Consider the following 72089-nt stretch of genomic DNA (forward strand, 5'->3'; position numbering starts at 1 on the left):
GCGAAAAGACGGGGAATGCGGGAGATGGAAATTCAAGACAATGAGCAAAACGTGAACAAGATGAATACAGGAGCCAACGTTTCGACAAGTGGACTTGTCTTCTTCAAGGCGACGTACACTTTCCTCGCCACAGTATATATAGGTGGGGTTCTAAAGGGGACAGGGTGTGAGGCGGGAGGGTGCGGAAGGGTGTGGCACCCTCCCGCCTCACACCCTCTCCCCTTTAGAAAAACCCCACCTATATATACTGTGGCGAGGAAAGCGTACGTCGCCTTGAAGAAGACAAGTCCACTTGTCGAAACGTTGGCTCCTGCATTCATCTTGTTCACGTTTTGGTCATCGTCATTAATAGCGAAGTGCACTTACTCAAAGTGACACTAAATATTGCCATCCTCTCCTTACAACACCCTCCTTTGCAATCAAACATGATTTTAAAGATTTTAGCACTTAACGCCTGTGCACCCAAAGCACAGTGCACTTTTTGCATTCTAGCTGTAATGGAATGCAAATGGCAATCGAACCTGCAACTTTGTGATCAGCAGCAGAATGCCACAAGCCAGCCAGTCATAATAATGTGTTTTTAAATGCAAAACTATGTAGAGGAGTTATCACGCAGGCTCTTGTGCTTCATGTCGTCGTTTGTGCCTAAGAATGAGGAGGTACAAGCGTACCACAGTACTGAAAATGTTGTGTATGTTACGGACACTGCGAAGAAGAAGGACAACAATGCTCCATGTTGTTCATGTTCTCTATGTTGTCTCTTTAATAACCAACGTGTTAGATTCTGAAGATCACTAATTAGTCTGACACCACATTGTTTTAGACACAAGTGTTCCGATTGCTAGAGAGCAGCGCTAGCACAGAACAGAGGAGTTGTGGCTGCATAACAGAATGCAGTTCACAGTATATAAAGACTTAAACACCCAGGTGTAGTGAAAGGATTAAAAAGATGTGAAATTTAGCGAAAGAGTCACGCTGAATATAGTGAAGCAAAAAGTTCTTAAAGAGTGAATAGGACCTTGTACAGAGGAAAGGTGTACACACGGGTCGTCATGAAACGTTGGGAAAGAACTCGGGTATAGCAAAAGATATTGCGCTACACTTATACAGCTTTTCCGTCTTTAATGCACACGTTCAGACAAAAGGTACCTAATTGGAACATTTGAGCTGTGGCCGAACTGCATCCCAGCAACCTCCAGCACGGCCTTGGAATGAAGGAAGCAATAAACTGGATCAGGCAAGCACACAGATTGGCAATGACCGCGAGATCAACACCCTCTGTTGCTTTACCGATAGATCGGTTTCGCTTGCAGCATCTGCAAATGAACGTTCGATAGCGTGATGGCTCTGCACACCTGTCCTCGTATCTTGCATCGGCTGTAAACATGTCCTCATGACACAGGCAAGCGTAGCTGTGCTATTGGCGATATCACGCTAGTGAGTGTTCAGCTGCAAATGCTGCCAATGACACTCCGAGCTACGGGTGAAGGAATCGATCAAAAGGTGTGATCTCACTATTGGCACCGATTTGCGTGCATGCACAATCCAATTTCTTCATTTCGCACCGAGGTTACATGAGAGCACAAGGATGCAGTTTGGTCACAGCGTCCATGTCCCAATTAGCTTTGTCCGTAACCATACACTTTCTGCCACACTTAATCGAAACACACTTCAGGTGCCTTTTTTCTTCTGTGGAGGAGGGTGCCGGCAATGTCCGGTTGGGGTGCTTGACTGTGTTAGCTTAATGCGTCCTCCTTTGAAAGCGTCTAATTTTTTGCTGCTCACACCCTAGGTTTTGATAAAGTTAAGCTGCCAAAGAAGCATTTTCAATGAACGTCATCAATGCGATGGTAGCTGTACAAGTTGTTCAGAGATGCATAGACTTGCAAAGGTTGTTAATTCCTTTGTTTTTTATATCCCTTGCATCGTGTGCCACTTTGATGCCTTGTTTGTTTTCAGGTTTATTTTCTATTGCCCTTGCAGTACGCTGCAGAAACAGCATTCATTCTGGGGAGTGTGCAGATTATAAAAAAAAAAGAAAAAGAATAGGCACTGCAAGCTGCTTTTGTCAAGCTACAGTAACCTTGCTCTCATGTTATGCACAATCTTGTTTCTTTCACTTTTCACTCACAGTAAAACAGACAGGTGCATTACATCCCCGTAAAGGAATCCTTTTAAACTGAGTAGGTACCTTTCATTACTACATTTTCATTCTTTTCGCAGTAACAGTTTACTTAGAAGAAGAAAAAGAAGAAGGCCACACTTCCATCTTTAGAATTCTACCACCAATGCCTCAGCACCGGCACAACAAATTTCAAAGTAATTTTCTTTTTTTTTTCATATTTGGGCTACTGGGCTGTAGCAAAGGTTCTGGAAACTTGCCAAGTTATGCTTTTGGCTACTCTAGAGTACCATGTAGTCCACATTTGCAGATTAAAATCAACCTAGGGCCCAAGCACGTGCTGCCAAAATTCATATCACAGCTAGCTGGTTCAGAAAATATAGAGTCCTTTGGCCACTGACCTTAAATTTTTTTTCCCACTTTTCTAGCTTGCCGAGCCTCGGCTCACGGTAAAGGCTATTTTTCCATTTCAGAAGAATATTTTAGTACTGCAGTAAGTTAATACTGTTCGTTTTGAGTCCCTTTGCGCTACTGGCAGGTGCTTGCTGTGCCATAATCTGTGGCTGTAGAAAATTGTGAAGGCCTCCCAAATTTTATTTGTTACATCAGAACTGTGACTACGAGGATCCTTTTCGTGGGTTCACTTTATTGTTTACTACAATGCCAGCCACTGAAGATGGCATGAAAGAAAGAACCAACTTATGACCAGTGCTCCGTGCAGATGTAGTTGCTGAATGTATAGATTAAGGGTGCTTGAAAATCATTTTTTCTAGTCGAGAGAAATATTTCAAAAATACTAGGCTTCGAATATAAATTCCAGATCATATTTTGCACTTCTCGAAAAGTTGAAATGGACAAAAGTGTGGCAGTTTGGGCGAGTTGGTATGTCATGACATTTTTAGGCTTGTAACGCAGCTCAGAAAGAGCAAAAAGGAAGGTGGAAGAGGGGTAATGAAAGGGAACCGTTCCCTTTCGTTGCCCCTTCCACCTTCCTTTTAGCTCTTTCTGAGCTGCGCTACACGCCTAAAAAAGTAGAAATGGAATCAAGCATGGAGAAGATACGCCACAAAATTGAAAAATAAAAAATAAAATACAATAAACTAAAGGAAACATTTAGTCCTGTATTCATGAAACAATCTCACTTGTGAGTGCTGCCTGCAAGTGCTTATTGCCATGGTAATTGCCTGTTATCACACTAGTCACTATCGCAAGTGGCGAGCACGCAAACACCAGCCAATGAGGCAACGCTCTTGTGCGAGAGAAGCGTTGCGGATACGAGTCCCTAATAACCTTTGACATGCGCAATGCTTTATGGAAGTCTATTCAATCAGTCAGGATGCAAGTGGGCAAAATGTTGGTCTTCACAGTTTCCGGTTTGCTTATGGTGTGTGGACACATTAAGCAAAGTACAAAGTTGGGCAACTTGGTGCATGGCTGTCGATGGTAGTGGTGCAAAAGATTGGGAAAGAAAGAAAAGAAACGGACAGTTGGCACTCTTTCTGTGAGTTCCTATTTTTCCTTTCCTATATTTTTGCACCCCTAACATCGGCACTTTGAGCAGCCTGTTGAGAGCGTGCAGAGACCATTTTTAATGGTATCCAGACTCAATAATCAGAGTAATACTGCACATATGATCGTAATCTAATATATTCACAGGCACAAAATTTTCAAATTGTCTACTTTGATTCAGAATGCAATATACATATTTAATTATTATATATAACTTCAAGTACTAGCAAGCTTTTACTGCACATACCACTCGCTACGCTTAGTAAGACAACCAATAAACACAGAATAAATGCTGGCGAATGATTGCAGGCGATTCACGACGTAAAAAAAAAAAAAGTGTGCACTCTTGCTGAGTGGGAGGGTCACCTTTGTGCGCTGTCTACGATTTACGGTAAATTTGTACTATGAGCTCGATGCAGAAGGCACACATTGAGTGGAGGCAATAGCACGCGAACACACGAGCACACGAATACCTCAGTTTCCACACACAAAATCACTCCAGTAGCAATTTACCAGGAATGCATCAGAAGCACGATGCATGGCATCGTCACATGACACGATCACATGGCAAGGAGGAGGAGACTGAGGCACAAGGTTTACGGCAGACTGCAAAGACTGCAAACAATACTGATGCATTGCACTCACTGTCACAAGTGGATGATGCAAATTTGTTAAACATCTGTCTCGCAGCTACATTGAATGCTCACTGAACTTCGTGAGGTGTCCAAGTTGGTGAAGTGTAATAGCACCATCAAACGGTGGCACCTCAACTCCCGATGCACAACACGCGCTACTTGTAACACAAACCAACTCGGATAACATGAGGGAACAGTTACGACAACATGTAACATCTAAAATGTGCTTGCCTGATGGATAAGCTTTTTCCGAGTTTAACATCCTCAATAACACATGGGGCAAAAAGAAACCTGCATCAAACAGCTCCCGATTAATTTTCACCGACTAAGGATTTTTGAACGATGAAGTATGAGCATTCTTGCATTCTGTCCCCAATGGAGCGCAAATGCTGCGGCAAGGGATCCAAGCCGTGATCTTGTGCTTAGTAGTAGCATGCCATAACCAGCGAGTCATTACGGTGAGCACAAGAGGGTTTTCATAAGTTCAGTGACTAAACAATTTAATGTGGCATGAGCATAAATAGCCTACCTTGGCATGGTTTACGCTGGCATTGCATCCACATTGCAGTACAAATAGCTTGAGGTACAGCGATGTGTGCATCTGGGCTTTCTGAAATTGTGAATGGTTGTCAACTGACAATCAAATCAAATTTGCACTGTGTTACTGCAACATGTTAATATGGCCTGCTTTATAAGGTCAAAATATCAATCCATAATATATTGCTTCCATGACTTCCTATCCATAGCAGAGAAACAAGTGCGCGAGTGATATGTAGAAAAAGAAAATCGAACATGTAAAATAAATGACATCATGACATTGGCAGACGGACCTGGTGTGGCTAGGTAAATGGGAAGAGGGCACAGAGGTCGTTCTTAAAACAGTGCTTATGATGTTATCTGCGGGAGACAGCATTAGCCTTTACCTTCGTGTGTGTCCCTTTCTCCAAATTACCTAGGCCTTGCACAATATCCTGATAACAGGCATGTTCTGAAGCAAATGAAATTGGGCATATCTCTGCTTAAGATCAGACAGTGTTATACTACCATGGACAGAAAAAAAAAGAAAAAGAAAACAGATGAGAAAATTAAAGATGGAATGGTCAGACTGGCAGACGGTGCTTTAGGTTTTTATACGGCCCTATCACAGGCGTGCAATAAATCATCTCTAGTCCGAGATTAGAAAACTGCGTCTTTGCATGAAAGACACTAACACAATTCCTACATCCCTTGTGTTTTACGTTTCCTGTCTGCACTTCTTTTGCCTATGGTGGTATGCACGAGAAATACATATCACCCTTCCACTCTTGCACAGTGAGCGTGGTCATAATCCAGTTATCACAAAACATGTCACGAGTGCTTTCAAGTGCTGCTTGGTCCAACATTAGTTATCGCAGCGATTAACCAGGACGTCTTGTCCTGTTCTCCACTGCCTCACACGGCAGCTTACACTGCTTTGATATGGCTATTTCATGTGCTTTCCATGCTTCAAAGCAACACTGCTGGTAGCGAGCCACACTACAAATGTGCACAACCGCTTCAAAGGCTCGCATGTGCCATGCAGCATGAATGGCAGTTGCAATGACGAGAGTGGACAATTTTCGAACCAACATTTTCTGCAAGACAGCACCTCAAAGCATTCTTCTCTGACCAGTGAGGAACCCCTACGCTGTGCCGCAATAAAAAATAAATAAAAATAAGATAGCGTGGATGCAAATCCTCGCTGGCGAAGCCCTCATCGGCAGATATGAAAATGGTTCGGTACAACTCCACCGTGTGCTTCCATCGTTTCAAACTCCACATGGATGAGCCAGGCCATTTCAGAGCTCCTTTTCTTGGGTAGCAGTTCAGCTCACAAAGCCTGGAACACGAACAGTGCTGAACGGTGTCCAAAGTAGTTTGCACCGAAGCATCAGCCTTGACTAGTGTAAGACTTCGTTCACACAGCCATTGTCTTTCTCATCCTGCCACCACAGAAGCCGTGCCCAAAAGCAAAAGCCAATGCAACCGTGTTCAACAGAGCGAGAGAGAGAGAGACTGGTTGACAGAGAAAAGGAAAGTCTGCTGACTGCGCCGTAAGTGTCTAGCGAGCAGCTGACACCCGAACATCGGTCAGCAGTGCAGGGAAGGAGGAGAAGGCACAGAAAGATGACACAGAAAGGAAGGAAAATCCTTAATCAGTCTGCGCTAACAGGCAGTGTAATTTGGTGCATATAGTGACATTGTCAAAATGTACATACATCAATACCGAGCCCCTACTTTGGTTGAGACAAAAGTAATTTGGCCTAGTTGTTAAGGACGCATTGTACACAGTAATTACCATGACAGCATTGGTCAATTAAAATTTGGGCAGTTGAAGGAGTTTAGTGCACCAAAGCAACACAGGAGCTATGAGAAACCCTGTTACGGAGGGCTCCAGAATAATTTTGGCTACCTGGGACTTTTTAATGTGCACACAAAGTTTGCCACACAAGCGTTTCTGCATTCCATTCCTTTTGGAAAACAGCTGTCACAGCCAGAAAACAAACACAAGACCTCATATGTCATCAGAATGCCATAGCCAGTGAAGCAGGTTCACTTATACTTCAAAATGAATAACTGTGCTAAGCACCACAGCAAATACTATGTTCACACCCCTCAAGTCAAAAAGTGCAGACTGATTTCAGTCACGTTGACTGAAAATCAACGGCTCGACGGTATGAGGAAAATGTGGAGGCTTTTCGCAGGAGTTGCGAGAGTTCAAGAGTATTCTGGTCAAGTGCTTTCTGACAGGGGCAGACTCCGTCACCAGAGTAAGAATAGCAGCGTGCAGCAGCACCCTACATTGCAGGATGGCACTGATCAAAAAGCAAATGTCCTGAGAACGCTACTTTTGTACAAACATGTGCATCGACAGTAATTGGACAGAGTGGAACGCAGCTGTGTAAATGAAGCCTCGCACGTTAGTCCAGGCAGCGTTTAGATCACATGCTGTTCCCATTGGCTGTCTCAAGAAGTACTACCTCCCACGAAGGCTAACATACATGACCATCAACCTACTCCTATGACCAATGTGTCATGGCCGCAAAAAGTGTTCATTCAGGCATCATCACAAGGCCTGAATCCACCCTTGCATACATGCAACCTCCCTATACTGAGTCCTCTTTCCTATCACTCGTTTTACATCATCAGGTGATGGACACAACTGTTAAATGCACATTTTCTCCAGTTGCTCTTCAGCACATCACCTTTCACATCAGCTAAGCTTGCTGCAGTCTACGATATACTAAAAACACCAACTTATTCACCATTATTTAGCAATCCCTGAAATCACAGGTCAAGTTATTCACTGCAAACACAGTCGCCACAAGCTTTTTTCTTTTTGTTCACACTGCCACAAGGCACTCATAAATGAACTCCGCATGGTAGTAACCAAATGCGGAATCAAACTGACAAAGCACAAAGTCGAGTCCTTTAAGTTGACATCACAGTGATGCGGAAAAACAACCATAACCCACAAAACAACAGCCGAGCAGTACATTCATTTGCCGCGGGGTCACAGGCAGCAAAACAGATCTAGGCATCAGGTCATCGCCACCCAAAAGGTTGTGCTTGGCAGCTGCTACCGGTCAGGTAAGTCCTCCTGCACTGCAATCACTGTCACAGGTGCTGCGGGAGGCTGTGATGACGTTGGCGGGGGCGTTACCTCTGGTACCGTTCTGCAAGGAAAGCAGTGAATAACGAGATGAATACAGTGCGGCAATGATGACTGATCGACTGACTAAGTAATGGAGTTTAGAGGCCAACTGCAGCAACATTTCGGGCCTTCGGTTACCCATGGCACACTGAAAATACTCAGAGGCAGCATCTGAGACGTATGTCACAGAGACAACCACCACGCACCCGTGTCATCTGCTTAGGTGCTGTTGAAATGCTGACAACAAAAAAAACCGACCCTGCGGCTTTGTCAAGATTACTTTAGTAGTACTATACACTGCTCATCTATAACAAATTTAGCCGAAGTGAAATTTCGTTGCAGTTGGCCTTTAATATTACAAAGCAACAGAGGCTATGCAAAATGCTGAAGTAGAAGCACTCAGGATTAATGCAGGCAAACCGAAAGTCTTCAACATGCACCTATCGGTAAATAAGTGCTTTTCCATTCTCGCCTCATCCAAATGTGGCCACTGTAGCCAGGGTACAAATCCACTAATTTGCACTCAGCCACAGAACGACAAAGCCATTGAATCACCGTGACAGGTGAAAGGCAGAACGATGCTGGTGACTTCTTCCGTGGAGATATCGAATGTGTCCATGACCTTCGATGTAGTCAGGGGTATGGGCTCACGCTGTACGGCTGTTTCATCTTCGTCCGATGAAACACAAGTCTTCCCAGATGCTCTTCAGGAATTCTTGGTCTGTCAGTTCTTCAAGCATCACCATGTACGAGTCAGCTTGGATGTACTCGTTGGGATGTACATCGGCAGGCACATCTCCACTTTCCTGCAGGGCTGCCCACACGGCTACAATTTCATCAGATGGCGACCTGTCTCCATCGCTACCTTCGTTCTCAGAGTCCGAAGTCTCGGCAGCCTGCGCAGTGAACCCAGCATGGCGGTAGCAGTTGCAGATTATAGCGCTTCTCGTTGCGCACCATGAAGTGGCAATCATTTGGAGTGCCATAAAGGGGTCCACTTTTGCTTCGCGGCCCAACTGCATGTTCAGAAGCAGCCTTTGAATAAGGCGCTCACGGTAGGCCCACCTGATGCTCAGGATGACCCCTTGGTTGAGGAACTGAATTATAGAGGTGCTGTTCGGTAGGAAAAATTTAACTGCACGTTTTCCAGCTCGGCATCCTCTACGATGTGGGCGGAACAATTGTCTAAAAGTAGACAAACCATCTGGCCTTGCCTTCTCATGTGCCGGTCGAAGGCTCCGACCCACTCTCCGAAAATAGCCCGGATCATTTACGCCCCCGAGTGTTAGCCACGTACTTCATGGGAAGGCTCTGATTTCCTTTGAAGCAGCATGGTTTGGCACTTTTTCTGATGACCAAAAGCAGCCGCTTGTCCGAGCCGTTCATATTAGCACGCAGCAGCACAGTTATTCTCTTCTTACTGTGCTTGCCTCTGTGGCAGCACAGCCCCTTAAAATCCAGGGTCCTGGCAGGCAGCATCTCGTCAGCATTATATCGTCATCTCGTCATCTCATCAGCATTATAAATATCTGATGGTGCATAGTCTTTCAGGATGCCTGCGAGGCTGGCTGACATCCATGCAGTGGCGCCGTCACTATCCGCTGAAGTGGCTTCACCGGACAAAACTTCGCCGATGATGCTGTGGCGTCACTTGAATCTGTTCAGCCAACCTACGCTGGCCTTAAATATATTTATTTTTAGCATGCAAGCATAATCCAGCACTTTTTGCAGCACAATATCATCCTTAAGGACAATTTTCTTGACCCGCGTACACATGAACCAGGTGTAAACTGCCTTGTTCAAGGCATCATGCACCGACCGAGTCACCTTCTTGAGCTTCTCTGACGTGCCTGAAGCTAGCACTTTGGCTATAGCATCCTTGCTCTTCAATATTGTCGAAAGAGAGCTCACCAGAATTCCAAATTCTTATGCAATGACCGATTTTTTTCTGCAGCTTTGAGCAACAAAACGGGCTGTCGGTTCAACAGATCCCTCAGTCTTGTCGCTTGATCGCTCGTTTCTGGAAATCTAGAATTTGTTGCTCGTCATCTGGAAGTGCTATAAGCGACTAGCCAATAGTGCGAAGCCGGAACTGGATGTACATCACTCAAGTACTACTGATTGTCGCATGAAACGAGCAACCGATTGAATTTTTGATATGTGCAAGGATAAGAACCTACTGTATGACGTTCGGAAATATTTCATGCTGCTTCTTACAGTAAAACACATAAACTTAAATTGCGTCACAGAAGTTACGATGTGTATTTGCTGCCCTCTTACCAGCAACACCGGGCAGATGTCGCTTAATGTCGTTGCTCCTATGGGGTACAACTTGTAGGTGACGAGCAAACGCGACAGCCATCTCAATCACGTCGCTTGTTGCTGTCACGTGCAAGATCGCTTGCATGGGGTTTATACTTCCAACAGCTTCCAGAGACAATGACCAAATCGCGTGCAATCGTTAGTTGTCTAGAGCGCGTTGCACGAACGCCTCGTTGCACCCTACTGGAATTGGACCTCGCAACCAGTACTTCATATAGTGATTGGTGTTATACACCAGAGCCATTTTCACGAAACTTTGTACAAAAATGCATAATTAGAAATATAAAAATATCACGTATGTTACTTGTATGAGCACCATTTTTCTAACAAAATATGACCTAAAATGTTTCCTCGGAGCTCAGGTGCTCCTTCATAAGAGCATGTTGCAATGCCATCACCAACGCAGCATGGCACCTTTCTGTTTTGTTTACGTTGCGTCGTGGCCCGAGCAGCTCCAGTTTGTGTCTTTTTTATGCTATTAAGGTCGATGGTTTTTCAAGGCATGAAAAAACAGTTTTAGGCATTTCGATTTAAAAAATAGTTTAAAAAACTTTGCCCACATCTGCTCTCTAAAAACTTCATGAAAGTGAAAATGTGTCCACGAAGCAGTTCATTTTGGAGGGAATTTCGATGCATTATGTTCTATGGGACATTGACAGGGAATGAAAAAATCTATGCTGTGGCGAAAATTTGGTCGAAGTGGACTTTGCTGTGCTGGCATTCGACTGTAGTGCATCCTTGAAGAGTCTCCTACCCCACTCAAAATGCAGCAATTCGTTGCCCTGAGATCTTCAAACTTGGCTGGTCAATACTTTCCAAACTTGATCAGAGCCGATGAGCAGGCTGACACCGTTTTACGTGGTGACCGACAAGTGTACCAGTTCACTGGCTACCTCTCTCACCCCAGTTTCCCGAGACAGGCGACAAAAACGCTTCCATTTCGGTTTCCTCAATGTCCTGGCAAATGTGCGGAATCTTAATGGCGCTCAGCAAAACCTCCACAGCAGAAAGCTCACTCCGTAGGTGCAGCTCCCCTATTCGTCCTTTCCCGTCCGCCTGATCCGTAGTGCTGCCGAATGTGTTAAGTGCTATTTGTGTTGACTCAGCACATTTCAGGCCCAGGTGTCCTTACAGACAACTTGATATGATGAGCACAACGCATGTCTTCAGTGTTGTGGAATGTCCATATGCTTTCGAGAAAAACAGTGCAAAAAAAAGCAGGGCTGTGCTGCCACTTGTTTTCTCTCACCATGCTACCTTTTAGCTCTTTTTGTTATCAACATAATGTATAGGAGCACATCCAGCCTGCGTTGTCACAGACTGTATCACCATGCATTATGAGGCATGCCTTTTCAAGTGCTCAATGCTTAACCTGTAGGCTGTGCAGCACGCAGATCTGGCAGAAGGCTTTACAGGAAAGTTGTTATATAGGGGGATTCCACAACAGTGTTTGTACAGCAGCACCAATGTAAGGCACCGTGATTGGTACTGAATCTCAGCCAGAAAGCAACCGGCAATGCAGACTGCACCAAAGCCCCGAGTGTTGTGTCGTCAGTTTTGGTTTTTGGTCTGACATGTGCAGGTGGCACTGTTCGTCCTCTATATACACGCTACGACATTTGAAATAAACGACATTCAAGATACAACAGTGGTGGTGAAGACAGGACAGCAGGATAGCTCTACACTGTGCACCGTGGATTCAAGATATTGACACGTGTGCTTATCTTTATCGGCCGACCACGTTTCGCCGCTTAACAACTGTAATCGCACAGCGAGGGACGCGCCTGCATGTATCCGACGTTTCTGGAAAGTTATCGATGCTTCTACCCGGCTGTCTGTTGTCGCCGAACCTTGTGTTATCTGATTTCATCGCGTGACTCGAATGTTGTAGAACTTTGTGGAAGGCATGCGGGTCCCAACGATTAGTCTGGAACATTCGATGACTGCTCTATAAAAGCCGATGCGCTTGACCCGCTGATCAGATTTTCGACGATCGCCGACAGTGTTCGCCGCTATCGTTGTGCTATAAGTGTAGCCTGTTTTTGTGGGCACAGGTTCGCCCAATAAAAGTTAGGTTTGTTCTTCACAGTATTGCTACTGTGTTCTTGAACGTCACCACCACGTGACATCTGGTGGAGGTGCTTTTCGTTCATGTACCGGATGCCCCCGACAAGCCGTGATCCAAGCCCGGACCGCAAAGAGAACACCACCGTAGTTCCGGAGCATCGAGCAAGCCGCCGTCTTCAACAGCTGCCCCCAGAGCACGGACTTCTACCTGAGAAGACCAAGAAGATTGTGGACAAGGCAACCCCAATGGCAGCCCCAGCGTCCCCCATCGTGCTGCAGCAGCCCAGGGAACCTCCGACGTTCCACGGATCAACATTCGAGGACCCGGAAACCTGGCTCGAAACGTATGAGAGGGTCGCTAAGTTTAACAGTTGGGACAGCGACGACAAGCTGCGGCATGTCTATTTCGCATTGGAAGACGCCGCCAGGACGTGGTTCGAGAATTGGGAAGCCACCTTAACGACGTGGGACCTTTTCCGAAGCGGCTTCTTGCACACGTTTACAAGCGTCGTGCGAAAAGAGCGAGCCCAAGCACTACTAGAAACCAGAATGCAGCTGCCAAACGAGACGATCGCGATCTTCACGGAAGAGATGGCCCGTCTTTTCCGGCACGCCGACCCGGAAATGTCCGAAGAGAAAAAAGTCCGCTTCCTGATGCGGGGCGTCAAGCAAGAACTTTTCGCAGGACTTATTCGTAACCCGCCGAAGACCGTAGCTGAGTTTTCGGCAGAGGCATCGACGATCGAGAGAACTCTGGAGATGCGCACTCGGCAATATAACCGCCAGGGGCTCACGCCGCAGTACGCCATCCAAGGACTGGATTCCGGCGACCTTCAGGAGACCATCAGGGCCATTGTGCGCGAAGAACTGCGCAAGGTCCTGCCTTCGTCGCAGCCCCAAGTGGCTTCGATCGCCGACATCGTCAAAGAAGAGGTGCACCGATCGCTTGGAGTTCCCGAGCTGCAACCACAATTACCGCAGCCCCAGCCAGAAGCGATGACATACGCCGCCGTCGCACGCCGTCAAGGTTCCCCTCCGCGACCACGCCAGGGCCCTGCAACGACGCAATTCCGTCGTCCGCCGCCGCCAGCACGCGCACCCGTCGCCCAGCGTACCTACGCGAGGAAGACGGACATTTGGCGCGCCCCCGACCACCGCCCGCTCTGCTATCACTGCGGAGAAGCCGGCCATGTGTATCGCCGATGCCCATACCGGGAGATGGGACTGCGAGGCTTCGCCGTCAACGCACAGCGCCCGAGGGAAGGTGAACGCCCTCGTGACATCGCTGACTACCTCGCCGCTACTAAGTGGAGCCCTCGACGACCGTCCCGTTCGCCGTCACCAGGCCGCTACCTGTCGCCGCAGCGCCGACCATACACTGGCCCGGCCCGGGGCCGGTCAGCGAGCCCGTATCCGGAAAACTAAAGGCAGCAACCGATGGAGGTGCGGTTGCTGTTCGTCGAACTGACGAAGATCCTCCGCCGCCGACGAAGACGACGAAGAAACCATCTCGACGACCTAATGACGACACGCCGCCGTCCCGACGAAGTCAGGAAGCCAAGACTACACCAACGAAAGACGACTTGACGACGCGACGTTCCAGCTTCAGTTCAACACGACGCAGCCGTGATCCGACGCCGAGACCTAACTGTAACGCAAGACAAAGAACCACCGACCTCGACGTGCTTCTCGACGGCCACGCAGTCACCGCCTTAGTAGACACAGGAGCCGATTACTCCGTCATGAGTGGACCCATCGCCGCCCAGTTGCGGAAAGTTAAGACTGCATGGGAAGGCCCTCAAATACGCACCGCTGGAGGACACCTGATTACGCCGACTGGGATCTGCACGGCAAGAATTACCGTTCATGACCGGACTTACCCTGCCACCTTCGTTGTCCTCCAACAGTGTTCACGAGACGTCATTCTCGGCATGGACTTCCTGAATCAACATGGCGCAGTCATCGACCTGAAGTCGAAATCGATAACGCTGTCACAAGATCAAGCGATACCGCCGGAGAGCTGTCGTAGTCACCACGCCTTGAGTGTGCTCGAAGATCAAGTGAGCATCCCGCCGCGCGCCAGCATTATTATTTCCGTCGGTACTGAAACACCCGCTGACGTAGAAGGCGTCATCGAGGGCGACCAACATCTACTGCTCGACCGTGAAATTTGCGTCGCAAGAGGAATCGCTCGACTTCACGGAGGACAAGTGGAAGTTATGCTAACCAACTTCAGCCAAGAGTTCAAGCACATCAACAAGGGCACGACAATCGCATACATCGAGGAAATTGTGGAAACCAGCAATGCCTTTGTCCTCTCGGATTCAGCCGCATCTACACCGATGAGCATTGTCCCCGAACCAGACTTCGACGTGAATCCAAGTCTTCCTGTGAGTAAGCAGCAACAGATCAGAAGTCTTCTCCGACGATACAAAGACTGCTTTTCGACGTCATCGAGGATTCGACAAACACCAGTTGCAAAGCATCGCATAATAACCGAAGACAGCGCTCGACCACTCCGCCAGAGCCCTTACCGAGTTTCGACGCGAGAACGTGAAGCTATTAGGCAACAAGTCGACGAAATGCTGCGCGACATCATCCAGCCGTCGAAAAGCCCGTGGGCCTCTCCTGTAGTCCTGGTAAAGGAAAAGGACGGAACCCTACGCTTCTGCGTCGACTATCGTCGACTGAACAAGATCACGAAGAAGGATGTGTACCCCCTTCCACGGATAGACGACGCATTGGATCGGCTCTGCAACGCTAAATACTTCTCGTCGATGGACCTCAAGTCTGGCTACTGGCAAATAGAAGTCGACGAGAGAGATCGCGAAAAGACTGCCTTCATCACGCCGGACGGCCTCTACCAGTTCAAGGTCATGCCATTCGGACTGTGCTCGGCGCCTGCAACGTTTCAGCGCGTCATGGACACGGTGTTAGCCGGACTGAAGTGGCAGACGTGCCTTGTTTACCTGGATGACGTCGTTGTCTTCGCCGGAAATTTCGACGATCACCTTAGGCGGCTTGCGACAGTGTTAGAAGCCATCAAGTCATCAGGGCTCACTCTGAAGCCGGAAAAGTGCCGCTTCGCTTACGATGAGCTCTTGTTCCTAGGCCACGTGATCAGCAAATCAGGAGTACGCCCCGACCCACAGAAGACAGCTGCCATCGCCAAGTTCCCGCAGCCAACCGACAAGAAGGCAGTGCGCAGATTCCTTGGCATGTGTGCCTACTATAGGCGCTTTGTCAAGGACTTCTCACGCATCGCGGAGCCGCTAGCACATCTAACCAAATGTGATGTCGCGTTCAAGTGGGAAACGCCGCAGGCCAAGGCATTTCAAGAACTCAAACAACGCATGCAGTCGCCGCCGGTACTTGCACACTTCGACGAGGACGCCGATACCGAAATCCACACTGACGCCAGTAGCCTAGGCCTCGGTGCCGTCCTAGTCCAGAGGAAAGAAGGACTTGAAAGGGTGATATCGTATGCTAGCCGGTCGCTGTCAAAAGCGGAAAGCAACTATTCTACGACTGAAAAGGAATGCCTCGCCATCATTTGGGCTATAGCTAAATTCCGCCCTTACCTCTATGGCAGGCCATTCAAAGTCGTCAGTGACCATCATGCATTGTGTTGGCTAGCTAACTTAAAGGACCCTTCAGGACGGCTGGCGCGGTGGAGCCTCAGACTACAAGAATATGACGTCACGGTAATATACAAGTCCGGAAGAAAACACTCCGACGCCGACTGCTTATCGCGCGCCCCCATCGATCCCCCGCCGCAAGACGACGAGGACGACGACGCCTTCCTTGGGATAATAAGCGCGGAAGACTTCACTAAACAGCAACGAGCTGACCCGGAGCTAAAAGGCCTCGTCGAGTATTTGGAAGGAAACACCGACGTTGCCCCTAGGGCATTTAAGCGCGGGTTGTCGTCGTTCACGCTACAAAACAACCTGCTCGTGAAGAAGAACTTCTCACCAGTCCGCGCCAGCTACCTTCTTGTTGTACCGTCAGCGCTGCGTCCAGAAATACTGCATGCCCTACACGACGATCCAACCGCTGGGCACCTCGGATTCTCCCGGACGCTGTCGAGAATACAGGAAAGGTATTACTGGCCGCGTCTGACCGCCGACGTCGCCCGTTACGTCAAGACATGCCGAGACTGCCAACGACGCAAGACACCACCGACAAGGCCAGCAGGATTACTACAGCCGATCGAACCTCCTCGCCGACCATTCCAGCAGATTGCGATGGATTCGTTGGGGCCGTTTCCGATATCAACATCCAGGAATAAGTGGATCGTCGTGGCGACGGACTATCTCACCCGCTTTGCTGAAACTAAAGCTCTACCAAAAGGCAGCGCAGCCGAAGTGGCGAAATTTTTCGTCGAGAACATCCTGCTGCGACATGGTGCCCCAGAAGTCCTCATCACCGACAGAGGAACGGCTTTTACAGCAGAGCTCACCCAAGCCATTCTGCAGTACAGCCAGACAAGCCACAGGAGGACAACTGCCTACCATCCGCAGACGAATGGTCTCACGGAGCGCCTGAACAAGACCCTCGCCGACATGCTAGCAATGTACGTCGACGTCGAACACAAGACGTGGGACGCGATCCTGCCGTACGTAACCTTTGCGTACAACACGGCGGTGCAAGAAACAACACAGATCACGCCGTTTAAGCTGGTTTACGGCAGGAACCCGACAACGACGCTCGACGCCATGCTGCCCCACGTCACTGACGAAGAGAATGTTGACGTCGCTAGCTATCTCCAGCGCGCCGAAGAAGCCCGACAGCTCGCCCGCCTGCGAATCAAGAGCCAGCAGAGGACCGACAGCCGACACTACAACCTCCGACGACGCTTCGTCGAGTACCAGCCTGGCGACCGTGTTTGGGTCTGGACCCCGATACGCCGACGAGGACTCAGTGAGAAACTACTCCGACGCTATTTCGGACCCTACAAGGTCATCCGACGTATTGGCGCTCTGGACTATGAGGTCGTGCCAGACGGCATTTCGCATTCACAGCGGCGCCGCGCACGATCTGAAGTGGTCCACGTCGTGCGCCTTAAACCCTTTTACGGACGCTGACGAACTTTGTTATTTTATTTGTTCTTTTCTTTGCTACGAGTGCTTTTGTTTATTAACTTCGTTTGTTTGCAGCATCGGGTCGATGCTTTTTAAGAGGGGGGTATTGACACGTGTGCTTATCTTTATCGGCCGACCACGTTTCGCCGCTTAACAACTGTAATCGCACAGCGAGGGACGCGCCTGCATGTATGCGACGTTTCTGGAAAGTTATCGATGCTTCTACCCGGCTGTCTGTTGTCGCCGAACCTTGTGTTATCTGATTTCATCGCGTGACTCGAATGTTGTAGAACTTTGTGGAAGGCATGCGGGTCCCAACGATTAGTCTGGAACATTCGATGACTGCTCTATAAAAGCCGACGCGCTTGACCCGCTGATCAGATTTTCGACGATCGCCGACAGTGTTCGCCGCTATCGTTGTGCTATAAGTGTAGCCTGTTTTTGTGGGCACAGGTTCGCCCAATAAAAGTTAGGTTTGTTCTTCACAGTATTGCTACTGTGTTCTTGAACGTCACCACCACGTGACAATATGACACTGAGGCGGCCATAGAACCAGGGCATCTATGAGAATGTGCCGCTGGATGCTGCCATCAGTGATGAACGACCACAATGCAGCCTGCACCACAGCCTCAAAGCAACCTTTGGAATGCACAACCAGACGCTAGCATTAGTGGCACTGGTGCAGCATACAGAAGCATGTGTCAGTTACATGGTGGGGAGCATACAAATATTCATCTAGGATGTAGTGAAGTGTATGGAAAGACTCGGGTACAGCGAAAGCATGACGCCTTTGCGCAAAGTCCTTGGTCAATTTCGGGCAGTGGCAAACCAGGGCCAGCACATAATTAAGAATTTGTCTTACTCCATTATATTCTTTTCTTTGTCACCTACCACTCACGACCAGCCAATCGTGGTAATATTGCAGGCGTAGCACCACTTGGACGATTGATGAAGCACAACAACGAAAAGAACTGGAATATGAATGTTGCAGCATAACAGCCTACACTCGTAAGACTCCTGAAGGGTTTGAGAACTCCTTCATACAGCTTCGCTGTCTTTGGTGTATGGATTGATCAGATTAACATACATCTGCAAAGGTTCTTTCGGTCCCAACCAAAAGGTGAGTATTGCAAAATGTACACTGGGTGAGAACCAAAGTCCAGATACCACCGCGATCTCCCCAGCACTCACTTTATGGCAGGAGAGGGTCCGGAGCCACCACGAATGAGCAGGAGGGCCTCCTCGTATGAGGGTGGATCCTCTTCCGTGGTGGCCATCAGCAGTGGAAATGCTGCAGCTGTTGTTGACCCGTGGCACATGGGAGAGTTGTAGCCTGTGGCCACCGCCTCGTATGGAGGTGGTAGGGATGCCGCCCTCTGTTGAAGGCCCCTGCAATGGAGGAAAGAGGACAGTTTAGTCCAGTTCAATTGCCTTTTGAATTGCCTATCTAAATGTGTGCCTGCACAAGCCATCTTGCATAATTATTTACTGGCCAAACTATGAACATTAAAATTCACAAAATCATGTGAACATGACACAGTATGGGGGTGGGAGGAGTAGCATGCATTTTTTTAAAGCTTGCCCTGAGGTTCAAAGTATAACACTGCAACTTCTTGAGTGAAGGCAAAACCAACAAACAGACAACGACAGATGCAAGTTATACTTTGAATCAGGCAGAACCAACTAGCCTGGCTATTAAGTTGTTTTGAGCAAACACCTTTTAAGAGATACATATGCACTTTATTAGCAATTATTTACTGTCAGGCACAGCAAACAAGCAGTATCAAACTCGGAACAGTAAAGATTGACAAACACAATGTTTTTAGATCACGGTGCCTTTTCCAGAAAATTTGCCATTGCCCATTTCATCTGATTCAGAAACCTGCCTGTATGAACTTGCTTGAAAAAAGTACTTTCCTTGCATCCCTTCACCAACAAAAGACTTCCAATGGAAGGTTCAGGAACTGCGAGCACAAGCTTCTCATAAAAAGAATTGATTTGTCGTAAATATTGACGCAGCATTTGTAAAACTGTAAAATGTGCCGAAATTAGTAAATATTACGAAAAATTCTGGACAGCTGGCAGGTATGCAATAAAGAAAGAGAGGTGCAACTTGCTCTTTCAGCTAAGCTGGCGCTTGAAGGCAATGTATACACAACTGGGAATTTCCATAGAACTACAGGAATGGCCATCTGGTGGATTCTATCTACGAATAAAGCCGCCTTTCACTGTAGCTTTTCTTGGATGCAAGCCATGGTTAAAGCTAGACTACATCCTGTCAAGTTCATGCTCTACTTGTTTTTTGGTTTCAAGCTGTCCATGCCTCAAATGGTCCCTGCCCAACCAGTTGAACTTGCAAGTGGCTCGCACCGCAATTCTTTTGTCTCACAATAAGTCTTAGCAACAACTGGCCTAAGTGTCTGTCAACTTACAGCACAACTGAGTAGAACACCCAAAGATTTCAATGCCAGACAATGGGAGTGGTAGTGGGGTTGCTATAATAAAAGGTGCTAGCTGTCGAATTATGCCATGTTTCTAGATTTTATCATGTTTCCTCATTCAACCCAATCAGCAAGCAGCTAAGTGCCACCCCCTAAGCCGATCAAAGTGGACAAGAGTGGGAAATAGCACTAAAATATCCAGAATAATGCCCTCAGTCTGTTTGCAACCAAATTATTCTCCTTAAAGGGACACTAAAGCGAAACAATAAATCAGTTTAAATTAATAAACCATTGCTTGAGAACCCTGCAGGCAGTCATATCAAAATAATAGTTTCATTATTAGATGAGAAAATGAAGGTTGAAGTATCAGTATTTGAATTTCATGCCGAAACCCTGATGTTGGCACGCCAGTATGACGTCAGGGATTCTAAAGTATGTTTTCGCATTTGGGCCGCATTGGCTGAGTAAGGGTTCCCAAAACTTGCCATGTTTATTATTTGGTTCCTTTAGAACATCATGTAGTCAATCTGTATCGCTATATAATTAGGTAGGCCCTAGAAGATGCCATAAAAATCCATGACCTCACAGGTGCAAGAACTGCAAGTAGGTGTTGCCACCAGTCTTTCGTTCTTGGGCTTTTTCTGGCTTACCAAGTGTCTTATCATGGTAAGAGTGGTGTTCTTGGTGTCGTAGAAAGGTAATTTACTGATGCAGAAGAACTCATTTTTCCCTTCAGTGCCCCTTTAAAGTTACAAACTCTTACCTACTCTGCAGTAATTCTGGTCAGGAAACCTTTTGCATCTTTTCAAGAGAAATACCACTGCTGTGCAGAAACAGGCAAAGAGGTGCAAGGAATTATTGCATTGGCTGCACTTAATCCAATGCAGCTGCTGTCTGCACGGTATGCACAAACAACGATACTCTCAACTGTCATGTTAACAATAATGAATCCTCCAGAAGCTGTGTGAGGAGGCATTCACAACGAAACATACCAGTGGAAGACATACCTCAACAAGCCTGGCTCCACGGCCACGAGATGGAGCTCCTGGAAATAGATATCGCACACATTAGTCGACAGAATTTGAATGTCCAATGCTAGTTAACGATGTGTGTCACATCGCTGCCACCGGTCAAAAGAAATGTTGTAGATCCATCGCCATGGCCACCATGAGTGGCGCCGGCTAACACTACCCAGGTGATATCTTGTGCACATACGTAAACAGCCAATAACGCGGACGTGGGAATGGCCGCCACCATAACTTAACAGGTAGAGCAACGCACATGTAATGCGGAGGGTGTAGGTTCGGCTCCCACCAGGAGCAAATTGTTTTTTTTTTTCGTCCACTTTGATTTCACTTTATCAATTCTACTGGCCAATTTAAAACAACAAATAATTCACCCTATGCTTTCCTCAGCTTCATTTACTGTTGGGTGCATATGGTTGTGATTAACAAAAATCGGGCCCGTTGATTCCCCTTCACCTCTTTCTAAGGAGAGATGTGCACTTCAACCTACAAGATCAGTGAGGCAATAACACATCACTGGCAAACTGCTTGAATGCTTTGACAGCGAAAGTTAGGCATGTTTCTAATGCGCCATACAATATTGCTACAAGACACTCGTCAACAAAGAAAATGACCACCAAACTGAGCACAATGATAAACATTGCCTTTGATAAATGACAAACCCTTGCAGAATGACAAAAGAAAAAGGAATCCTATTTTTTTTCTGCAAGGGAAGGGGGAGGGGACATAACAACATAAGAAGTAGCTCCGAGTGGCTGCGCGTGTATAATTACGAACATGTATTACGTCTTGCCACAGTGGTCCCTTTCCACAATTAATATGCATTACCACATAACAATACTGTATAGCGGCGGAGCTGACTTAAGAGAACCGGTCATTATGCAACACATATTAGCCCTTTGCCTCGTGCACCCTCAACACGTCTCTATTTGAAGCAAGCTGGGTTAGGCCTACAGTGCTTACACACAAATGGCTTGGAATTTAACGCGAGTTCAGCTAGCTACCCAATGCATAAGGGAAACTAAATATGACTGTGCTGCATGACCAATTTTTTTTTTTTCCCGCCGTGATGTTGGGGAAGTCTCTCAAGAGGTTTATGGCCATATCCACAAAATCGGGAGTCCCCGGACAAATCAGGAGAGTTGGCAGCTATGAAGTACCCATGCTGCAGCCTTTCAGCATCAGAAGACTTTCCATAGGATGTTTGGAGACTGACAAGCAAAACTTCTTGTCAAACAGAACTGATTTTTTGCAAGACATAACACAAGCTTTGTAAACTTGTAAAATGAGCCCAAGATTGTAAACTTTACAGAAAATTCGGGAGAGTTCCTTGGTATGTATTACCCTAAATGGTAAGGAAAAGGTAGTGCCAATTATTGGTTTCTGAATGTTTTATCCAATCATTAAATCAACTTTTGGCTGAAGAGCATACAAAAGTATGATATAAAGAGTGGATTTCTTTATTGAAAATGAGAAATTCTTTGAATGAATTATTCTGTCTGTTTCATGCTACTTTTATACAAGCTATGCCACTTATTTGGTCTGGTTCTGAGAAGGCCATCTGCTTGTTTGCCCGGATTCATTTGCCTGCACTGAATTCCACACGTAACATACCTGCAAACATTCACTTGTGGCTGTAGCTCTTCTGTGACAAGTGCTCATTTTACTGCAACGCAGATGTCAGTCCGACATTTGTGAAAGACTACTCGCAACCCTTCACATTCGTGAAACCATGTTACAGTAAAAATATGCCACAGTGGTGTTCAAATAATGAGATAGCCAGCTCAAATCAAATATGAACATTCAGGAAAACCGAACTTTGAATATCAAAACAAACTTGAAATGTTTTCTAGACTTAAACAAAAAAGTTTATATGCTTTCTCTAGCTCCATTGTATGTTTTCTTCATACGGTTATAAGGAAGAAAAAAAAGATTGAGCCCCTCGTTTCCTCTTACTTTTCTCGCTCATTGCATACTGAAGGCCTTGGCTTTGCCTGTCTCGATGCAATGAGGTAGCATAGAAGGGTTTTTGACCATTTGCCTGCCCTTGAGCACACATACTATATGACTCCGACGATTAAAGGAATGTTCCACATTTGCTGCCAGTGCTACCGCGAGCAGCACTGTCTAACAGTCAGAGGGGTAACCTTGCACGTATGTATAAATACCGAAGAAAGTATACGGGAGGATAGCTGCCACGATAGCTTAATTCTCAAAAGCAATGAACGCATTATGCAGACGCTGCTAGTTTGGCTCCCACCAGCAGCAAGCTATCACTTCGCCCCTTGCCCATTTCCTCGTTATTTCCACATGTCAATTACTGATAATTAATTTTTTGTATGATTTCTCCATATTACTCTGTTTTATTCAGATGGTTGTAAACAAAAGTAAAAATGTTATCAAATGTGCAAGAAGATTGTATGATTAAAAAAGGCTTATTGACGTCATTTGATACGTGCATGTACTGCCGTTCACAAATGGATGTCCAGTCAAAAGAGAAGCTTGCATATCACGAACAACTACCGTTTCAGTTATCTCGTACACCATCACATTACAACAATCAAACAAAGAATATGCAAGCAAAGAATATGCAAGCGCCTCAAAAGAAGAACATAGTGTAGTGTTTGCTAAACAATATTAGCGTAAAATGTTCATTAATTCAACTAAGTTCATTCAATTTTTCGATTAATTGGATCCTGACCAGAGCTCCTGGCCAGTGCCAATACATTTCTACCACTAAAACCATCCTTATCCCAATCCTGTAATTGGCCTTTACGGTATAATTACAACTTTATAGGTCAGCACAAGTGAGTCTGACCCCAATAGTGACCCCAATAGCAGCAGTGTCTGTCATGGTGACGCTTTGGGGACAGCAAGTGCATCAAATGCATATCCTCTTTCACTGAAAACAACTATTTTCAGCCTGCCCTGAGAAGATATTTAAGTGAAAACAGTAGCTCACAATTTTGAATGATTACAGCGTTTACCAAATTCTGATGCACCTTTCTTTCCAAGAAAACTGGTATGAAAATTGCATGCACATTGCTAACAGACGCAAAACCAAAACCACGTTCATGGCATTCACAAGCCTACCATCAAAGCCAGCCTAGAAGATGGTGAAGAACAGGTTCTCACATAGTATGACGATGGCGACACGTCACTTTCAGTTTTTGATTATAAAACCTCCTTTAAAAGACAAGTTATTTTATATGCTAAGCAACTCATGTTGTGTTGTTTTTCTTCCGACATTCCGGAGAACTCCATGGGTCACAGGATGAACTAGCAAAGCAGTTAGTCTAGCCATGGGCCACCACCGTTTGATAAATGCAGGATATCAGAGACGCAATAGACTAAGGACCGTAATGATATCTTGTGGTTTACAAACAGGGATAAAGTGTCTTCTGAGAGGAACAATGATAGACATTAAATGCAAACAAATTTTCATTCTGTGAAAGAAAAATTAGCTGGTTCCCATCTTTTTCTTATTGCTGGAATCGGAGCCATGCTACATTTTTCTTGGTAGAAAATCAAGTGCACAGTACATTTCTACTCTGTTTAGGAGCTCTCATGTCATTTCTGTTTTCTATTTTGAATTTATAAAAGGTGCGTGTGTGCATGATATACAGGAGTGTGTTATAGAGACCAGATTATAACCAAATGCCCATTTGTTCCCACACATAAAGGCCCCATCATTTCGGTGTACAAGCACGAATTGAGGCTTAAAAAAAATTTATGGAGCCTTTAAGTGCCAAAACCAAGATATGATTATGAGGCACACCGTAGTGGGGGACTATGGATTAATTTTTACCACCTGGGGTACCACGTACCTACCCATGGCGTGGTACATGAGAATTTTTGCATTTCGCCTCCATAGAGATGCGGCCTCCATGGCTGGGATTCAATCCCGTGCCCTCGGGTGTGGCACAAATTATGGGTTAAGATGTGGCTTAGCACTGACATTGACACTGACTTAACACTGATTGAACATAAATGCCTATTTCCATTGTTTGTGCCTATATAGGCCAATTTTCGCTTTTAGCACTTCAATATGCTTTTTTGGGGGAGCCTGTTTATTGCGATGGTCACTCCAGGTGAATTTTCACTGGAGTTGTTGATGTCGCCATGAGGTTATGCATAAAGTCCAAGTGTGCTAAGATTGCGGCTGCACGCCTTATGCTGTAGGCGTGAGGGTGAGCTGCGAAGGATGGTGGCTTGTTGTGCACCGTCTTCATGTGTGCGCAATGGAGGGGCAGGGGGGGGGAGCCAGGTGAGAGCGCACCTCCCTCTTTTAGCCCTACCTTGGAGGTAGCTTGTAGTGGGTGCAAAAGCTAGGCCAGCCTCAGGTATCTCATGTGCGTTAAAGCGAGAGGCTGTATGAAGGAAAATTCACTCACTGCTGCTTCCACTGCGACGATCATCTGTGGTCATCCAGTGAGATCAGTTCGTGTTTGCCTGTGCATGAGTGACCCCTGCTTGTTAATTTAATTTGTGAGTAAATTTTAACTGCAACTTAAACAGCCAATAAGACGACAAACCTTACTTCGTGTAGTTGTCAATACTTTGCTATCATTACTAATGCTTCGCCTTTTGGGCAAAACTGCGACATTTCTGGCTTCAAAAGCACATTGGCTTACATGGAGTTCGTACACAAAACTTTACTAAAAAATCAAAGACAATTGAAGGATTTCAAGGATGCTAAAGCCCAAAATTCAAGGCAGGGGAACATACCTAATGAACACATTTACTAGAACATAGTAAGATTTCCTCCTCAGCTGCAATTTCTTGCAGCTAGGCAGCTATAGAGTTCGATGAACTTCAATCTCTTCTGTTACTTTTCAATGTTGACTTCCCTATCACAGTGATGTCAATTGCCTTCTAGAATGATGCCTAGTGGTGTATGGCCTTGTGCGGATGACTTAGTGGTGACTTAGCATGAATGGTAAGTATGGCTTAATGGTGTATGGTGTTAAAGCCAAATGTATGAAGCTCACTTTTCTTTAGGCATTTCTAGAGCGTAGGGCTCGAAATGAGCCATGATGACTGCAGTGAGTACCAGCTAGCAATACAACAAAAATAGTGGTACGGCTTGGTCGCTTGATCTGGCCTCCTACAATTCCACGATGGCAACGACACTTTAAACTAGCTTGACACTGATGGCTGTGGACACGCCACATGGCATCACTCAGCGACACTCTGAAAAGAAAACACCAAGGATTGTTTCGATAGACATGGCCATGGCATAGCCCCGATGCCGAGATTGTTACTTCAATGTTAAAAAGTCGTGCCCAACCTCAATTTAAACGCAATTGAAGGCACACATTTACTTTAAAGGAGTTTTAAGGGCCCTTGAATCTCTTTTTCCAAATTCAAGAATATCCAAGGATTTCAAGGAAGCAAATGAACCCTGCTCTCTTGTTTCCTCAAGACATGGCAGCATTAACACGCGTTGCTGTTAATGGCAACGCGCCGGGCAATTTGACCTAAAAAGTAAATGCTTACGTAGACGTTAGTTGAACTTATAAGGGTCTCTCCCCACCTGCCTGACACTGACCAGCATTAAAAGAGAAGCAGAGCACCAAAGGTCTCCTTCTTCATCAGCGGGCACACGCAACTATGTTACAATGCAGTTGGGGATTTCGGAGAGAAATGCGCAGCACTTGAGAACGGTGTACTGAAGACTACAGCCTGGAAACACTGCAGACTCTGACTGCGCTTCGTGTATGTTAGGCAGAATTATGCAAGCCAAGTCCGCAGGAAGCATTGTTGACTCTAGTTACGGGGTATAATTTTCCGGTGCCTCTGGTCCTTATGTTGTTGTCCAGATAAGCTAGCCAATGGTGGTTCATTGAAAAAACACGAAAAAAGTGCATATCTGCCACTGTTCTGCGGCACACTAGTCACGCCTTGGTTTTTGTAAACAAGCATTTGTGCTCGACACCAAAAAAGCTTCTCAGGCAAGTTGTCGAACGACAGAAAGGAAAGCAGTAGGAATATGCATGGACTAGGGATGGCAAACTTTTCCACAGAAAAATTAAGCTTCACGGGTACTGCGCATATCTGTGTTTCAAGACACTGAAAACATAAGAGCAGCGCTCCCACGTGTGCATTAGGCTTCATCCCTGTTGCACCAATTAAACATGTCTGGAAAGTTGTTCGCACCATGCGAAGTTTGTAAAGAATTTCCTAAGAGGACTAAGTGCACATCTTTCTTACATTTAAGTACACAGTCTGCATGCAATAAAGAACATGACTTAAATGCATTGCTTTCTCTGGCATTTTAGTTGATGCTGTTATGCTGTGCAAAATATGGTATTGCAATGAAGGAGAAGTATTGCAAATACCAGGCTATGTCTGTCATTATCTGAATCAATGCAATAAGAAAGGTAGCAGTGTTCTATTGTTGACTAGAAATGGCCTGCAGTGCGAATTGTTGAACGATTTTAATCAAATTACTGCTGATTTTGAATATTTGATTGTTCTTCATGATTTTAGCATTTTTTCTGTGTTGTATCGCCCTTCAGGAGGAACTGCAGTTAGTTTTCTGAAGTACAGTGATGATCTGTTATCCAGGGTTAACAATAAGAACTACAGTTTAGTTTTGGGTGGCGACATAAATATTAACATAAATATGATCAATACCCGGGCAAGGGAACAAGAGTTTAGCATCAGCAGTTAGCCTCTATAGTCTGCGAAGGAGTAAGTTTACTTAGGTCAGTTAAATCACAGGGAACCCTGATCATGAGAAGGAAATTCACAGAAGAATAAAAATGGGTTGGCGTGCGTATAGCAGACATTGTCAGCTCCTGACTGGAAGCTTACCATTATCGTTGAAATGGAAGGTGTACAATCAGTGCATTTTACTGGTGCTGACATATGACTTGGAGACTGACAAAGAAGCTTGAGAGCTAGTTAAGGACTGCGCAAAGAGCGATGGAATGAAGAATGCTAGGCGTAATGCTAAGGGACAGAAAGAGAGCAGTTTGGATCGGAGAGCAAACGGGTATAGCCGATATTATAATTGACATTAAGAGAAAGAAATGGAGCTGGGCAGGTCATGTAATGCGCAGGTTAGATAACCGTTGGACCATAAGGGTTACAGAATGGGCACCAAGAGAAGGGAAACGCAGTTGAGGACGGCAGAGAACTAGGTGGGGCGATGAAATTAGGACATTCACAAGCGCTAGTTGGAATCGGTTGGCGGTGGACAGCGATAATTGGAGATCACAGGGAGAGGCCTTCATCCTGCAGTGGACATAAGATAGGCTGATGATGATGATGATAAATATTAACCTTTTGCACGATAGCCCACTTCACAGAAACACACTGTGGATAGTTGAATCAAATGCATGAATTAATACAATTACTAGTCATACTCATACAAGGTGTCTGCAAAAGTATAATCATTGTTTTCATCACAAATTTTGATAACAAAACGTTGAGTCAGGTGTAATCACTGCTAACGTAACCAATCACAAGACTGTTTTTTACTTGCTAATTCATCTGTGTTGTCCTGGAATCTTTGCAAAGCTATACTTCACATTTCAAGACATTGCTATGCATGAGCCGGGTGAGGAGAAGAGGAGGAAGACGTTAGCTGGCACAGCCTCGGGACGCCATTTTTACTTCACCATCAACCTCGTCCTTTAAATAAAGCCGGTTCAACATTAACCGTAACAGTTTTGTGGTGGAGGTGCGGGATACTTCGACCAAGATGACGGAGCTGCTGCAGCAAGTGCCACGCCGGAGCCGACGCCTCGCTCGACTGCCTCCGACACCACTTAAGAACACCCTTCTCTGGCTGCTCCACTGTGAACAACCGGCACCTGGATGCATCAGATGGAGCCCCGCCCTTTCTCAGGAAAATTCGGCGAGGACGTGGAGGAATGGCTCACCAACTACAAGCGTGTGAGTAAGTACAACGGCTGGAACTCCACGGCTCAGCTCAACAATGTTGTTCTGTTCCTTACTCACACTACGTCAGTGTGGTTCGAGTACCATCACAACATGGGACAGCTTGACCTCACAGAGTGCATTGGCGATTCCACCATGAAAAGGAAGCAGGCGGAGCAGACATTGCTTCAGCACGCTCATGTCCCAGGTGAGACCTGTACTACGTACATAGAGGCGATCCTGAAGCTTTGTAAAACAGTCAATCCTCGAATGTCCGAAGAGGTAAAAATTGGACACCTTCTCAAAGGCATAGCCAAGGATGTTTACACTTATTTAATCGGAAAGGAGAGTCTCACCTCGGTTGTCGACCTCAACAAGCATTGCAACACATTTGAGGTCTTGAAGCTGCGCCCTATCATGCAAAGTTTGGCAGGTTAGCGAATGTCACAACAGTGACAAGCGTTGATAATAACGACAATTATAAGACAAATTGTCTGCGAAGAACTTGAACGACACACCAAAGGGGCGGATGTCAAACAGCTTGGTTGCACTTCCAACCAACCTCAAGAACATGCATCTGCTGTGTCCACATTGTCTGTCATGCCAGGCGTTGCAGACTGTCGAGTCAATCAGCTGCGACAGCACCGACGTTCCTTTCCAGACGACATGACGCACGATCAACGAACTCGTCGAGCTTCAACCACGAATCGGAATTCGGAAGATCGCGTTTATTATTCGCAGCGTCACAGGGTTTACCCCGAGGCTTACAACGTCGGTCGCGCATCGCCTGTATGTTACAGCTGTGGCGCCTCAGGACACATTGCTCGTTTTTGTCACCGGCGCTGACAGACAACAACTTATGGTCCACCACCAGCTGAGCCTAATTTTGAACGTGCCAGTTATGACGACCGTTGGCCAACAGACCCTGATACTGCAAACACCACAGGCACGCCACCGCGGAATACCTTCCGTCAATATAGTAGAAGGAGTGGCTTGCCAGCTTCAGACTGCAGCCTCACGCCCCCAACCAGTCGCCAACGCTATTCACCATCACCATGGCAACATGCTATGTCACCACCACCGTCGGGAAACTAGCCAGCGTGGCTGATGGAGGTAAGGTCGCCGGACAGTCCGAGTCTCTGTGAAATACTCCTCTGCCTATTATGATGGTGAAGAACAAAGTGCGTGTGTTAATTGATAGTACTATACCTGCAACAGCATTATTGGATACTGGTGCTACCGTTTCCGTCATGAGTGTGACTTTCAAAGAGAGGCTGGGTCAGAAAGTTATGTTCCCGTGGAATGATGGTGTGACGTTTCGTGGTGTCAGTGGAGAGTGCCTAGTTCCCCTTGGTATTTGTGTTGCAAGTGTTTTATTCGGAGGAGAGGATGTTAAAACAGAATTTCTCGTACTACCGCGGTGCACTCATATGTGATTCTCGGGATTGACTTTCTTCAGGATTGTGGTGCATCCGTTAACTGTGGCACAGGTGAAATTACTTTGAATAGCACGCTTCTCGCCATCCTTGCCGACACAACCTTACCAGAGAAAAACTATTCTGTTGTTTCGAACTATTTGCTGCTACCGCCTTGGTTGCTGTCACGTATCCCTGTCAATTTCGCTGCTGCCGACCTTTCATCGTTTGACGCGCAAGTCCAGCCACTTACGTTCAGCTGTGCAAAGAAAGATGTACTTGTACCACGCTCTCTGTTGAGAGCAGTGAATGGCGCCTCAAATTTGTGGACTTTCAGTTGTTCTTGCGTCCCTGCTGTCCTCCCGCGTGATATGAAGCTCGCTGAATTTGACAAGATTACTTGCAGCTTCATTGCAGTTCTAAGCGAGGAGGAGCAGTCTCATACTAGCGATGCCCACCGAAGCACTTCTGAAGAGCAGATCCTACGGATGATCAACAAGGCGCTGCCCTTACATGAGCACCACGCTCTCACATAAGTTTTGTGGGCACATCTTTCTGTGTTCAATTTCACACAAGGCGACAAGCAGGCTTCACTCCCGCGTTCTCGTGCTCGCCACAGAATTGACAACGGATCTGCGCACCCCATTTGGCAAAAGCCTTACCGTGGTTCTTCAACAGAGAGGACAGTTATCGCTGAACGGGCAAAAGACATGCTATGAAAAAGTGTTGTTCAAAAGTCCTCTAGTCCGTGGGCAGTCCCAGTAATCTTAGTAAAAAAGAAGGAAGGATCGTGGCGGTTCTGCGTTGATTACAGGAAACTGAACGCGGCCACCAAAAAGGATGTGTACCTACTTCCTAGAATTGATGATGTCATCGATTGTCTACATTCCGCTGCCTACATTTCATCACTGGATTTGCGATCGGGGTATTGGCAGATACCCATGTACCCAGACGATAAGGAGAAAACGGCCTTCGTGACACCAGACGGTCGCTATGAATTTAACGATGTGCTAATCGGCCTTTGTAACGCGCCAGCAACATTCGAACGATTCATGGACGCTATCCTCCAAGGACTTAAATGGAAAATTTGTTTGTGCTACCTCGACGATGTGGTGATTTTTGGCAGCACATTGAGTGAGCATAACAGTCGTCTCAGTCTTGTCCTGGATTGTGTCAAACAAGCCGGCTTGATCCTAAATTCCAAGAAATGTCGTTTCGGGGAAGCCGAGACGTTAGTACTTGGGCATCTGGTCGTCAAAAATGGTGTGAGGCCAGATCCATGGAAGATTGAGGCAGTCAGCTCCTTCGAAGCACCGAAGTCAGTGCAGGAGTTGAGGAGTTTCTTGGGCCTGTGCTCCTATTTTCGTCGTTTCATCCCAAGATTCGCCGACATGGTGAACCCCCTAACATGTCTTCTCCAAAAAGCCGTCCCTTTCAACTGGACATCTGCTTTCGACGACGCATTCCGCCAGCTAACGTCTTCCTCCTCTTCTCCTCGCCCGGCTCATGCTGTAGCATTCACACTTGAGAATTCCATTCACTTGAGAACCCATTCACACTTCAGAAATTTCGCAACTAAATATTATGGACAAACTGGCAAGATGCATATAATAGAAAAGACTGGGACAAGGCATACAAATAGTTTTTATGAGCTTTTGAGGACGCTTGCACAAATACATTTAAATGCAAAAATAAAAACCATAAAAAGCAAGGAAACTTTGGATTACTGACAGTACGTCGAATTTGATAAAAGAAGATGATGTTTTCAAATAATTCCTAGGCACAAGGACTGCAACAGATTTAGCAGAGCTTAAATAACTCCGGAATAATGTTGATGGCATTGTAAGAGTAGCGAAAGAGCAATATATTGAGAAATTATTTAATATGCAAATGATGAGAGCCAATATTACTTGGGAAAGAAAAACTGAAGTGATTAATTGGTGTAAATAAGCAGCCAGACAGACTGTAAGAGTTAGTAATGAATAATTAGCTGACACCAGGCACAGCATGGGCTGACACATTCAACAATTATTTATGTTCCCAGTAAATCATCGCGTGCAATCCTCGCTGCATAGAATACGTAAAAACAAAAAGTGTTGAAACTGCATTCCTAAGCCCCGCTAACGCTCATGAAATCTACAGCACATTTTAAAGCCTTCACAACAGCAGTAGTTGTGGCATTGATGATTTGCAGATTCGTCCAGCAGAGCATGTCTATGCCTAATCTGTCCTGTCTTGTAGCATGGATCATGTGTACAATCTTTCATTGGTGAATGGCATGTTTCTGCATCGCAAAGCAAATCGCAAAGGTAACAGCAAATTTAAAATCTGGCTATATAAACAAGGACTAATTATAGGCCAATTTCTCTCCTGGCTATTTTTCTCTAAATGTCTTGAGAAGTTTATTAATACAAGAACAACCTCATTTTGTAGCAAGCACAATGTGATTACAGATTACCAGTTCGGGTTTACAAAAGGTCACCGGATGGAAGTAACTTTACTGTTGCAAAAGACGTCATTCTGTGAAGCTCTGAAGAAAATTCACTCGCACTCGGCATCTCTATTAATTTTTCAAAGGCTTTCAATACTATTAATCACAGTAGCCTACTAACAAAACATGACATTTATGGTTTGAGGGGAACATTTCTGAACTTAATTACAGAAGTTATTTAGAGTACAGACATCAGAACATTATTATATGTGACCAGTGTTCAAATAATTTGCCTGTATTCGCTCAGGTGCCTCAAGGAAGCAATCTAGGGCCATTATTGTTTAACCTATACATAAACGATACAACTAACATCAACAGCACAGCACAATATGTTATCCGTGTTGATGACACTAGTTTACTTAAAGCTTCTAAAAATGTGCAAGATCTGCTAAGTACTGCTAATGCTACACTGGAACAAATAAATAAACGGAGCTCATTAAACTCGTGAACTATCAATGCTACCAAAACAATAGGTGTGTTCTTTCAGTCAAAGAACAAAGGGCAGAGCACTGATGGACGTCTAAATATAAGAACTTCTATGGTAGAGTTAGTACCATCAGTTAAAAGCTTAAGCATAATTTTCCAAGAGAATGCGCTGTTAAATGGCCATGTTAACATCATTACTAACAAGCTCACTCGAGTTGTTGAGATAATAATAAGACTATGCTCCCTGTTACCATTAAGAGTAAAGCTCCTACTTTGTAATTCTCTTTTCTATCTCATGTAAATTATTGTCATCTCGTATAGGGTAACATGACCAGCTGTAACGTCGACATTCTTGTTTTATTGTCAAAGAAACCCATCCGTGTAATTTCAAACTTTTCATTCGATGCACAAACTGACCCTTTCTTCATAGATTAGATATAATTCTTATCAAATTGTCTATGACACAATTCTACAAAAATTACTTTTTAATGAAAAAAAAAAGCAATGTCAACTTTCTTCAAATACCAGTCGAAACTAATATTGAACACAAGCAGCTGAAGCACACGACACAGAGAAACTTGGCATTTTGAACATTCAAAAACAAACTACAGGACTCAACTGCTGTGCCGTGCGTTACCATAATTGCTTAAGTCTCTTCATTATTAACAAGAGTTCTTATCCTTTCAATTATGTGTCTAAACTTGTCATTAACAATTTTATTTGCATGTGCTATGTGTCCTCTGTTTGTTTTCTTTTTCTGTTTCAATCAACATGTAGTTTAAGCAGCAATTGCACAGTGGCGTACTTATAGATGCATTTCTATTAATGCTGTTTTATAGGGGCCCCTCACCAGGCCTGGTCCTTTTGAGCTAACAAGCGCAGAGCATACAATGTGCGCTGACGATCGAGTTTGCAAAGAATTAGATTGCTACGTGCTGCGGAAATGTCTGAAATTTCAATCCGAATGCCGTTTTCCCTATCCCTCGTGGCAACCGTGCTCCAAGCTGGACGGTGACATACTCATGTCCGTAGTGTGACGTCGCTCGTCGTGACACGTGACTTCGAGAATTATTCAAGGCAGCATCTCTTAAATGTGTGATCTGTTGCTTGAATTGATCAACTGAAGTTTAGAGAAAAAATAAAATATACAAATGGAATGTCTGCACGTTTTTCTGTTTTACTTCGCACCAAAGCAAGAGAGATGTACTTCCGCTTCGTCTGCTTGTTCCCACGGTCATGCACTCACGTGCACAGGTAACGAAACTATACCATTTTCTACCGTGTTTGAGCGTGCAATCATGCTCTGTGATCCGTTTGTTCTACCTAAGTAATTGTGTAGCACTGAATTATACCGCTAGTCATGTGTCCTTGTGTACAGCGTGCAAAATCGAGCCCTGCGCGAAATGAGACAACAGCTTGCACGTGTGATGGCGTCTGAAAATACGCAGTGCCAAAAAAAGAAAAAAAAAGATGAAGGCATGGCCCGTGACGCATGCGTCATGGAAGCATGTGTCACGGAATTCTCGAGGTCCGGTATGGGAGAACGCAGTTAAGGAATTTCTCTTGCGGAGGCTAGACGGGGCGAGTGGAGAGAGTGTCTTGCTTGGCAGTGGAGCCTGCCTGCTGAAATCATGGGTTCGCGGCACTGAAATATTTCGATCGCGGCTACTAACGAGCTGATTTGAAAAATTTTTGCGGCAGAGCACTTTCTAGAGGACATGTAACAACTTCCATTATATAACCAAAATTTGCTATGGGGGGGCCCTTTATGCGAAATAAATTTATTTGTGTTTTGTATTTTGGTGTTCTTGTTTAACTTGTATGATATGCATGTTTCTGCATCCATGTCGGCGTTTGCTGCTGGCAAAAATGACTTTGAACTTGCACATCCTCTCAACACACATATTTTACATGTATAATCTTTTGCTAGGTCACACGCCATGTACTTATACAGATGATCATCTATTGTATTAATGCACATTTTTCTATGTGGTGTTAAAGAAAATAATGATAGTGGACACAGAGCTATTTAAGCCAAATTTGTGGTTTTATGTCCGTGTCCTCTGTACCTCGTACAAATGCGAAATGAAGTTGAAGTTTAAGGCAATGCTGCAGAAGCTATGCAACTACAGTAGCTATAGAAGTACATTGTGACATAAGGTATGAAACTTAATTTTACATGAAACTGCAGGACACACACCTACGCCCTTCTTTCATATGCGACATACTTTTTTCTTGTTGCAAATGCGAGCAATAAGCAATGGAGAGAAAGTATTCCACACAGAGCATAGTTCACGCCATGAAAACCGAAATCCAACATTCTGCAATACTCAGTGCGATCATCTGTTGCATTAAAACTTGCTCTACCTGCCAACAACTTGTCCTCATGCAAGCTTTTCCAAAACCTACTTGCCCCTCAATATGCAACTAGTACAAGCCACCATTTACACAGGCTGATCTGTGCCCTGGGACTATTTTCGAGGTTTCAAACCAAGTGCAATTAAAATGTAGAAGACTAGTGGTAGTAGCTGTAGTGATAGATTAATCAGCAAAGTATGATGCCATGACGCAAGGCGGACAGGGACGACTTTTAAGCAAATGTTGTGTGTCCCGATGCGACCCAGTCGGGACGGACAAATGTCCCGACTTTAGCTTTTTGATCTAATGGATAGCAATAAAGAGACTGCGTTTCCTTTTCTTTATACCCGTCAGCTTTCTTTGCAGATTCTTATTTGTGTTCCATCGCATTATCATTAACGTAAAAGCGGTTTCGTTTTTGTTGGAGTACAAATTCTGTTATAGGCCCTAACCATTTGCGACACCTATGTCCACATAGTAGCCATGTTAGTCAGGCCATCATAAAGATGCAACACTTGTTCAACCTTGTGGCATGTACAGACTAGTGGCTTCTGACAACGACTACGCCGGCCTTCGCCTCCCCCCTCCCCGACTTCATCTACTCAAGGAGTCGGCAATCCAAAGCAGTATAGTTGGCGCAGTAATTGAACATTCTGTCGCATAATGGATGTTTAGGCAATCTTTTACCAAGCTCACTAGCATGCGACGTGTTTACAAGGAAACATTTTAAACACAAACAGTTAAAGACAGTCAAACACCAGCAGTGTTACCACACGGGCTAAGCGTGGAGTTGGGCAAAGAGCTGCTACACGGGCTAAGCGTGGAGTTGGGCAAAGAGCTGCTAGCAGAGCAACAACTGGACGCACTTTGGCGAGCAAATAGGAATCCACCACATCTGTGGTTGCACACCCAAGTCCTAGGAAACAAAACACAAACATTAAAACATCGATAATGTTTGCCTCATAGTTCAACCAACCAATGCGAGCAGCTGGCTAGCTGGCTTTTATCGTTCACTCCCGGGAAGAGAACAACTGGATTGAAAAAAAAAAAAAAAACTGAACGAACTGGAGGAACAGCCTCAGCATCAGCTGGCAAAACCAGCTGGTCATGCAAAAACAGGAGAAGGGCTCCATACAGTTTTCCATCCACAAGGTGACTCCCCAACAGCCATTTTTCTCTGATGGCACCCTTTTGCTTGCACTTCACAGCTGCGCCAAAAACCTACTGGCTGCACGAGGATGTACGTCTAGACAGTTAATCACAAAGCTACTTGTTTTATTTTGTTGAATACTACACCGTTGCATCTAGACAACCAAGGCAATGGCGGTTCTGGTACAAGCTAGCCCGTATATGATGCTATGGAGAGGAAAAAAATCATTTAAAAATAATAAGAAGTATAATAGCAACTCTTCGAACAAAATTTAATACACTTGCACTAGTGCAACAATGCACTAACAGTAAGGTGTGTCCAGAAATGCATCACCAAACTAAATTAAAAGTCACACAATTTTAACATGATTAAGAAAAACTGCAGTGCCATCTAGACAATTCACAGTGTGTGCAAACCACGAGCCAGTGTTTCCATGATGCCACATGCTGAGTCTGTTGCATATGAATGGCTTCATCTGAGATGTTCTGTAATGTTGCAGCCAGCTATACTGGCATACAACTTTCTGCGGCAATGAAACAAAAGTTTCAGTGGTAGAGCTTCTGTGCACGTGTTTCTGCACCAAATATAGCCCGGCAGTGTCTGAGGGCCCTTTACGTTTCAGTACAGTATCAGTTTCTCAGAGTAAATGGTGAATCAGTGTAGCTTCCCGCTTGTAACAGTTTCGCTTTTGCACCAAGAGTATGCAGAATATAAAAGAGCTGATTTTCTCAAATTCGAAAAAAAATTTGCTTATGGGGTTTTATGTGCCAAAACCACGATTTGATTATGAGGCACGCCCCCACCGAAATGCGGCCTCCATATATATATATATTTTACATCTAATGCTTTCGTAAAGTTCATGTGTCGAGTCTGTGCACTTGACGAAACTCACTGAAAAATTGAAAAGTCTTAGCCTGTTCTGCCAGAGCGTGCCAGATTTTAGCTATTCCGAAAATGCAAGAAATATGGCAATATGGAAAATAAAGAAATATGGCAAAACTAAAGTTTCAATTAATGAGATGAATTGGCGCCCAGAGGGATATCTGAAGTATTCTCTTTTTCTCACCACTGCATTCTCCTTCTGTAAGCCGACTACGAGACACTGTAGCGCTCATGACAATTCTCCACACCAGACTCCTCATTACCATTTCCTAATGCTGACCTTTCCAATTAGGAAACGTACACTTGCACAACTATGTTTAGAGCCAGAAGCTTTGTGAGCATTCGCAATGGACACCAACAGAGATTGCGAAACTACTGGCGGACGTTTTCCTTGCATCACTATTTCCTGCCATACCAATATGTATGACACATCCCAATTATGTATGCTAGGTACATGCCTGCAGGGAGCATGAAGCGTGTTTGATAACAGCAATGGTATTGACACATGTGAGGTGTGTTATTGACATCCTCAGCTTTCCACATAAGTGAGAAACTACTGATTGCAGAGCAGTCTGATGCCCTAAGCGTGACTGCAATGGAACATGTAGGCACATGTAGGGAAAGCAACCACCAATGCCAACAACCACGTTACTTATCTTACTTATAACCTCAACATTGAATGATAACTGATGGCGGCATAACATCTACTATAGAATCAAATCATAAGCCCCAGCTGTCCCTGTTCAACGCTAGCTTCAAAATGCAGAATCAGACTAAGCATCTACCATAGGTCGAATGCAACACTAAGGCACATGTCTAAATGCTGATCTTCAAAGTGCATTCATGTCCAGAGCAGACTTTGTGTTTATGCCATTCTATTACACACAGATTGATCCAACACATCATGGCTTCCTGTACCTCTGTCAGCGCTCATCCTATTTAATGGTGTTTCATCGAGTGATTAAAGAATGCACCATTATTAGGAGTAACTTAATGCCAGTGCACATTTTCTTTTTGTACTTAGAGCAGCAGGTTTCCACCTGAACTTTCGTGGACGCTTCTTTCTGTGTGGCGTTTCTCTGATACGAGCAAATGTGCAATTGCTGTTGGCAAAACAGCACAAAAATACAAGGAAAAGTAAAGCTGACGCCAGTTAAAATGACATGTGTCAAGTGTTACCATGGTAGCAATGCACAAAGCACTGTCAGTCCTTTCATATGACTCAGTCACAGCTGAGTCAACTGTGTAGCAGATGTTGTGGCTGTGCCAGGCTCCAGCTAGAAGCAAAGTGTTCATGGAGGCAGCGGATTCATTGTAAACTGTTCTGCATTTCGCTCACAAACACTTTAATCAATCAGGGACCTGCAAGGGATTAGGTGTGTTTAACCTCAAGAAAACACATGTACAACTATGCATATAAGTGTACTTGTCGCCCCTGGCAACAAGCCTGAGTGAGAGGCATTGTATACCTACGAGGCAAAAGGTGAAGGATTGTTCGTTTGAACCCGCAAACACGCAGGGACTCAAAGGAAAATCATTGGCAGTGCGCTTCGTTACGCTTTGGACAAAGAATGCGATGTGACAAATGTCAAAGGCAAAAGTTCCAAAGACAACGGGGAAAATAAAGGGGGGGAAAAAAACGAGGTTCACGAGACAACGGCCACGGAACTAGGCGCTCACGCTGCACCACTGTCAGCTGCTTTTTGTGACGAATTCCGGCCGAAGTCGAGCCGATACTCCGCTAGCTACGCCCTACGACGGCTCAGAACCACAAGGACACTGAAAACGAAAGATTGGTGCATTACGTGCTCTTCGAAACGACCCCACATGTGACGTCAACGGGGTGCAATAGAGGCAATGCAGTTCTTCCAGTGACACATAATGCGCGCGCGTACACCAAGCCAACGCCTCCTATATAATAGGAGGCGTTGACCAAGCAAACTGGAGCGTGACCCGCTTATTCGGACGCTGCACCAAAAACGTTCGCGATCGCTAGCCAAGCGCGCGATCTACGCGTCAATAAAGTGTAAACAAAACGCCGACGAATAAATAATCAGGCAAACCAGTACGGGTATACCAACGCATACTTACGCGTAGTAGAGAGTGCTGCCTTGCCAAGTAGGCGATCATCGTCTCCCTGCGCAGGTACATGATCGTTTTCACGGCAAACATCAGTCCCGAACTGATGAATATCGGCCCGATGAGCCACATGTGAGTCAGGTTGGGAAACATCTGTTCGCTGTCATCGAGCACGAGTATAGTGAGCACCGTCCCCAGCGAAAACAACACCAGGGCGAGCGAGAAGTAGCAGTACGAGGCACAGTTGCAAGACGCCATACCGCGGGCGAGTCTGTTGCCGCGCGCACTGCCATCACCACCGACGCCCCTTCTTCGAACATGAGCGGGGCTGTTGTCCGCGGACGACGCCGTCGCAGTGGCCGTAGTGGCGTCCTCTTCGTCCATTGCGCTCTCGCGGGCTGATCGCTTTCCAGGCGTATCGAGCGAGCACGCTACCCAAGAATGAAGCGGGCGGTCGTGCGCGATGTTGCCATGCGGGAATGCTGTCGAGCAGCGGCACAGGTTGTCGCAGGGGTAACGCGATGGGAACGGCGGCAACGCCGCTGAAACTGCGATAGCATGTAAAGTACGTGAACGACGACGCGGTGGTACGACACCTGTTTGGGCGGCTGTGGGGTGGGCGGGGGAGGGGGCTGCCTGCAGGCGTCGAAGAAACAAGCTTGGCGTTTTCTTTGACTTATTTTGCTCCGGGGTGCCGTTGCGACAGCGAAATAGAAATCCTAAATGCGAGAGAGCGATCCGGCGGCAGTCACCTCATCGCGCACATACACAGAGACACACCGGATATACCGAGGAAGGGAAGCGAGGTCAAGCAAGCAAACAAGCGCCAAACGCGCGGAGCAGTTGGCGCGCGCGCCGCCACTTTTATTGGACGCGACGCGAAGTCGAAACACGAAATCTGGTTGGCTTGAAGCCGCGATAGTAGCGAACATGCAGTACAACAACCATTTCATGACAGGATCATTTTATGCTTAAAAGGTTTGGCGGCGTCTGTACGCTCAAAAAAATTCATAATTGTACCTATAAAATTAAGCACACCTGTATTATAATCCAACTACAACAAATATTGTGCAATAGCGTTAATGTTTTATGAGCTTTTGTGCAGTTTGATACATCTTTACATAAATAAATTCTCGCAAAATAGATATATTGTTACGTTTTTACAGATAATAGAGGGCGCTACAAACAGTGAAAGGCAAAATTGGTTTAATGTCTTTGTGACGTGCGGAGGAGTCGGCTTGGCTGGCTGTTGCAACAACTTTTAGCTCCCTTCTCCGGTTGAACAACAAGTCAAGTGAGGCCGCTGTGCTCATCGCGTGACAATGTTTTGATCGATAAGGGAATTCTTCCACGTTGAGGTCTGTGAACCAAGTCCGTGTTTCTTCGACATCAAGGGTACATCACCGTGGTGGCTTATTCTTCGAAGGGCTTTTGGTGCACGATGTTTACTACGAAACATCTCCGAAATATGCGATGGCAAGGTCGCGCGCTTGCTTTCGGTGAGACAAATAATTAAAGGGAAGTCATACGTCACAACTCTCGATTTAATTACCCCTTTCATTTTTCTTTATTTTGTTGAGTGCGGTCGGATAGTCATTCAACTGCTGTTCTTCGTCGTAATATATGTATAGTATGTATAGTATATAGTATATCACAGAGAAAATTTTGGGTAAGAAAGTCACAACCACTTATAGCTGGTTTATTGACGCGTTCATTTATTACACCCTTCTGGCCCTGCAATGCAGTGTTTAATTGCTATAAACCCAGGCAGCTTGTTTTAGAACATATTAGAGAGTTCGCACTCTAAGTTGTCCTTGCTAAAACACGGAATTTTTCATTAATTGGGCAAAAATGCAATGTGGAGAAGCGCGCTTGTGTATGAGGATAAATGTGCACGCTGACGTATTTCCAACTGTACGCGCTTGCCCACGAAGGTAACAGAGAATAGTGGTAAGTATAGTCACATCTGGGCGTTCGACAATTCTGATGCTTAATTATGATGTTGGTCTGTTCGTTGTCTTTATTAAATATAGACTTTTCCGAACAGCGTTTGAAATAGTTGCATAGCGGCGGTAACATATGAAGGAAACTTCGGAATCCGTTACTTGTGCTGTCAAAACTGTCCAAATGAACAAAGATGGCTACGACATCCATAGGCGCCGACTACGGGGGGGGGGGGCACTGGGGCCCGAGCCCCCTGCGGTGTTTTCCGGGGCATAGACCCGCATTTACTTCATCTTTGGAACGCCCGCAGAGGGTTGACACGACGATGGAAACGACAACGCCTCAACCGCAAACTTAGGAAACGTATAGATCAAATTACACGGGAATCTCAGGAGTATGCAGATATCCTTACGAGGAATAACTGGCGAGGATTTTGCGATCGCCTCTCAGGCACATTGAGCACAGCAAAAACGTGGTCGATTCTTCGCTCACTCACAGATCCCACCACAACAAAGGGGAAAACATTTCAACAGCTGCACATCCTAATGCACGAGCACAGGGACGATGTCTCGACACTCCTCAGAGATCCCGGCCACGGCGACCGCATTTCGATGGGGGCGAAATGCGAAAACACCCGTGTACTTAAATTTAGGTGCACGTTAAAGAACCCCAGGTGGTCGAAATTTCCGGAGTCCTCCACTACGGCGTGCCTCATAATCAGAAAGTGGTTTTGGCACGTAAAACCCCATAATTTAAAAAAATTTCTACAGCTGCACATCCTAATGCACGAGTACAGGGACGATGTCTCGACACTCCTCAGAGAGCTAGAGAAGCATTTCATACCCACATGCCCGCCGCCGCAGTGCCCTGACTATCCTTACGTAGGCGAGGCGAACAAATTGCTCGATGCAGACATCACGTCTGACGAGGTGCGGGTGGTCTTACAAGACCTACGCCGCAACACGGCACCGGGAGCCGACCACATCAGGTTCGCCACCCTTCGTAACCTCAGTGACGCGGATATTAACCACCTCACCCATATCTTCAATGATTGCTGGCGCAAGGGCATGCTTCCCCAAGCATGGCGACACGCCGACATCACACTGATCCTCAAACCGGGCAAGCCTGTTAAGGTTGAAAACATACGACCCATCTCCCTAATATCCTGCATTGGTAAGCTCATGGAGCATGTAGTCTTGCGGCGTCTGCAGCCCTTCCTCGAAGAAAAATCATTCTTTTCTAACACTCAGTTCGGATATCGGGCTCATCTGTCTGCCAAAGATGTGCTTTTACAATTGCGGGAGGAAGTCATAGGACCTCCGTCGTCCGCGCAAACGAGAGCACTCATCGCCTTAGACCTAAAAGGGGCATTCGATAATGTTGAACATGACCTCATCCTTCGCAATGTTGCACATTCACACTGTGGAATTCGTATGTACAAGTGTATCCGCGCATTTCTTCGAGATCGCACAGCCACCGTAGGAATGGGACCGCATCGATGCGGTACGATTTGCCTTGTAGGACGTGGGACACCCCAGGGCTCAGTTCTTTCCCCTACTCTATTCAATATCGCGCTCGCAGGGCTCCCCCGGCTACTCGACCAGATCACTGATGTCGCCCACGCTATTTGCGGATGACATTACTATCTGGTCGACACGGGGTTCCGACGGAGCCATCCAGGACCGACTGCAGCAAGCAGTCGATACAGTTTCCGAGTACGCGAGAAAATGCAGCTTAAGATGTGCTCCGGAAAATTCGGAGCTCATAATCATTCGCCCCCGGAGCCGTTCCTCTACTCCCCCTATCACTGTGCACGTGGATGGTACACCGATACCACAGGTTAATCGTGCTCGTATCCTCGGCCTACACGTCCAAGCGGATGGCAGGTCAAACTACACTGTTTCCCTTCTATCCAGACAGATTGAGCAAATTCTGGCCATGATCCGGAGGGTCTCCAACAGGCGCTCGGGCCTTCGAGAAGAGGACGTGCTGCGCTTGGTGGAGGCATGCGTGATCAGCCGCCTTACATACCATCTCCCATTTCAGCGGTTGACCCAAGCGCAACAACTTCGCGTAGACGCAATGATTCGCAAAGCGACGAAGCTGGCCCATGGCCTCCCGAATTATACTTCCACACGCCGTCTCCTTAACTTAGGGACACATAACACACTAGGCGAGCTGCTAGAGGCACATTGGGTCAGCCATCGCCAGCGCCTCCTACTCACTCCTACTGGCCGCCATCTTCTCACACGGCTAGGATACTCTGTTCAACCCCTTGAGCCTGAAACCCGTCCAACGATCTTGTCGTCAGCGATACACCAAGCACTAAGTATTCATCCATTGCCACGTAATATGCACCCTGAGGGTGCATATTACGTGGCATATATGGTGCATATATGACAAAGGGTGGCGCAAAGCCCGTGTACGATACATTGGCCGCATGCTTGCAAACATCCCGGAAACACATACTTTATACCCGGACACATTACGCACTCAAGAGGGCCATATACCTCGGTAGTTTTGGATGGCACCGGATCCCTGAGAGACTCTGCTGCAATGCGCGGAACAAATGCCGCTTACGGAGAAATTCTCGGTGTTGCTCTTGCAATTCGATACGCTATCCGTGTTCCTGAGGAAGTGTATATATTGACGGACTCGTAACAGGCATGCCGGGCATTCCTATCAGGACATGGCATCCCGAGAGCGGTGCACCAAATTCTCAAACAGATCCCGCAAAATACACCAACCACATCTCCCCGCATCCACTTACCCTGGACCCCTGGTCATACCTCGCTGCCGGGTAACGAACGCGCACATGCGGTTGCCCGAGAAATTTCCCTCCGGGCGACTCGGCGTGGTGAGGAGACTAGTTCAGAGTGGGGGGATCCCTTGCTCCGTTACAAAGACATACTCCGTCATTATACACGCATTCGTCGCACCCACGCCGCACCACTGCTGTCCTTCTCGCGGGAGGAAGCAGTGGCATTACGCCAGTTACAAACTGCAACTTTTCCAAATCTTGTCTCTCTCAATAAATTCTACCCACACTGTTATGCAGATCGTTGCCCTGGCTGTGGCAGCTCGCCCACAATCTTTCACGCCACGATTGAGTGCACTGCAAACCTCTTTCCTCCCTTGCCAACTCTCCTTTACCCCCTACGCAACAAAGAGCTGTGGGACGATGCCCTCCGCGACGGACCTCCCGAGGTCCTCCGAGCTGTGATACAACGGGCTCGAAACATCGCCGGAATCATCTTAGGGACCCTGGACTGAGGGTTCCTCCCACACTGCTCTCGTCATTCAAATATTATTAATAAAGATGTTTTACTCTCTCTCCGGGGGTGGGCGGGGGGGGGGGGGCTGAGCCCCCTCTCCCCCTACACATACACAATTAAAGTGTAATTAAAGTGTCATTACCAGAGCTTTGTCACCCACATCATTTGGGGTTTCTTTTTACTTTCCTCGTCCTTTTCACTTGAAATTTTACTGGGACTAATAGCTTAGTGCATCATTGTTGGCGCGGAAGTGCACGGCTTTTAATTCATGCTTTCGCTTTATTTCTCCAAATACTGACAATAGCAGGACACGCGCATATTAGAAGCACTAGCGGCGGCTGCCTCATCCATATTTTTTCACTTCAACATTGTTTTAAATTTCCACTGTAAACACCATGTACATACACAATATATTTAAATATACACACAGGACAATCTTTATGATATTTTTGAAAGAGATGGAGCTAGCCAATTAAAGATTATTTCAAAAGGTATGGATAGCCTATGCCTAGAGAATGAATACGTTGCTGTATGGTGCACCACGCTTCAAATTGCTTTGCGTGCTTTTTTGACCGTGAAAAAAAAAAACCTAAACTTCAGTGACCCCTTGGGCAGAGTCTTTTATCAATGGCGTGTGAAATGCACGTGAATGTTGTGAGTCTCGGTATTGCTTCTCTTTCCAATAAGCAATGCTAACGAACGATGAAAAAAAGAACATTTCTAATAATTTACAACATTTAATAGGGATGGAAACCGTCAATTGCATGAAAAGGTCATAAATATATGCAGGGTGTGCCATATATAACTATCACGCGCCAAGATTTAAATATAGACTGATGCATTACTCGAAGTAAACCTAGTGCATATTGTTTACAGTACAGTGAAATAGCTGCCCGTAATTTTTTTCGTTACTGAGATCTTATTATGTAATTGTAATTATCTAACTCGAGATGTACTATCCTAATTATCAAAATGTCAATTACGCATCTGAAGGCACAGCCAAGGGACATCTAACTGCGGTATCTTCAGCGACGTACTAATTGCGTACTAATTCTTTTCCGACTAATAAATAAACGCCGCGAAATATGCAAATACCACGTGACTGCGCTCCCACCCGGATCATAAAGCAGCGCCCTCGGAACAGGCTCCCTCTGAGGGTTTTTTTTTTTAATCCGAAAGTTTGCCTTCAGGCATAATACAAAGGCTGCTAAAAGTACATTAACAGATTCAACTCGTGCAAAAAAATCTAGAAGTGAACGATGATGTGGTCCAGGAGTCCAACGTTCAAGGTCGGGTGGGTGGCCAGGCCGAAGGCCTGTTACCCGGAGGTGGCGGAGACTGCTTAGATGAAATCCTGGGCACGTCCATAGTAGGTGTGCCACTGTCACATTTTGGATTTCTGTGTTACAAAATGGGCACAATGAGCCGTAAGGACCATGGTACTGTTGTGGCCAGAGAGCGGTCACAGACGGGGTGAGCGCGACCCCGACACGTAGCCTCCTTAACGTAGCCTCCTCTCGGCTGGTTAACCCACCAGGGAAGGAAGGAAGGATGGAAAAAGTGGAGAAGGAAGGCAGGGAGGTTAACCAGTTTTGCCTAACCGGTTTGCTACCCTACACATGGGAGCGGGATGGGGGGGATGAAAGATGGGGAGAAGAGATAGAGGGCACATAACACGGCACACACATCGTTGGTTACAGTCTGTCACTCTTGTGCGGTACGTGACATCACTGTCACAGCCGCTTGTCCAAGCCCGTATCCTTCATAAACCGAAGTAGTCCCTTCGTCGCCTTCAGCTGCGATGTCTTCAGTCGGCGATATGTGAAAATGGTTGCAACTGACAATGGTCTATTGTCAAGGTGCGCTAGAACGGACGCCATGGACTGTCTCTGAACATTATATTCAGGACAGTCGCACAGAATGTGTTCCAGCGTCTCCTCGCAAAGACAGGCATTGCAGAGAGCGTTGTCGGCCATTCCAATGCGAAACGAGTAAGATTTCGTGAAGGCCACCCCTAGCCATAAGCGATAAAGCAGGGTGGCCTCACTTCAACCCACCAGGGAGGTCTGACCTACACGGAGGTATGACAGCGCGTGTGGTACGTCGTAGGTTTTCATTTTCCCGGATCAGGCGTCTTCAGGAAAATGTGGAAGTGGGTATGTTGTAATCTGTGGGTGGGTTGCCATATCTGCTTCAAGGAGATCCGGCAGGGCAGCTCGAGGCACCCACTGGACGTCCCTCTGAGTTACACAGAACGAAATAAAGAAAATAAATAAAAAAGCCGTGATCGCGCTGGTGCCTTATCTGCCGCGCCCCGGCCGAAGTAACACGTCGCATTTGGTGTTAGGTGAAAAAAAACTGTGATAGCTGTTGTCTTAGCGTAGATAAAGTGAACGGCTGTCTTTTTTTTTTGTCACAAAGCCTATCACCACAAAAGCTGATCGACAACGTCAGTGCAAAGGTTTAAAGGTGCGTTTTGTTTCGTCCCAGTCGTCATGTCTTTCTCTAAAGAGCAGAAAGTAAACATGATGTTTGCCTTGGGATCTGAAAATGGCAACAAGAGGAAGGCCGCAAATGTATATATCAATCATGGAAGTGTGGTGGTAGACCAAACGCATCGACTATCATCAGAAGTTATGAAAACCTGGGACAAACTGGCAGCTTCAAGAAACAGCGGCGAAGTACTCCATCTTTGAGTCCTAGCCTACGCACAGATGTTCTAGCATGTATGGCCTCAAACCCTCATGCTAGCGTGCGGGGCGTGGCCGTCCAGGCATCAATTTCCAAGTCATCAGCTTGGAGGATTCCAAATGACGGCCTTTGACCCGTACCACCTTAACCAGCACCAATGCTTAAAAGATAGGAACCCGTAGAACCACCTAGCTTTCCCGAATTGGGTCCTCACAAAAGCCGATGAGTCACCGGACTTTTTGAGCAACATCAGGTGCACAGGGGAAGGCAATTTTCGCAGAAACGCCTAGGTAAATTTCCATAATGCACACTATTGGAGGGACTTCAATCTTCTCTCTGTAAAGCGCAATCGGCACGAGTACCAGTAGTCGCTCAATGCGCGGTTCGAAATTGACGCCGGTACTATAATTGGTCGAATCTTCTTCGATCACACACTGACTGGACAGTGTTACGTGAACGAAATCCTCGAATGAGTTTCTCAGCGAAGTCGCGCTTTCACGCCTTCCACTTCTGTGGTATCAGCAAGAAGGGGCACCCGCACACAGAAGCAGCCGAGCACAAAACTGGCTGGATGTGACTTATGATGCGGAATGGATTGGAAGGCACGGGCCTGTAAATTGGCCGGCTAGGTCACCTGACCTCTCTCCACTCGAATTCTTTCTTTGGGGTTATGTGAAACATCGTGCTTAGATGATTGAGACGGACGTCAGATTAGTTCAAGGCAAGGATAACGGATGTCTGCCGTAGAATTCCGGCGTCAGTCATCAAGAAAGCCACTGAAGATGTGATAAAACGGACACAGTACTGCGTAACTGCAAAATAAGACCCATTCGAACACGTCCTCTAGGCTGGTGTTCAACGTAGCTTACGAATTCATAGACAATAAGGGCACGCTAAAGTCTAATTTATGTTCTTTTTTTTACGCAGACATCCTGATTGCCAATTCGGCTAATTTAGAAGTGGTATATTTACTTCCCTGAACGCATCTGTTTTGTCTTTCTTCTACACATTGGTCGCTTCCCGGTCTGTTTATTTTGCTTTTATTTTTTGAAACGAACCTGTTTTTGCAGCACCTTGCAGCAAAGCGGTCACTTTAATTTGGCGTTGGTCCGAAGCAAGTTTCTTGCGCGAAATATAGCTTCGCGCGTACTCTTTCGTTGCGGTGCGAGCAAAGCCGGAATTTTGAAACATTCTATGTCTATCACATTGCTTTTCGCATTGCGTGCGTGGTCAGAGCAGCGCTTTGGCCGCGTTATCAAGGGGCTTTTCTTATCAGTGTGATCAGTCGGCCTTGAGAGACTGATAGTAAGTGTGGCGTAGAAATTAAAGGAAGGAATAGCTGCGAAGCCGCGAAACCTGCTATTTGTGCTCCTTCCGTGCCATTATCAAGGTGATGTGCTGTCTCTTCGGGTTTCCGACAAGCAATGCAGTTGCTTTCACTCAGCTTATTTGAGAGCGCTGCTTTATGATGCGGATGGAAGCACACTCACGTGGTGTTTTTCATACTTCGTGAGGTTTTTTTTGCCAGTCGGAAAAAATTGTGCGCAATTAGTAAGTTGCTGAAAACACTGCAGTTGTATGTCATTCTGGGGTGCCTACAAATGCCTCATCGACACTTTGAACATTAGGACAGTACGTCTTGAGTTAGGTAGGTAATTGCAATTACCGAATTAAATCTCAGTAACGAAATAATTACTGGCGGCTACTCCACTGTACTGGAAACAATGTGCACTAGGTTTTTTTTTTATCAACACGACTGCTTTTTCTTTAGGCCTTGGTGCATGGTAGTTGGGGAACACTGCATAATTCACTCAGTAACTGAAATGAGGCCAAGCCGGATTGACTCGAAATCAGAATCAAGAGCAGTCATGCGCAGCAGCCCTTATACTCGGACTCACAGAGAGAGAGGCTCCAGTTTCGCCGGAAAGGCGAAGCAGTATTAGAGACAGCCAAGTATGCGACAATTACACGACGGAAGATTACACCACCGAGAGGACTCAGGCTGTGAATTTGAACTGTCTCCTTTTATAATGTCTTGTATATACTCATATAACGCCATCACTACAGCGCTCAATTCTTCGAGGTCACACGAAGTTTCCTCAATGTATATATATATATATATATATATATATATATATATATATATAGTTCGGAAAGATGGTTGCCCCCCCCCCCCCCCCCCCCAGGAAAATGAAAACTCTCCGCCTAAGGTGACATCCATGTTCATGGCGACTCGCGGCTCTTTCGCTGCTTTTGCTCGGTGCTGCCCTCACGTTTCTCGTTCGTGCCGTCGAATCGAGGTGTTTCGTCGAAGCGAAAAGGTGTCTTGCTGACGACCATCTCATTTAGACCGGTCTCAAGAATTTCAGCGGCGAAAGCGCGGACATAGTTGCGCTGTGTGTGCGAATGTCTGACCTGCCCAGCGAGCCGCGTAAGATTTCTTTAAAAGCAAATAGCCTTTCAAGCAGTGTGTCGGAACGGAATGAAAACAAAAACTAAAAAGTGAAAATTATATTTTTGGCCGGCATGGCAACGTGACCCAAATGCTATCCATCATTTTGCTTCGGAGTTAAACCAAAATATTTTTTATAGGATTTCGGTTCAAGGGGAAAGTCGACAATCCGAAACAACCGACGTCAGGCAACGTCAACATTAGCGCATACCTCGGGGGTCTGCATAAGTGCGTATTTCGGGCAAGGATAGTGCGAGCGATAGCCGGTCGAGCGCCCCACTATAATCTAAGCCTGCCGCTCATTGCACTAGCAAATAGGCATCGTAGCGAAGCTCAGGGTTTGCGCGCTGAAGAGCTTATATCGTTTCGTTTTCTACCTGCCCTGACCTAACAATGGTGAAGGGGTTGACTCAATGCTCCTGGAACAACATAATGGAGAACTTGGGCAGTGACCACAGCATTCTAGCCACAGAAGTCTAACTGGCGGCCATACGTATCCGAGAACATGCAATTAAAATAACGAACTGGGATGCTTTCCGGTGCAATATAACCATATATCAACAACACGATGCGCCATCTCTACACGAGTGGACACAACAGCTACAAGCAGATTTTAAAGCTACCACTAAGCAACTTACTGCAACAACGGAGACACCGGATGTGGAAAGACATCTGCTCCATCTCTAGGATGCTCAAAGAGGCCTGACCAAAGGATGGAAGAGGCTGCGGAACAACCGTAGGCTGAAACAAAGAATCGCCCGGATCACAATAGAAGCTGAAGAATACGTCACCAGCCTCACTAATACCAATTGGCACAACCTGCGCATGACATGCTCCAACAATTTAAGGAGGATGTTGTGGATGGTTCGAGTAAAGCTCAAACCAGAGCTGTCCTGGTGTTGGACCTCAAGGGAGCCTTCGACAACGTCTCACATGACCTAATTCTAAACAATCTTGCACCCTCCCGATGTGGAAAACGCATCTATGATTATGCCCGAGCCTTTTTATGTGGCCACACAGCCACCATCGGCCTAGGTGACATTCCGTCAGATATCATAAAGCTTTCCGGCAGAGGGACTCCCCAGGGTTCGGTTCTCTCACCCACCCTGTTCAACGTGGCGGTGGGAAAGCTACCCCCGCTCCTCGACAAACTTCCGAACGTGCAGCACACCCTGTACGCCGATGATGTAACAATCTGGGTGACCGCAGGTTCGGATGGCGCCATTCAAGATGCACTACAGGAAGCAGTAAATATAGTACAAAAGTATGCAACAGCCGGAGGACTCACCTGTGGAGCTGACAAGTCGGAGCTCCTGATTGTATTAAAAAATGCAATATGGCCGATATTCCACCAGCCACCACATTGCATTTCAATGGCAACGTTATTCAAAGGGTAGACAGATTACGTGTACTAGGCCTTCACATACAACACAACGGCAAGGCCTCACATACCCTACACATACTCCACCAACAAATCACCCAAGTAACCTACATGATAAAGCGCATTACAAACCGCCGACAGGACTCCAAGAAAAAGATGTAGCCCGAATCGTGCAAGCCATCATAATTAGCAGATTAGCCTATCACCTCCCCTATTATAACCTGACTCAGACCGAGATGCGCCAGATGGACACCCTCCTCCGTACGGTACTAAAGGCAGCGTTGAGACTACCCCAACATGCGTCCACGCACCTCATAGTACGACTCGGGTGGCATTTTAGTGGAATGTCATTTTAACAGCCAATTGCAACGTCTCCAACAAACAATGCAAGAGTGCCTCATTCTATCCCGGCGAAGATACCAAACACCAAGAAAACCACAACAGGAATACCGCACACTTCTTGCGCTTAGCATTAGCAACAAAATTCACGTGGCCCCAATTCCCCAGAATATGCATCCTGACCGTCATAAACGCCGAAGAAAGGCAAGAGCATGAGCCCTCGCTCAACTGTTTGGCCATGACACATCGAACACACCGGTCCTATACACCGACGTGGCCCGCTGCCCACAGAGACACGCCCTATGTCTAGTCGTACTAGATAGTGCAGACATTCTGAGGGCTTCGGCCACGCTCAGCACTGTGGACAGTGGCACGGCGGAAGAGGCTGTTATCGGCCTAGCCATCGCACACGCTTCAACCATACCGGTACCAGATGGACCGATCACAGTGGTCACTGATTCACAGACCGCTTGCAGGACTTTGGCACTAGGGAGGGTGACACCCTACGCACACCGCATCCTTACATCATAACACCCCATAGCGTTACACAGGGTACGTATCGTCTGGACACCTGGACACGCCTCTCTCCATGGTAATGAACGCACTAATGTGGTAGCCCGAGAGCTCGCTAACCGGGCGCCATTGGAAGAGCTATCCAACCCTGACGACGCACCGACAGAACCACTGAACTACATTGAAACTCTACAACATTACAGAGATAGCAGGAGACACTCCCCCCCCCCCCCCCCCCCACCACCACATAAGTGACTTAACCGAGAAGATGCCGTCGCGTGGCGACAGCTTCAAACTAGTTCATTTCCCTGCCTTCTTGATCTTCACCTCTTCCATCCCACACAATATCCCTCATATTGTCCCTATACTGTGGAGCAAAGCCCACAGTATATCGTTGCACCTGGGAGGGCCCATACCCTCCGTGTTACTCCCCTATTTTTTCACCTTCACCTTCCTCCTGGGAGACTGCGCTGACCAGCTTAGACCCGCAAGAGCGGCGACGGCTGCTCCGGCGGGCACGCGGAATGACGCGAGCCAATGGGGCCCTAAAGTAAGGGCTCCACTTTACGAGGAAGTCACCCCATCTCATTACAAATAAATGTTTTACCTCTCTCCCTCTCTCTCTATGGTTACAACACTTTGTTACTGAAGTTTTATGGTTCGTTTAAGCTCGTTTTATCGGAACAGCGGTCTCGCATTTCGTGGGCTGCACTCGATGACGTGCTACTTCTGAGATCATGCTCAATGCCTTGACTCAAGGTTCTGAGCATGATCTTGGAATTCGTTATTCACTTAGCAAAAAAAAAAAAAAAGAAAATACTGTTTTTATTGTTACTTTGGGCAGGCGGCGAGCCAAGGCGCAGCGCGTCGTCCAGCTAGAAAATGGCCTCCAAGCCCAATACCTCGGTCGTAGAAGGCATGGAAATCAATCCGGAGGAAGCGGAGTGCTCAGGCTGGATCGAAGTCGTGAGCATGAAGAAACTTGTTGAGCGGTGTGATTCTAACGCGCCCACGTCAGTGTAAGGAAGCGGTAATGGCGGCACCCGCATTGCCGCAATACAGAATGTATTGATACGAGTCGTGGAAGCTTCCAGAATCGCGAACCTTCCTAGGGCTCACTTTAAGACCATTATACGGTGTCGTGGAGGGTTGGAAGTTAAGAAGACGGACCTTATTATCGTCAAGCGTGAGCTCGCCAAGGCGGCTTCTCTAACAGCGGAGCAGGTGTTCGACGACAGGTTGTGCACGAACCCCTTCCAGAGCATTCTCGTGGTTGCCACACCGTTCGAGGCGAACGCGTGTGCCTACGCCAAGGTTCAACAGATTTGTATGGCAAATATCGTCATAGAAGTGGTGGCCTACGTGGCTGCGCCGGACGACACATGTAAAGGAGTGATCCGCGGAATCAACTTGGATATCAGTGACGCGGAACTGACGGAGATGATCGTCAACCGGAGAAACCCCAGCGCTCTGGGGGTTCGAAGAATCAAGAAGACACGAACAGCGATCGTGTTGTTCGACGGGCACAAGGTCCCCCTAAACGTCGTGTGTGATGGTGTTCGCTACCCTTGTTCCTTGTATCGCAGGCAAGTAGACGTTTGTTATGCGTGTGGAGAATCGGGCCACAGGGCTGAACTTTGTCCGAAGGGCGAAGATGAGAAAAAATGCCGCGGATGTGTGACATGCTCACACCATCAGATGATCATCAGTGTGATCTCAAGTGCGCCATCTGTGGTGGGGCACACCAAACGGCAGACTGCAAGTACAAACAGCGCTTCCAAGTGCCATACATCGTGCGCCAAAGACGGCGGCGCCGCAGGCGCGCACAGCACGCGCAGCTGGCGGCAGGACCACGTGGCTTCGACACAGCTAGCGGCGGAGAAGCAATGGCGGGAGAGAAACCCTTTTGTTCCTCCCGCCGCAACATATCGGCATCGAGAGGGCGCTCTCGCTCCCGTTCCAGAGGGCGCCGCGGCAGCAGATCGCGCTCTTGCTCCAGAGGGTGCTACAATAGCAGCAGACAAAGCAGACACTCCCGTTCGAGAAGATCGGGCTCCAAGGTCCGAATCCAGGAACCAATGTTTTGGGCGGACAAGGCCAGAATGAACATCCCAAGCCGCAAAAAGGTAACACAGGGCATCTGGCTGGAGCATAAAAGAGAGCGATCTGAGATTTTAATGCTTAAGAAAGAAAATGAAGAGCTAAACTGAGAGGCACTACGAACGCTGAGGTCTGAGTTCGAGCTCTTCCGTAACTCGCGTGAACCCTGGGAAATTGCCTTACCCATCCCGGTTGAAGCAGAAGGGTCGAATAAGCGCAAAGCTACCCCCCCCCCCCCCCGCGCGACCACGGGAAGAGAGCCCATGCAAACTGATGAGTCCCCCGCTCAGGACCCTAAGCCAGAGCCAAACATACTCGCGTCTTTGACGGGAATTGAGGAATCGCTCACCCAGACGAGAGAGGCCTTAGCCATTCAATCTAGCACTGTCGAGCATATGGACGGTAACATCTCCCACCTAACACGTAGAGTTAGCATCCTCGAGTCTAAAATGAAAATGATGGACTCTAGCAAAATCGAAACCATCACCACTGGCACCATTGCAAAAGCCAAGAAAGTACAACAGGATCCCGATAACACGAGTTCCCTGCAGGCTATGCTAGTTCAATAGAAATCAAAATAGCAGGACAAACCGGAAACATAATTATCTGGCAGTGGAATTGCGCCAGCTTCTTAAGGCGCACGGCTGCTCTATTGCAGCTCATCAAAGCACAATCGTTAATGTCGCACGTCTTTCTCTTGCAAGAAACACTTAGTGAGAACGTAAATTTATCGGGCTACCGTTCGGTTAGCCAAAAAGGAGAAAATGGCAGAGGTATCGCCACATTCGTCAGGAATGACACCTCTTTTCAGGAGCGCGGAGTCAAAACTTGTAACTCGGATAAGACATCAGTTCTCGAGGCACAGTTAATTGAAATCATCCCCCACGGAAATATCCGACGTAACATTTTCATTCTCAACTTGTACAGCTCTCCTTCGGCTTATAAGTATAATCTCCGCTCACTACTAAATAGGGTCGCAACCACTGCGATATCGCAGCCCTTAATAGTCGCAGGAGATTTCAACGCTCCCCACCCGGCTTGGGGTTATGTAACACCAACAAAGAAAGGGGCCAACCTAGTTGCAGTGAGTACAGACCTAAACCTAACGCTGGTCTCGGAATCACGTTTCCCCACGAGGCTGGGAAACTCAGTCGCCAGAGACACGACGCCTGATCTCAGCTTAACTAGAAATGCGGTGGCCAAGTGGTCCAACTTACAGGAGTACTTGGGGAGCGACTACTACATAATAGAACTCAGGGTGGAAATAATAGCAGCTCCTTCCAATACCTGTAGATGCACAGACTGGGATCTCTTTAGGAAAATAAGAGGTGAAGATGAGGCAGTATACGACACCTTCAGTGAAGTACAGATCCAGATGGATGTCGAGAAGGCCACCAAGGAATAGCTGCAGACTTTGATGCCCCAGGGATAGACGCATGGTTAGCGCACCTCCTGGAAGCCAACAGCTCTCTCCTCAAGAGATGGAAATCACAAAGACTCAATCGCAGGCTACGGAAAAAGATCGCGGAGCTCAATAAACACATTGAAGAGCATTGCTCCGAACTTAATAAACAGCAATGGAGAGACGCCTACTCGGCAGCGGATGAAAAATGCGCAAAGGAGGCAAATGGACCTTCTTCAAATACCTCTTATACGATGGACAATTCAAATGTAATCAGAGACTAGTCATAGACTGATTAATTAACAAGAAAAGAATGGAAGGCCCCTCAGAAGCCTCCATATTTCGGAAACTAGCCAACAAATACCTTCCAAGTGGCCGAAGCCCAGGTTCTCCCCCCGTCAGTATAAGGGCGCGCCTGCCCCAGAGCTGGACGTCCCCTTCTCGGAAGCTGAGATCAGGGAAGTGCTGCACAATTGAAACATAAGGTCTGCCCCAGGCAGTTACAACCGGCTCTTAAGAAATTTGGACGACAAAGCAATTCAAGCTTTAGTGAAGGAGATAAATGAGGTATGGGAGGAGGGCGTTGTACCGGAGAGTTGGAAGAAGGCCATAGTGGTCCTAATCCCCAAGCCAGGTAAATCACCCAGCATGGAGAACCTCCGTCCTATCTCCCTTACTTCATGCATTAGCAAAGTCGCGGAACATGCAGCGCATAATAGGATATCGAAACATATCGGGCGGAACGAACTATTCCCGTATAATATCGTTGGTTTCAGGCCCTTGCTTTGAACGCAGGATGTCATGCTCCTGCTCAAAACAAAGATAATCGACTCTCAAAGCAAAGATGTAAAAGGGGTCCTCGCACTGAATCTATCCAAGGCCTTCGATACAATTGCGCATGACCATATCCTTCAGGATATCGTCCTTGAACTTAGGAGTTAAATTCTTCTCCTTCGTTGCATCCTTCCTCGAGAGCAGGACGGCGGCCATAAAGTTGAGGCCATCAGTCTCGTAATCTTTCACACTCGGAAGGGGTACTCCTCAAGGGCCAGTTATCTCACCCCTTCTGTTTAATATAGCAATGGGCAAGTTGTCAGAAAGCCTTGCAGCAATTCCTTACGTTGGTCATGCATTATATACTGACGACATTAAAATCTGGAGTCCTGGAAGATCCGAGGCAGCGGTCGAACAAGCTCTACAAGAGGCTCTGGATGTTACAGAGTCTTTCTTGGACGGTACGGGACTGGCACTCTCGCCTGGAAAGTCGGAACTCCTGCTGTACAGACAGGCTATACGAAGTGCTAGGAGACTCACCCCACTCGATCAGGTGCCCATTAGCGTTAGTACCATAGATGGGGCACACTATCCCGAGAGTAAACTATCAACATCCTAGGGCTTTCAATAGACTCAAATGGCTGCAACGCTAAGACTATAGCCCATCTCACCACGAAAACTGTGAACATTATTAGAATAATTATGAGAGTGTCCAACAAAAAAGGCGGCATAGGCGAGGATATACTCCTTAGGGCCCACCATGTTTTTCTCATGAGCCATGCCATTTACAATGTCGCGGCCCTCAATTGGACGAAAACGGAAATAGATAAATTAAACACGCTTATGCGCAAAAGTATCAAAAGGGTGATCGGCGTGCCAATCACGGCTAGCACAGAGAAACTCATGACGTTGGGAGTACACAACTTCGGAGTTAACAGAAGCACAAATATCAGTAGAAATCATTAGATTATCAAACTCCAAAGCAGGCAGAAGAGTGCTGGATGCGGCAGGCCTCCGTCCTAGCTTCAATCAGAGAGATACCACGCAACTTGATATTGACACGTGCACTTGCCTATCTTTATCGGGCGACCACATTTCGCCGCCTACCAAATGTTATGGCACAGCGCGAAACGCGCCTGCACGTATCCGAAGTTTCTGGAATGTTATTGATGCTTCTATCCGCTGTCTGTTGTCGCCAAACCTTGATTTATCTGATTTCATCGCATGACGCTAATGGTGTAAAACTTTGTGGAAGACACGCGGGTCCCAACGATTAGTCCGGAACATTCGACGACTGCTGTATAAAAGCCGACGCGCTTGACCCGCTGATCAGATTTTGGCGATCGCAGACTGTGTTCGCCGTTGTCGCCGTTCTTTAAGTGTAGCCTGTTTTTGTGGGCATTGGTTCGCCCAATAAAAGTTAGTTTCGTCTTTCACAGTATTGCTACTGTGTTCTTCATACGTCACTCCACGTGACAATATTCAAACAAGGAACTCCTTTATTGTAGACCCTTTTCGAAGAAATCTCCACCCCCAACACAATAAAGGTCGAAGGCTAGCGAGGGCTAGAACTTTCTTAAAGAAGATATCCGGAACGGATACCTTTGTTGACGCGGCGCGACACGCCAGCGCCAAGTTCTCCGTAGCAATAGTCAGGACAGGGGAGATCTCCTCTCGGCAGCCTCGTTAAAGACCTCCTCAGTCGATGTGGCGGAACAGGCAGTTATAGCTCTCGCGTTACTTGATACAAAACGCGCTATGGTGTACATGGACTCCCGAGAAGCCGTTAGAGCGTTCGCATCGGGATTCATAGGCAAAGAAGCCGCCAGGATTCTAAACGGCAAACACCCCTCTGATATTGTTCACCACATAGTCTGGTTCCACCCGTTCGTAGCAACTGCTACAAACGGGTGGATGTCTGATTTTTTCCTTTATTCATAGTCTGGTTCCCAGCTCACATAGGACCAGAGGTATTACCGAGTCACCTGAACCCCAATGAGATAGCCCACGACCGTGCGCGAGGTTTCATATGCCGCGACGGGATGGTGTCTCGGGTGAGTTTGGGATAGCTCGTCCCCAGTGATCCTCTAGTTACTTTTCATGAAATCACATCTCATTACAGAGGGAATAGGCAGAGGTTTTCCTTCCCCCATCATAAGCTCAACAGGCCACAAGCTACTACGCTCCGCATGCTCCAGACTGGGTCCTACTCCTCTAGGGGCTTTCTGAACATGCTCCACCCGGACATTGAACCAGTCTGCCATTAAGTCACGTGCTCTGGCAATGCCCTGTGTTACATGATTTTAAGCGAGAAGAAGACTGGATGAATGCCATCACAGACCCGAAACAAGACGTCCGGCTCCTGGCTGTCCAGAGGGCCGTGAACTAGCAGAGAGGCATGGCCTCTCTGTTTCGACATGGGACTAGCCAACGGCTGGGTAAGGACCTATATCAGGCCCCCGCCTAGCTCCTCAGGACCCCAATAAAGTCGTTTACTACTACTACCCATATTATACCCTTTACATTTCATAAGTGGGCTACACGGCCTGTGTGAATCAGCTACCTTTTGTTGCAACGCTCTTCCATGTGGTAGGCTGATGCATGTTGTGCGTTTATTTCTGTACTATTGTAAAAACCATTTGTTTGTTCACTCAATACAAATGCGCTGATTCTTCGCCGCAGTACATTTTAGTTACGTGGTAAAGCCTGCAAGTGCTTTGCGGTGAAGCATACTAAAAGTGGGAGGGGGATTCTGTCACCCAGCATAGTATGTCCACTTATTAGACGACCTGTTGTGCACATTGCGACAGAAGGCGGCGGGTGCACGAGTGTATAATTGAAGAACACTTGTGTCCAGTGACAGTGACCCTTTCCACTTTTAGTATGCTTCACCGGAGTGCATTGCCTAGGCGTCACCGCGAAATATTGTTGTATTGCGAGAAGGTAATTTTAGAAAGCCCAATTATGCAACGTTTCTTTCGTAGCTTGCTACACCGCAATACAGGGAAGCCATGTGATGAAGCGTATTGATAGTGTGTTAAGGGTGGAAATGAACAAGGTGCGGTAAAGTATACGAAGAGTGCAAAGGGCACATAGGTTTACACTGCTCATTATGTTTAATTGTGATATAATTTGCAAGTGCATGTGCACTCGTGGTAAGCTTCATTGGCAATTATTTGTAGTAATATGTTTCACCACATTCCAAATTCGTATTGCAGGGAAGCTTACTAAAGCACATTGGTCATTATGGAATAAGTTTTTCACCTTCAGTGCAGGAGCACAATGAAGATTCATGCCCATGCTTCTGGCTGGACTACACATGCTCTTTGAGAATTTATTCGTTCGTAAGAGCACCGGTAAATAGTCTAAAGTGGAGGGCTTAATTTGACATGGAAGTGCAATTCTTATTAAGGGGACAAGATGTTGCCAAGAGCTGCAGCATAGCATCTTTTTTCTTCCAGGCACCTTTTCTACTAGAAGCTTCCATTGCAGTGTTTACAGCCTCTTTGAGCTTGGAAATATCACCTATGCTCTATGCAGTAAACTGTGCACAGGAGAAGTTCATGCCTATCTACAGTAAAAACATATAGCACGACCAGACAAAATAAAAGAAAGGGGTGGGCTGCTGCAATACTAAGTGTTAAATGGTGCTTTATTCTTTCACTGGATTTTTCTGTTTTTGTGCTTTTTATCATGGATCCTCCATATTAACTAGGCGAGTGTGAAACTTGAGATTGTTGGTTTCAGGTCTCATGGTTGTTACTAACAGAACAGTGTGATAAACGAACAAGCGCTCGGAGGCATCCAGTCACCTTGCTAGTGTCATGGCGCCGCTCCATAAGCACCGTGACCCTCCAGAACTACTAGGAAGAGAGGTTTGTTGCAATCGCTTCTGAACTGTATTGCCACCATACCAACATGCTCTCAATGACAAATTTTGGACAGTAAAATACTTGTACCCAGCAAAGTCTAAGAAGAAAGCATTTGGGATGTGCAAAATGGCCCTTTTGAAGCTGGCAGCATTGCCGAAGGGGCTTTGCCTGTCTGCCCTCTTTATGGATGCACAAATACGATTTCCGCTTTGACAGGGATTATTTCAGAGGTTGTTACATGGCAACAGTGTTGGGTGTTTAGTAGCAGAGAAGCTTGTCTTTGTCCACTGTCAATAATCTGTTTCTTCTCCAGTGCCCCATGAAGTGCGTACTTTTCGGACGCAATGTTCTCTCCATGCATGCATGCATTTTTAGCTTGTAAAGACGTCTATTATCCGTTGCCTCAAGCTGGTCCTTGCTGATGTCACCCAAGGAGGCACTGGGAAGTATGACGATTCACACTTACAAAGCACTGCTGATACCAGTCAAACCACATTACTGAAGCTGCTGTTTTTTCCCAATCAATCCTCGTCAGTTACAATTAGCAGTTCTTTCTCTGAACAGAAGGCATATGTAGTTGGTCGTGAATAGCCTGCGGACTGACTTGTTAGCGTATTACGACAGAGACCTGCCTGAGAACATTAGCATAGTGTCTATATGTAAAAACATTCTGATGTGTTGATGACTTCTGTCTCTTGTTTCACACTTGAGCTAATGAAGTTAGCAACAGGGTCAAACAGATGCTCAATAGGCTTCCCACTAGTTTTCCCAGCCTCTCCTTTACCAAGGTGCTGCTCATAGATATGTTTTCTTGACCTTGCGCTGCACTTCAACTATACATCGTGTTGCTCCGAACTCATGACATGTGCTACAAGGCCTTCAGGAACACCCTTATTTATTTACGCCCTCATCACTCTCTATGAGACTTCGCATGATGAGTACAATGATTAACATCGGCTGGTTTTTCAGTGTTATTCCGGTCCAGCTTGCTGAAAGAGATCCTGAGTGTGTCAAAAGCAAAAACCACTGCCGGACAAGAAGTACATAAAACAAGGGTCGCTATAACTACACATGTCACACATAATCAAGAAGGCCACTGAGTGTACAGGCGGTTTACTCCATATCCAACAAGCTTGGTTCTAGTAAACTCAAACTACCCCGAAGACATGGCCTGTGACAAACTATGTGCCAGATGCTGTGTCCCGTGCAAAGCTGCAGATGTGTACGAGATTCTGACACCCCGCTGCAGCTTCTACACTAGGCAAACAGGCCACTATAAGAACAACTGCCTTTACTAACGTGCTAATAACATGAAAACGGGCAGCAATTTGGCTATTTATTGGCTCCAACTGCAGGTGCAAGCCAATCTTCCACGAGATGTGTGTTGTTCATAGGAACGGGAGCTATACAAATGCAGATAAAAATAATGTTTGAAAGCAGCAGAGTTGAACTATATACTGCACAAGCGGTGCTCCTGCAGCGCTGGTACCTTATAGCCACAATTCATGGGTGCACCAGCATGTAAAGGCACTATTCTTTAATTATTAACGTCTATTTATTAAATTTATGGCGGCTACATATTGCTAGTACATATCATCCACACTGTGTGCAATATGGTTAAATGATGTCAACTATGGTAGCCATTCCTAATCTGAAATGCAACAAAAGAGCAAATATAGGCATCAAATTGTAATTCAAAAAGACAAAGACAACCAGCGCACAGAAGTGACACATTTCCTTTTACTGAAAAAAAATGTCATTTGCGAGTATGCCACCAGCAGTGGGTAGCAAACTTTCAAGCTTGGGTGACAGAGGGAAAACTTAACAAAATGCTACAATCACACTCAAATGTAAAACGGCCTTGGACACAGAAAACAGACATTATATTGTACAGAACGAAAAGGCCGGACTACATCCAAGAACACTCTATGGCACCACATACTTGACATGGTGTAAAAGATGTTTACATGCCGTCCCCATAAAATAACAAACAAAAACAAAAGAAAATGAAACTCGGAAAAAATTCCTGGAAATGCAATGTGCAGAGTCTGAAACCAAGAAAAAACAACCCAAAAAAAGGTTTCGCCTAGTCTTCCAATGATTAAAATGGTCGAATTCTGTTGCTGCTTCCTAATGAACCTGCACAGCTGAAGAGGAAAGAAAGCCCAATAGCAGGGCCGCAGAAAATGTCAACAAATAGATATACCTTGCTTACCAAGGGTACTTCTGGTTTAGTTGTGGTATGACCTTGCACAATAAACGTGTATAAGCTTTTGTTGTTTAGAATGGTTTAGCAGATAGGGAAAAATGGCCATAAGAGAGCCAGGTATATGCTTAGTCTACGCACAAAAAGCCACTGCTTTTTTGCATTTCTTTTTTTCTCTACTACTATTCACGTGTATTTAAGCGCTTAATAGCACTGCTAACTTACTACTGCAAAACACAAAATTGGGCAAGTTGTGACATAAAAAAGAATTGCAGTTTCACTCATAATGGGAAACAACGATGAAATAGCTGGTGAAATATGCACAGTAAGCTCACTTCAAGTGGTGTTTGTTGAAGTGAATACTTGCCAATGCAAGTCAGTAATCTCCTTAAGAGAAGTAAAATAAGTACAAGTCGTATTTGTTCGTGGGAGTTGTGCCTCCCAGTGCTAAAGTAGAAAGACTCGGCTTTTCTTCCTCCTCTTTCATATCCAGGCTTAGCCACTGGTCTCTACGAAAACAACCCTTTAGCTTCTTGCTGTTCAATTCGTTTTGGTTTTCTCAAACCTATATTTGGGCTACCTATTTCTAGGTCTCATGCTATGCTTGAGGAAAACAAGACACCAACAGCCCCATCCAGTAAATATGAGATGCCAAGCACTAGAAGATTAATGAAGCAGATGTACCCAGTCACTGTCATTACGTGTAAGAAACATAGGAATGCCTTCGCAACTGGGAAGATGACGTCTCGGAACTTGAAGGCGTAGACGCCAGCTCCATATACACTACGCAGACACTGAGAAGGTGCTAGCCAATCATGGCACGCGTTGGCGAGATCGCGCTCTCCAGGATCAGTATTCACCACGGCTGTACCTTCAGCAGAGTAGCCCACATGTAGAATTGTGGACTGCCAATCTTTTGGTCGTAAGTTCGAATCCTCACAGCACAATGAGGACTTTCTTTATTTGCAGTATTCTAGCGAAAAAATTGGGAATTCCACTGACAACACCTGTAGACATCAAAACAACCAGGGGAGGGAGCCCATACCAGCTATTGCTGTAAAAAAGAAGACTGGCACAAGTACAAGGATTAAGACGGGCACACTACGCACCTTTGTTCTGGTAGTGGTCCACTATGTTGTTCCTAAAGTTAATGATCTCAAATGAGTTCAACGAGCAAGAATTTAACCCAGAAAAGATATTACGCTTAACAGCTGCATCTAGTTGTATTATTTTGACTATGCAGCTTTATATAACCCTATCCACACTTGCCTAAAGCACATGTGTGGCATCCTTAAAGAAAATGAGCTTTTGGTATTGCTTTGGAAAAAATTCATTTGTTTCGACCTAACAGTATATATACATACTGCACATACATCTATTTGGTATAGTTTATCACCAACTATTCAGTCACCTTCTTACCGCATCAGCAAACCGCTCCTGCAATCAAGTGTGCTGGTCTGGGTGTTACCTTCATTTCCACTTGTGCAGTTGGTAAAAGTCTTTGTCGTTTACTGTCACTTCATATTTAAAACGTTCAGTTGCACAAGAGGCTTTGACAACACTGGCAACTCTAATACCTGGGAAAGCTCCACAAAACGCCACCAGTACCGCCTCGTTGCAGACTGTGCTGAACATCCTTCTTGGTTCGATTGTGACTAAGAACCCATATATCTTTCCTCCAAAGCGGCTGGTATTGGTGATGCTTTGATGCAGAAAGAGGCTACTGTCGCACATGTCAGCCTTAGGCCAGAAACCAATCTGGCGTAGGTGGAAATAGTCTCGTCTCTCCCAGATGGTGGTTTAGCCTCGCGAGGCACATTCCTTCAGTCAATTTGCACGCTGTCAATGTGAGTGAGACTGATCGAAGGTTGGCTGTGGTGTCAGGTTTCTTGCCGGGTTTCCGTAGTGACATCATGACCAAGTGTTTTCACTCTGTCGGGAATTATAATATTCCAGATTTCATTGATTACAAGCAGTAGTGCTTGTTTTCCCGTTTCGGCAAGATTCGTCAACATCTGCAATATGACTCTATCTTTGCTACGTGCGCTTTAAGTATTGACATGCTCAAGAACAACGACAGATTCTGCCATCGTAAAGAGGCTTTCCATTCCATCCTTGGCAAGTCGTCATTAAGGTGCGTACAAGGCTGGTGACGGTCAGTTGCTGTGAGGTGGTCGGGGAAATCATCTGCAGCTTGTTCCTAAAAAGTTCTCAGATGATCACTGAACATTGAGCAGCATGTTTTGAATAGTATTACAGTATTTGGTTCATCCTATTATAGCGGAGAATATGTCACAGCTTACTGAGACCTATGTGTGCAAATGACGCGCAGCGGTCCATCCACTAGTCTCTGGCAAGTTTCTTAGCAAGACATCTTGGCTGCTCAGTCTTGTGCAGAACATTTTATTTATTTATTTATTTAAGATACTTTCAAGGCCCGAAGGCATTACAGAAAGGAGTAGGTGAACATAACAAAAAATTGTGCAATATACAAAGACATATTCAACGTGGCGTTTCATGAATGCTGGTTTTGAAGGTGACGGTATCCAGGATGTCTGCAACGGTGGCGGGAAGGTGGTTCCAATCTTTGCTTGTGCTAGGGATGAATGCGTTACTACAAAGTTTAGTACGTGAAGACGGCACACCAACTTTGAAACTGTCGTCAGAGCAAGATGATATGTATGACGGTTGGATGATAAGCTGTTCTTTCAACAAAGGGTTGTGGTGGTAGATTTTATGGAATAGCGAAAGGCGGAAGCATCTACGACGGAAAGAAAGTTCTTGCAAGTTAAGTGTTGTCTTCATTGAGGTAACGCTAGCATGTCAGGAGTAGTTTGATAAGATGAAACGCGCTGCACGATTTTGAATGGCTTCTATGCTGTTTATGAGTGTAATGTTAGCCGAGTCCCAAATGGCGCGTGCGTATTCTAGTTTGGAGCGAACTAATGTTTTGTAGAGAGTTAGTTTCAGTGACGATGGTTCGGATGAGAAGTTTTGGCGCAAATAGCCCAACATGCGATTGGCATTGCTAAATATAATGTCGACATGCATGTGTCAGGAAGGGTTGCTGGTGATGTTTAGACCAAGGTATTTGTACGATAAGACAACTGAGAGAGGGCTATTATTTAGGAAATATGTATGCAGATTAGCAGTATTGGTACGCTGTGATACGCGCATGCCTTTACATTTGCTTAAGTTAAGCTTCATAGACCACTTGTTACACCGTAACAGAACGTTATTAATGTCATCTTGAAGTTTACGAGAATCATTGAGGTCAGTAATTTTATCATATATAACACAGTCATCAGCAAAAAGCCTAATAGTTGAAAATTTCACACAGGAAGCAAGTTCATTAATATAGATTAGAAAAAGTAAAGGACCGAGAACTGACCCTTGCGGCACGCCTGACGTTACCGCGAGGGGCGCAGACGGCGAATTGTTCGCGATTACGTATTGTGTTCTATTATATGGTATGGTACGGAGAACTTTATTGGGTCCTGACGGTCAACCATACGTTGACGCGGGCCGCTACCACGTTGGGACTGTCAGGCCGAGCCTTTCAGCCACATCGCGGGCCTTCTGGACTGCCCGTAATTGGTCAGAGAATGATTCACTGTGTAGCATTTGCCGCCACCATTCTTGTTCCTTGTCACGGTCTGTGAAGACCGCGGGGCACTGCCAAAGCATGTGGTCAAGAGTAATGATGCCATTGCACTTATTACAGTTGGTTTGAATTTCCCTCTCCGGATAGATCCTGTTAATAAAATATGGACTTGGGTATGTTCTTGTCTGTAGCAAACGTAATGTGACCGCTTGGGCTCTGCAAAGCTTACCGTGTGGCAATGGGTATTCCCTTCTGCTTAAATAATAATGCTTCGTGATTTCGTTATATGTTAATAATCGATCCCTGTGTTCCCCGGGTGAAGTGTAAGTTGCTCGGTCTTGAAGAGCACGGCTAGAAAGTCCTCGTGCTGCGTCATTTGCCACCTCATTGAGGTTTCTCCGAGCTGCGTCCACCACCCCCAGATGTGCAGGAAACCAGCGGATTTCGATCCTCTCACTCTTGACCTTCTCTAATAATTTTGTTGCTATCCGTGTCACATATCCGTTGGTAAAGTTGCGTATGGCTGTTCTAGAGTCGCTGTAAATATGTGTCCACCGATTAGCCCGGATGGCTAAGGCGATTGCTACTTGTTCTGCTACTGTTGGGTCCTTGGTATAGACGGTGATGGCATCCTGTATGTTACCTTGAGTGTCTACGACAACGGAGGTATACGCACCTTATTTTTAACCCAGGCAGCGTCAACGAACACCGCCTGCTGCTTATGTTGATCTATGTCTTGAAGGAGTGCCTTCGCCCTTGCCTTCCGTCTCTCGAGGTTATGTGTCGGGTGCATGTTCCTAGGGAACGGGGTCGTCTTTATTGTTTCTCGTAGTCCCGCTTGCAATTGTGTTAATAATTCTCCTTCGTTGGTGTGGTTGTTAATTTCTACGCCAATTTCTTCAAGTAGCGCCCTCCCAGGGCGTGTCCCCATTAGTCTCTCCTGGTGGGCCACCTGTTGAGCCTCAGCTATCTCCTCTAGTGTGTTATGCAGCCCTAGGCGCAATAAGCTATCATTGGCCGTGCTGATGGGAAGTCCTAGTGCAGTCTTTATAAGTCGTCTGATTAAAGCGTTGTGTTCTATTAGCAAGAAAGTTTTTAATCCAGTCCAGTGCTAGCGGGTCAATGTTAAGAAGACTAAGTTTATAGATTAGTAGGTTATGAGATACGGTATCGAAGGCTTTAGCAAAATCGATGAAGATGCAATCGGTATCAAATCCTAAGTCGGTGTTAGAAAAGTGGTCGTTAGTAAAGCAAGCTAGTTGCGTTTGGCAGGAGAAGGATTTCCTAAAGCCATACTGACTGTTGTTAAAGAAAGAGTTCGTCTGAAGAAAATCAACTATGTGGGAATATATTCTGTGCTCCAGAATCTTACAGGGAATGCTGGTTAGTGATATGGGACGGTAGTTTTCAGGACAATGTGTGTTACCTGATTTGTGAACAGGAACCACCTTCCCCACCTTCCAGTCGCTTGGTAGCGATGCGCAGTGTAATGATTGTCGGAATATCCTAGAAAAAATTATTGATGAATAGAGTTCGGTACACTTGAGTATCTCTGAATTAATTTCATCTAAACCCGCCGACGAAGATATTTTCAAATTACCGATTAGTTTTCTAATGCCCACCCAGTCTATAAGAATTGAATCCATTGGGATATCATAAACTTTCGTTGAAGGTGGCAAAAGCATAGGTGCAGCGTCACGAAAAAAAAAAGCAATGACATTATTACAAATTGTGCAACACTGATAACTTTGAACAGCGGTGTTAGATTGGGACAATTGTATTGTGGCTCGTGTATTACCACGAACAACATTCCAGAATTTACGTGGGTTGACATGTAAGTATGATGGTAATGTAATGTTGAAAAATGTTTGCTTAGCTTGGGAAGTGGCGCTACAATATTCATCGTTGATGCGGTGGTATTCGGACCAACGAATCGGGTTGTTAGATTTTTTGCGGAACGAAATAACCGTTTTTTCTTGTTCCGAAGACGGCGCAAGGCGGCTGTAAAACAAGGCGACTTGGGATTACAGTGTACTTTTCGTTAGGGAACATATTTTCGAATTAGGAATAACAGCTTGCACTTATAAAGGGACCAGATTTCTTCAAGTGTTCGTTGATCGAAATCGGGCATCACTGCATCAATAAAATGCTCCATTTCTTGCGTAATTGCGGGAATATCAGCTTTGGAATAATCGCGAATTGTCTTAACCTTCTTTGCGTAAGAAAAGCGTGTTTTTAAATCAAACTGCAGCAATTAATGATCACTTATCCTAGGAAGATAAGTTAAGGAGGAAACTAGGTCGGGGTTAGTAGACAGCACTAGGTAAAGTGTGTTAGAAGATGTTGGAATGACTCCGGTTGGTTTGTGGACCAGCTGTGTTAAGTTGAAGTCGAAGCACAAATTTAAGAATTCAATGGACTCGGCTGAAGTACGCTTAAAATTAACACAGTCAGTCTCCCATATTTTATCTGGAAAATTAAAGTCCCCAAGATATATACCGGAGAGTTGGGAAACCTAAGAATCAATTTGTTAAGGACATCATGGAAATCTGCACAAAATGTAGAGGACGAATTTGGTGGCCTATAACATGCACAGAATATAAAGGGACGGTCTGAAATGCTCACGCGCACACTTACTAATTCTAGGCGTGATGTTATATCAATAACAGATGAATTTAGGTTATCTTTGATGGCAATCAAAACGCCCCCCCCCCCCCCCCCCCCTGATCGGATATCGTGGTCGCACCTGTATATGTTATAAGCACTTTCACAGTCGAATATTTCACTGTTCTTTATTTTCGCGGAAAGCCAAGTTTCAGTAAGGACAATGACGTCAGCGGAGCAAGAATCGATAGTTGAAGATAAAGCTGTTCGCTTGTTGGAAACGCTACGCCCATTAGTGAAAAGGACACGCTATTTTGACAAAATCGACTCGAAGATAGCTATGCAGAATGAGAGAAAGGATTGTTAAGACCTGTGGCATCGTTATTTACTTCAGCGGTGAAATCGGAAGAATGAAGTTCGTAGATAGTATCGGCGACAGAAGAATACATATAGGTTTTTTTGTTCATGACTAATTTATTTGCCCGCACAGAAAATGATTGCCCGCTGGCTTTTCCGAATTCAATTAGTTTCCTTCGAGATTGGCGTGTAGCCCTGCAGAAATCTTCTCCCACCGATACTTCTGCGGCCTTTAGTAGGCCTTTCAGTGACAGGATCTTTTCTCTTCTTTTGAATGATGAAAACTTGATAATAATGGGACGAGTCTTGCCGACCACAAAAGTGCCAAGACGATGTGCCCTAGCAACCGCTTCATCAGATATTTATAATATTAGATGGTTTTGAATAAGATCGCGCACGAGGATTTCAGTTTGTGCCCATGTTTCCGAAGCGTTATCAACAACCCCATAGAACAAATGGTTGTCCCTCCGTGATCGGTCCTCCAAGTTGTCAAGCCTTGATTTTAATTCAGAGTTTTCGGTACTAATGGCAGCAGTAACTATTTTGGATATGTCCGTGGGCGGCGTGGAAGATTGAAGTGTTTCTACAACTGTTTCAAGGGTTAGCAATCTGGTTGACAGGTCTGACACTTTGTAAGTGAGGGCTTCTTGGGTTGCTTTAAGTTCCGAAAGGGAACGCATTACGTCTTCATGACGGGACTCAGCTAAAGCGGATAAAGCAGCAATGGCAGCAAGGACTGGGCTAGTTACATCATCGGGCCCGGGATTCATCTCTGCATCCCCGCAGAGAAGGAGCAGTTTAGAAACGTGCGCACAATCACAAAAGATAGTATATAACACACTCAGGCAAGGCAGGAGCAGCAAAAAGACGTTATTTGAACGCGTGCAATGCAGTGACGGACTGCCACTAACCTGCACATAGAAGAAGGAGACATTGAGCGGCGAGCGCATTTTGGCTGCTCCTGCGGGCCCACTGAAGGCGGCCAGGCCGTGCCAGTCCTTTAAGTAGTGGCACTGTTGTGACGTTGCGTGTGCCGTGTTGAAGAGGAAGGCGTGGCCGGTCTCATGGCGGTGACGACAGCAGAACCCACACTCCTCGGCTGATGTCAAAGATGGAAGCACTCGTGCTGACAATATCCGGTAATCAGCAGCTTGTGGTACCGAGCCTAGCGATCCGCCAAGGAAGAAAATGTGCACATAGAAGAAGGAGATATTGAGCGGCGAGCGCATTTTGGCTGCTCCTCCGTGCCCACTGAAGGCGGCCAGGCCGTGCCAGTCCTTTCAGTAGCGGCACCGTAATCGTTGATCGGGGTTCGTTGCGTGCGGCCACAATTTATGTATGCGGTAAGCAGCATGGCTTGCTCACCCTAAGTTGCAGCAGGTTCTTGTCAATGCTGGATGTTTCCCCAGTTAGCTCTAGTTCGCGTCTCGCTTTTCGCACTATGTAAAGAAGGCATATTTCTAGCAATACTTGAACACCTTCACATTCTGCAGACTCGAGTGCATCACGGAAATGCTCCCAGCCTGAAACCCTGATTTTTTTTAATGTGGCACATTTTCATCCCTACGTAAAGTGTTATATCGGATAATGATCGCTGCCTCTTGGGGCAGAATCGCCCTGACACACTGGATGAAGGTCCCAGTTGCCCATGCTAAGTAAGTGTACTGCCCTTCTGTTTTGAATGGACGGTATGGCAGTTGGGATAGTTGGTGTCATTTGTTAACTGGAGGTCTGTGGTGTCTGCTTCGTCAAGATGGCATCCTCTTGGCCGTATGTCCTTGCATCCCCAAAGTAGGTGATGCGCATTGAGCTCACTTTGAGTATTCTGTGCTGGGGAAAGCGAATTTGCAGATGTCAAAGCCAAGTGAAGTCGCCTCGGGTGCCGTGCCTGGTTTCGGAACCGAGGTGGACGAATGCCAAAACGGCTTCGTTTCACTGCCTTAGCGTGCAGCACTCCACCATAACTTTATCATGAGAAGTGCAGTATGAAATAATATTTAGTTATATGTACAGAGTGTCTGGAAACAAAGAAGGCTGTTTGAGCCTGCCCACTTGGTGCCTTTCCTCACCATGCCCGATGCCCTATAGCCCCTTGTAGTTAGCCTTTGTAGCCTTGTATGTCTGGTGTTGTGCCTCTGTTTTCCTGGAGCAGCAGGACGATGGGTTGGCCTTCTTGCCAAAACAGCTGACCTACTTCGGTCGCGCTAACGTTCAAGCGGCAGCTTCTTCTACATACGGTCTGGAGTACCGGCCACGTAGAACGATTGAAGGAGGCTAGTAATGGAGTATTGCTAGGGGTTGCGGATTTTGCAGTCTATCAGAATGACAGCGAAAGAGTCTTGAGCGAAAATGACTATAATTATTGAATGAAGATTTGGAGGAGATTGCCAAGCTGGTGCATGTACATTGCCATCATCAGTTATTGCGGCTGGTATTGCTATTGAATGTGATTAATGTGCTGTTTTAACTGAATTTTTAACTAATTTGCCTTGTTCTACGAGGACCTGTTCAAGCTTGGCATACAGGAGTAATATGGCTTTAACTGTCATTTCCTTATGCAGAGTTTGACTCGAGGGAGCACAGCCCTCAATGAATGGTAGATGTTGACTGGTGCAGCCTCTTGTGTTGCAGCTTCTTGCTGTGTTTCACTTATTTAGAGCCCTGAAAGAGCAGACTCGCAGGATGTGGGCCTCCTATGAAGACTGCTATGCTTCGGGGTGGCTGAATACAGGTGCTGCCTGCTTTCCCCGCCTCCTCTGGCTTTCTCCTGCAGTTTGTGGTCTACTTCTTCCCATGCTGCTCATAATCAAGTGCAAGGAGGCGTGCAGTGAGCAGTTTGCTGCTTGTCCAGCTGCTCAATTGGACATAGTACACCTGCTAAAGTCACTCTCAGTTCTTTGACAGATTCCTTCATTATTTCATAGCGATGACTCAATCTAGTGCGGTGGCCAGGTTTCCATTTTGATTATCAGGACACTGCTTGCGTATAAACCTTGATTCTTAATG

The 72089-nt window shown here is 46.2% G+C and overlaps 1 protein-coding gene across 1 annotated transcript; it reads right to left on the bottom strand.

Annotated features, from left to right (window-relative positions):
* Positions 1-2323: 2323 nt before the first annotated feature.
* LOC126538705 (uncharacterized) lies at positions 2324-40395 on the bottom strand. The gene is made up of 4 exons (XM_050185425.3): positions 39582-40395; positions 20861-20898; positions 18604-18801; positions 2324-7961 (listed from the first exon to the last, which is right to left on the bottom strand). The coding sequence occupies exons 1-4, from the start codon at positions 39951-39953 to the stop codon at positions 7865-7867; spliced, it is 705 nt and encodes a 234-aa protein (XP_050041382.2). The 5' UTR covers positions 39954-40395; the 3' UTR covers positions 2324-7864.
* Between the last annotated feature and the right edge of the window lie 31694 nt (positions 40396-72089).

The sequence above is a fragment of the Dermacentor andersoni genome, chromosome 8 (assembly GCF_023375885.2).
Source record: "Dermacentor andersoni chromosome 8, qqDerAnde1_hic_scaffold, whole genome shotgun sequence".
NCBI lineage: Eukaryota > Metazoa > Arthropoda > Arachnida > Ixodida > Ixodidae > Dermacentor > Dermacentor andersoni.

Coding starts and splice junctions, on each gene's coding strand:
- LOC126538705 (XM_050185425.3), bottom strand. CDS start 39,953: ATGGACGAAGAGGACGCCACTACGGCCACTGCGACGGCGTCGTCCGCG. Junction 18,802..20,860: donor GTGGAGCCAGGCTTGTTGAG/GTATGTCTTCCA, acceptor CCTCCATTGCAG/GGGCCTTCAACAGAGGGCGG. Junction 7,962..18,603: donor GGACCCTCTCCTGCCATAAA/GTGAGTGCTGGG, acceptor CTTTCCTTGCAG/AACGGTACCAGAGGTAACGC.